At 37.1% G+C, this 72,089-nt stretch overlaps 3 protein-coding genes and 1 non-coding gene across 6 annotated transcripts; 3 read left to right on the forward strand and 1 right to left on the reverse strand.

Annotated features, from left to right (window-relative positions):
* Positions 1–13,073: 13,073 nt before the first annotated feature.
* On the forward strand, positions 13,074–16,378 carry LOC107819852 (iron-sulfur cluster assembly protein 1-like). The gene is made up of 3 exons (XM_016646004.2): positions 13,074–13,494; positions 13,660–13,714; positions 15,887–16,378. Exons 1-3 carry the CDS (start codon positions 13,203–13,205, stop codon positions 16,020–16,022), a joined length of 483 nt encoding a protein of 160 aa, XP_016501490.1. The 5' UTR covers positions 13,074–13,202; the 3' UTR covers positions 16,023–16,378.
* Positions 16,379–19,545: 3,167 nt separating this feature from the next.
* LOC107819853 (pantothenate kinase 2) lies at positions 19,546–33,458 on the forward strand. 2 transcript variants are annotated; one of them, XM_016646006.2, is made up of 23 exons: positions 19,546–19,697; positions 20,085–20,528; positions 20,747–20,959; positions 21,114–21,172; positions 22,790–22,906; positions 24,481–24,600; positions 24,688–24,782; positions 25,160–25,253; positions 25,464–25,595; positions 26,104–26,216; positions 27,450–27,642; positions 28,699–28,904; positions 29,375–29,419; positions 29,540–29,588; positions 30,080–30,162; positions 30,843–30,959; positions 31,047–31,110; positions 31,248–31,394; positions 31,475–31,633; positions 31,954–32,037; positions 32,419–32,613; positions 32,726–32,797; positions 33,069–33,458. In XM_016646006.2, exons 2-23 carry the CDS (start codon positions 20,249–20,251, stop codon positions 33,156–33,158), a joined length of 2,727 nt encoding a protein of 908 aa, XP_016501492.1. In that variant the 5' UTR covers positions 19,546–19,697; positions 20,085–20,248; the 3' UTR covers positions 33,159–33,458. The 2 variants fall into 2 exon arrangements, with proteins under 2 accessions (XP_016501492.1, XP_016501491.1); XM_016646005.2 differs by having other exon boundaries at positions 19,554–19,697; positions 20,204–20,528.
* Positions 33,459–35,871: 2,413 nt separating this feature from the next.
* On the forward strand, positions 35,872–35,943 carry TRNAP-UGG (transfer RNA proline (anticodon UGG)). Its single transcript has one exon. It is a non-coding gene; the product is annotated as a tRNA-Pro (tRNA).
* A 7,960-nt stretch (positions 35,944–43,903) lies between these two features.
* On the reverse strand, positions 43,904–48,332 carry LOC107826351 (uncharacterized). Of its 2 annotated transcripts, none has more exons than XM_075255948.1 (2): positions 48,260–48,332; positions 43,904–44,681 (listed from the first exon to the last, which is right to left on the reverse strand). In XM_075255948.1, exon 2 carries the CDS (start codon positions 44,637–44,639, stop codon positions 44,118–44,120), a length of 522 nt encoding a protein of 173 aa, XP_075112049.1. In that variant the 5' UTR covers positions 44,640–44,681; positions 48,260–48,332; the 3' UTR covers positions 43,904–44,117. The 2 variants fall into 2 exon arrangements, with proteins under 2 accessions (XP_075112049.1, XP_016508799.1); XM_016653313.2 differs by lacking the exon at positions 48,260–48,332 and adding an exon at positions 47,856–48,130.
* Between the last annotated feature and the right edge of the window lie 23,757 nt (positions 48,333–72,089).

Raw genomic sequence — 72,089 nt, forward strand, 5'->3', positions numbered from 1 at the left:
TGTATCCATGGTCTCCCGAACAAGGCGTTGTACCTCATGTCTCCTTCGATGATATAGAATTTGACGTTTTTCGTCGTGCCGGCCATGTTGATTGGGAGGGTGATTTTTCCTTTCATTGTTTCACTTTCCATGTTGAATCCGTTGAGGACTCAAGTGGCGGGCACGATTTGGTCAAGCAGTCTGAGTTGTTCTATTACCCTTGACCTGAAAAATGTTGGCCGAGCTACCTGGATCCACGCGCACATGTTTTATTTGAAAAATATTTATAAGGAAAGAGATTACCAGTGCGCCATTGTAGGGTTGAGACAAGGTCTCGGTGTCCTCTTCACTGAATGTGAGGGCATCCTCGGGCATATACCCTCGGGTTCGCTTCTCTTTGTTGATGGATATTTTTGTCCTTCTCATCACGGGTTCCTATGGGGCATCGACGCCTACCAAGATCATGTGGATGACATGTTGTGGCTCTTTTGTTTCATTCTTCTTGGTTGTCTCTCTTTCTCGGAACTGATTTCTGGCTCGGTCGCTGAGGAATTCTCGGAGGTGACCTTTGTTAAGTAGTCGGGCTACCACTTCTCGGAGTTGGTGGCAATCCTCGGTCATGCGGCCGTGTGTGATGTGAAATTCACACACTAAGTTATGATTTCTTTGCGAGGGATCTGATTGCTAGGCTTGGGCCACCTAACATCTCTGATTTTGCTGATGGCGAACATGATGTCTGATACATCTACATTGAAGTTGTACTCTGATAAGCGAGGTGCCTCCATTGGCCCCACGTTCCTATCGAATCCAGCTCTGTTGATGAGTCCACGAGGATTCTGTCCTCGGTCTATCCTTCGATTATTGCGAGGTGGGTTTCGCCTCAGGCCGTTCCTTCTATCTTCGGTGTACGACTGATATATTTCTTTGTTTGGCTTTGGCTCCTTCGCTAGAAGCCTGTTGGGTATACTGAGCCTGAGGGGGCTCCTAGATAGTCATCTTCGACCCTGATCTTTGACTGGTATCGGTTGTGGACGTCTGACCAGGTCACAGCAGGATACTCGACCAAATTCTATTTCAACTGCTTTGAAGCCATCGAGCTTCATTCATTCAGACCTTGAGTGAAGTCCTGCACCGCCCAATCATCGGAAACCAGTGGTAGTTCCATTTATTTCGTTTGTAAGCGAGATACGAACTCTCGCAGTATTTCGTTCTCCCTCTATTTGATCTTGAATACATCAGATTTCCTTATTGCTACTTTGATGGCACCGACATGTGCCCTTATGAAGGAGTCTGCCAACATGGCAAATGAGTCTATGGAGTTAGGAGCTAGGTTGTGATACCACATAATGGCCCCCTTCGAGAGCGTTTCCCCGAACCTTTTTAACAAGACGGACTCGATCTCGTCGTCCTTTATGTCGTTGCCTTTTACTTCACAGGTGTAAGTGATAACGCGCTCGTTTGGATCTGAGGTCCCATTGTATTTTGGGAGGTCTGGCATTCTGAACTTCTTTGGAATGGGTTTCAGATCCGCTTCCTCTGGGAACGGCCTTTGTACGAACTTCTTCAAATCCATACCTTTCAGGACCAGGGGTGCGCCCGGAATTTGGTTGACCCTGGAATTGTAGGTCTCGACCTTCTTTTCGTTGGCTTCTATCATTTTCTCGCCTGATTTGATACTTCTGGTGAGTTCCTCGAGCATTTTTAGGATGACGGGATCGGTTATCAACCCGTTATTGCTCGATCTCTTGGGTACCTATTCAGCAAGGGGAGTTATCCTCGGTACCACCGTGCTATGAGTTTTCTGGTGACTTTGCAGCCGAGCAATAGCCAACTGTTGTGCCTACAACATTTCAAAAATAACATGAAGGCTAACCTCACGTTCTTCCCTGGTCGGGGTTTTCTGAGCTTCTTGTGGGTCCCCTTGGTGCACGCTCCTGTCGGTGTGGGAGCTTACGTCAATGCGTTGGGCATCGCATGAGACCGAGTCCATGGGGATTGGTTCTGGCGCATTCCCATGGTTTTGTGGTGGCACATCAACACCTGGAACACCCACATTGTTTTCTCTGTGGTCCTTAAGATTGTTGTTTTCACCTCCATTCACTGAGTTAGACATTTCGACCTGAAATCGAAGATCTTGGACAAGAGAAAGTGTGAAAGATAACTTGTGTTATGTAGTAAAACCAGCAAGAAAATAATCACTATTATTTTTAGCCCCATGGTGGGCGCCAAACTGTTTACCGTGAAAATGGTAATAACAATTAGATTTGATTATGGAATTCTAAAAATATGTGATCTATTTTTATGCTAGTTTGTTAAGCAGTTGATGCTATGTATGTGAGACTTAGAAACGAAATGAGAGTTAAGGATAGGATGATAATCAAACTGGTAGGCTAAGTATCGGGGCCTCGAGCTTGTCGATTTGGGGGCCTCGAGGTCGATTTCGGAGCTCGGTGGGGAGCTATCGAGGGGGGTCGAAGTATGGCTAACAGTTATAGTGAAATTAATGAAAGCTCTTTATGGCCAATGACAAGCAATAAATGATGAACAACAATGAAGATAATAAATGAAAGCAATAATATCAAAGGAATATGTTAGAGAGCAAAGAGAATATTTCTTGTATATTTCGTGTGGAGCAGCTGAAGCAACAAGGGTTTACAAAATGACAAGGATCCCCTTTATATAGGAAGGGAATCCTAACATAGTAAAAAATACATTAATGAAAAAGAAGCGGAGATAGGACACCTTAGATGACACCCTGATTCGGGTTTAGAGTAGCTCACTAAGCTTTGTCAGTCTTAGCCATGTGCCTTGGGAACTCCCCATTTCTACCGTGGCCGCGGTCAACGTTATCCTAAGATCGAGCATCGACGAACCTCGAGGGAGGAGACTCGACCATAACCTTGTAGCCTTGAGACTTTGAGATGGTCTTCTGAGGTGCCTGGATGATGAGAAATTGGACCCTCCGATTTCACCGTATACAAATACCTTGTCATATGTATCTTGGAGTGCTGCAGTCGCTTTTTTTTAATTTGGTATACTTCGGTGTAATGTGTCATAGTATCATTAGCATTTGTACTGATATTTCATAATTAATCCATATAAATTAGTTGATTTGTAAATATGAACTAGATGGCGAGTTAAGTTGTCACGACCCAAACTGAAGGGCCATGACTAGCACTCGACCACACTTGCCGAGCACCAACGTACATTTCATCTAACCTTCATTATTATCTTTTAGGGCTGACGAGATCAATATAAATGGTAGACCTAGATCATGGACAACCAGCAATAAAATATGACGGCATGAACATACATAGCAGGGGATGACCAGACAATTAAGAAACTACATATAAGGTATGAGCTACCACGCTACTATGAAAGACTATACAACAAAAACTAGCCGACAAGGCATACCAAACTATACATGAGCCGACACCTGTCTATGAGCCTCTAAAAGAACATAAGTGTTGCAACATAGCCGGAACAGGGCCCCGACATACCCATAATGTCTATAACAAAAATTGCATACCAAGACCAAGGCAAGTCCGGAGAAGGGATCTCGCCAATCACCGCTGAACTGGACAATCTACTGTGGTGGGGGAGCTGCACCTGCCTGTCTATCAGGACCTGCAGCACGACATGCAACATCCATAAATAAAAGGACGTCAGTATGAATAAAGTACTGAGTATGTAAGGCAAGGAACCATAAATACGATCAGTAATGTAAGCAAGGATAGATAATATACAACCTGTAACATCTTAGTACCTCTGAGGGCTACTTACATGAAATGCATGATACATATGTATAAATACATAAACCTTTAAAGCATTCGGCTCTGTGGGCATCATCATCATCATATCATACCCGGCCATAATAGGCTCGGTAAAAAAAACGTACCCGGCCATCATAAGGCTCGGTAGAATCGTACTCGGCCACGTGGAGCTCGATAAAACCCAACTGATCAGTGGTTGCACAATAGGTGCCGTACCCGGCCAACTATAGCGTGGTTCGGTAGAGTAAAATAGATACATATATATAATGCATGCTTGACTCATGGAATCACATTCTAAACCTTTCGGAGTGACGTAAGGTCGGTATCCTCTGTACACGTTATTAGGACTAACTCTTCACTATGAACCTTATAAGAATCAGGAAGTACCAACAACATTGATAACATAAGAATAAGAGAAGCAACATTAACATCAATCGTTCCATAAGAGGGTAAACAATGTAAGTACTGCTAGCTTCTAAGAGTAGAGTATCTTGGAAGCTCATTCATTACATTATGTACAATCAGAGTCGTGCAAAAGAAGGAAAGGGATAGCCTTACATACCTTGTATATACGGCCCCAATCTCAAGCTATGCAATTGTCAAAACTCCTTAGTCTACAATAAGAGAAACGATACTATCGTTATCACTTAAGCGTCATAACTATTATGTATCGACCACAACCTATTTTACGATGAAACGGACAGCACCTCCCCTATATATATCACCTCACACCATTCAAAACAGTCACCAAACAGCCCAAACAACATCAATAATAAACATATTGAGCCTCCCAAAATAGTCCACACACAACCTAATTACTCCATACATACGACGACCACCGTAATCGTGTCAAACAACCTGTAAATGTTACGAACAACTATCAGCCCATAACCCTACATATATATGGTGTTTATCCACACCCTTCCTCCTCCAAAACTCCACAAGATAGTAGTAAAATACGCAGCCCAACAACAACGCAAAACAATCCACAAAACAATAACATTACTACCAAGCCTTTCGATATATATCTCACAAGTTCTAGCTTCAATGGCTTAGCCGCAACTTGGATAATCTTAAATACATATAGAGTAAGAGGTTACTTACCTTTATACAGAAAGAACAACTCCAATTTGACCTTAAATTTCCATGAAATATCCCTCCAATGCTGCCACAACAACAAAAAAGCGAAACTAGCGATCAATTAGTGTTTTTCGGCACTAGAATCACTTTAGAAGGCTTGAAATCACCTAGGATTGATATTAAGAACATGAGGGAGTGTTTACAGAACATAAACCCTTTAAAAAAACCTCCCACACGAGCTGGAACGACACAAAAATGAGCAACAACAAGATGAACAAGAGACTTACTAGCGCCACGGAATTCCCGACACTTGATTTGTGTTGTTTGCCCTTTTTTGGGTCTTGAATCTTGAGAGAACCTTGAGAGGATGTTCCTAGGGTTCTAAGGTCTGAAAATAGTGAGAAGAAATGACTTAAAACGGGTTGTAGGCATCCTATATAGGTCCAAATATCTTAAACCGCCTTAGTGGGCCCCATAGAGAGGTGTTTGGCGCAGTCTCGCGAAAACGTGAATATCTCTTTACTCCGAGATCGTATCGATGAACGGTTTAATGCGTTGGAAACTAGACTCATAGATATTTAATTTTGTTGGTATATCACCAAGTAATTCCTTGTAAATTATGAGAAAAGATTAGAAACATTTGACCTAATGTTTAAATAAAATTATGAACCTAAGTTGCGACAACTTTTGTCGACTTTTGTTTCATAACTCGTTTGACTTCAAGACTTATGATACGGATATTATATGATTAAAATACCTTAATAAATGATCTCTTGAGTGTATTAAGCACCGCTAGATTACCTGAAAATACGAGTTACAACATCCTTGATTCGTTTAACTTCTAATACTGGTTAATCACCCTTATACACTCTTGTATCACTTAAGACCAATAGGATTGACTTCTTATAATCTCAAAGATAATTCCTTCTTGGATTTATGTTAACTAATATATGGCATGAACTAATACATGTGGATATGGGTTGTAACATAAGTGATATGTAAACATCTCCACAACTAAAAAGAAAAAAAATAAGAAGTCCTTTCTAGTACCACTATTTTTGCAGTCAGAGCAGGTTCACCACTCACCAGATTGACTTCACTACTTTGATACATGTAATGAAACGACCGGTCGTTTTGAGCTCTAGCGCATCGTTCAGCAATTTGAGGCCATGAGCAGCTTCACTTCAGGTATTATGACTTGTACGCATGATCAGAATTGAATTCCGGAAAGTTCGAAGTTGATTTGGAAAGAGAATTCTTATTTCGGAAGCTTTAAGTTGAAAGAATTGACTAAGGTTGGATTTTTGAGTAAACAACCTCGGAATGAGGATTTGAAGGTTCTAGTAGGTTCGCATGATGATTTCGAACTTGGGCGTATGTTCGGACTGGGTTTTGGAAGACCGGGGAATATTTCGGCGCCTAATGTGGAAGTTAGCATTTTGGAAGAAATTTCATAAGTTTGAGTTGAAGTGCATTACAGTGTTATCGATGTCCGTTTGAGATTCAGAGTTGGGAGTAGCTCTGTATGGTGATTCTAGAGTTCGGAGCGTGATCAGAAGTGAATTCGGAGGTCTGTGGGTCGTTTTGGAGTCATTTGGCTAAAGATAGAAATTTGAAGGTTTTTGGGAAGTTTGACCGGAAGTGAACTTTTTGATATCGGGGTCAGAATTTGATTCCGAAAGTTGGAGTAGGTCTTTGATATCGAATATGACTTGTGTGCAAACTTTGAGGTCAATCGGACGTGATTTGCTAGGTTTAAATATCGAAAGCAGAAGTTTGAAGTTCTAAAGTTCATAAAGCTTGGATTTGAGGTTGATTCGTGATTTTAGCATTGTTTGATATGATTTGAGGCCTCGAGCAAGTCCGTAATGTGTTTTGGGACTGGTTGGTATGATTGGTAGGGGTCCTGGGGGCCTCGGGTGGATTCCGGGTGGTTAACGGATCAAAAATAGAATTTTGGAGAAGACTGAAGCTGTTGGTTGTTGGTGCAACCGCACCTGCGAGGCTAGGGCCGAAGGTGCGGAGCCATAGGAGCGGTCGTCGTGCCGCAGAAGCGGTTAGAAGTGAAGGGCTCAGAGGCCGCATGTGCGAAAGAAATCCCGCACCTACAAGATCGCAGATGCGGCCAGTGCGGCGCAGAAGCGGGCTGGGCAGCAGGAGGAGGACCACATAAGCGGTATTATAACCGCACCTGCGGAACCGCAGAAGCGACCAAGTGACCGCAGGTGCGGAAAGGGCTGAAGGCAGTGAGTGTTTTAAAAATCGGGATTTGGCCATTTTTTCTCATATTTTCTTGGCTTGGGCGATTCTTGGAGGGTTTCAAGAGGGGATTTTCATCATCAACGATAAGGTAAGTTATCCCCACCTATCTTGAGTTAAATACATTGATTATGTACGGATTTGAGCATGAAATTGGTAGAAACTTGGGGTTTGAGGGAAAACCTAGAAAATTGATATTCTTGGAATTTGACCACGATTTTGGGTATGAAATTTAGAGTAATTTATATATTTGAGTTCGTGAGGTTATGGGTAAACTTATCCTTCGAAAAATTTTTAGAATCCGGGCACGTGGGCCCGAGTGCGTTTTTTGTCAAATTTTTGATCGGGGTTAGGAACTATTATAAATTAGACTGTAATGAGTAATTGAGCATATATTAATGGATTTGCATAATTATTGGCTAGCTTTGGAGCATTTAGCATCGATTCAGGTCTCAGAAGGGCGTGAAAATGCCGGTTATGGATCTTCCGAACGAGGTGAGTCTCTTTTCTAACCTTGTAAGAGGGAATTGTCCTCATAGGTGAGTTAATTGGTTATGTGCTCCTATTTGTGGGGGCTACGTACGCACGAGGTGACGAGAGTCCGTGCGTAGCTACTATTATGCTATTGTCCGAGTAGTCTAGGACCCAAAAGCATGATATACTTGGAATATCTGTAATCTTGTTGGCAGTTGAATTGCTTAAATCTTATCGAATTGGTAAATGAATTTCTAAAAGGATTAAACTTCTCTTCTTAAATCACTAAAAGAGAATTGGCTTTTATTTGGATAAGCGTTCCCCGATAAATTCTTAATTTGCTGTTTGAGCATGTATCTTTATGTGTACCTGCGTTGCATGTATAGTTCGCGAGCATGGTGTTTGTTTATTTTGTGTTGACCGCATCGCATGGATGATTCGCGAGCGGGGTAATAGATGCATCTATGGTTCGCGTCGTTCGACCCTCGGCAATGTACATTTTACATTTATGTTGGATCGGGTCGTACGACCTCGACATGATATGCGCATGTTTGTATTGTTGCTTGAGATTTATAAATGTTGACATTTGCCTTTCCTGGCCAGAGATAAATTGATAAAGATAATGAAAAGTAAATCTTTGGAAATCCATTAGTATTTGGGAAGTTATTTACCTGCTATCTGGATTTATGAATTATAATTGTTGTTTTAATAAAATTCCCTGATCTCCTCATATTTTTACTATATTATCATTGGGCCACTAGTAAGTGTCGAAGTCGACCTCTCGTCTCTACTTCTTTGAGATTAGACGGGATACTCATTGGGTACACGTTGTTTTCGTACTCATATTACACTTGATGTGCATTTTTGTTGCACAAGTTTATATGTGGCTAGTAGCTTAGTGGCATGCGGCATGGTTGATACGAAGACTTAGGTGAGCTGCAATTATCGAGACGATGCAATTATCGAGACGATCCGCAGCCAGCAAAGTCTCCTTCAGAGTATTGTATTGTATTGTATTTTCATTTCTGTCCACTTGTATTCCGGACAATTACTGTATTTTATTTCATTCCCTAGTAAATGCTCATGCACTTGTGACGACGGGTTCTGAGGGGATCACGGAATTTTTCAGTAGTTAAACTTTGTAAAAATATCCTCATTTATTCAGTGGAGTTTATTATTTATTATTCATTTGTTTAAAGAAAATGATTTCAAAACAAATACAATGATAAAATGCTAGTAAATTATTGTTGGCTTGCCTGACAGTGGTGTCCGGCGCCATCACGACCCTTAGTGAATTTTGGATCGTGACAATACAGGTTAAAGAAAATGCTTAGATTTACAAACTACAGCTAAAGAAACTACGTGAAAACCAAGAACTTTGGCTCCAAATTAGAGGGGTTGAAAATGGGTTAGAAAGAGTGCACCATATTATGACACATGTCTTGATCTGGTACTAATTTGCAAATCTATATCTATCTATCTATATTATATTAAAAGTATGAAAGCCTTTAGCGAAATGTCGTTTGCCTTTTTTACTCTTTTATAGTAGAGTTTATATTAGACAAAATAGTCATTTTATTATTTTCCTAATATTTAGCACTTTGAAATCAATTAAAATTTTGCTTATTAAAATTTTCTTTATTTAAATTACTACATAGAAAATTCTAATATTTAGGATATCAAAATCAATTAAAATTTACTTTGCGCAATCAAACAATTTATTAACTAGACTATTTGACTAGCACACGGTACCATCCTCTAAAAGTTACCTAGCTTTTTTCTTGTTTTTTCTGCGATTGGAAGTCAGATGTTCAATTAATTCCATCAATCCAATGTAATGAAGTTACATTCTAGCCTTCTGATTTTTGCTGTCTACTTTAAAGGTTAATAAGTGTTTTGAGTAGTAAATATTTCTTCTATTTCAATTTTTGTGCCTTATCATAGTTTTTTTTTAGTTTGTTTAGAAAACGTCTCTTTTTATATTTTATAACTCTTTAACTCTATCGTTTTACATGACATATTTTAGACTACTAGATCCAAAAATATTTTTATCAGCGGATACAAGATTGAATTTATTGTTAGAACGATAAAATAAAGATTGACTATATCTATCCATATATATATTATAAAAGCACGAATAATTTAGTCAAAATGTTGAACGACTAAAATATTTCCGAAATATTGATCGACTTTTATGACCTTAAATATTTGTATAAGTTAATGATATAAATGTAAATCATTTAAGTGTGGATTACACCATTTATTCAAACTCTATTTTTGGTTTGAAAAGTATTATATTACAAAAAGGAAAAGGAAAAAAGCTAAACTTTAAGAATTATTACACATCCAAAGTGCTATATACTAGAGTTCTACATATTATATTTTTTTTCTCTTCTGTCATACAGAATTTTTTCTTGAAGTCTAATATAGAATCATTCACGGCAATAGATATAAACATAGAATATTTTTATAAAAAAACATGTACCTTAAATTTTATTTTATACAAAACATCAAATCCTACTGATAGTGTTAGATTTTAATAACTTATCCTTATTCTAAATCTAACCTAAATATTTATGAACAAATCACAAATAAACTTTACACGGACTAAACGAACAAATCTAAGATAGTCCAAGGTAATAAATATAATAGATATAGATCAATATATGTTCTTTAAGAAAAAAATTATACCCTATGACATCTTTTTATTTTTAAAAAAAATTCCTAAACCAATGGTGTCTTTAAGTTTTGCGATAGATTTAATTTGGACTCCAACGAGTCTTTTAGGTTACGAGAAATTATTGAGAACATTAGGAACTTAGCAATAATAAGGCAAAGAGTAAGATGTAAGGAGATGCTCTGGGGAAACAATCGAGCTACTGCAATTTCAGGGTAATGAAAAATAATTACTGTAATAGTTTTTGCACAAATAAATCTCAGTACGCTTGTGTTTAAACAATAAATATTAAAGCACATGGGCTAACAAACCCAAATATTAGATTGTATGTGTCATTATATGTTTTCTCACATGAATAACTATATATTTAATTTTCAGAAGAGATATTAATGTCGTAAATAGAACAAGATGGAGTAACCAAAGAATCAAAAGGAAAAATACACCCAAAATATTATCTTTAAAGAAAGTATTAAATAAGATACGATCTCACTACATATTTCTATGATATAAATAGATATACTATCTAATTAACTTAACTAAATTACTTATATTTGCATTTTGACTTCAAGTATTATAACTATTTTTGCTTCTTCGTTTTTTCACTTCAATTGCTATATTAAAGATTCATATAAAAAAATGATTAAATATTTACGTGCAAAGCACGTAGATAGAGATTAGTACTATATTAAAAGCACGAAAACCCTTAGCGAAATGTTGTTTGCCTTTTTTACCCTTTAAAAATAGACTCCATACTAGATAAAACATTTATTTAATTATTTTTTTAATATTTAGGAATTCAAAATCAAATAAATTTTATTTCTTTTTAAAAAAAATCTTATTTAAACTATATAAAAGGTCTTAATATTTAGGACTTCAAATTCAATTAAAATTTACTTTACTTCAATTCTTTCCTTAAACCAACATTATATCCTTGTGGACTTTAAACATGCTTTTGGAGTTTAATGCGTATTCTTAGCCTCTGATGTATATAGTTGTTAGTATCTTTTTCTTTTACAAATACTTTCAATAATTGATTACCTAAAAGACATCACCAATGCATGTTCATATTTACTCATTTTTACTTTTAAAGAGTTTTGATTTAACTTTAAGTATAAATTTCTAGAAGTCAAAATTATTAGTTGTAATGTTAGTTTTAAAATAAATTAGTCTACATCCACACTATGTAAAATTGTAACTATAACTGATATTTAAACTTTAAATAAACTAATATACTCGGAACTTTGAAATAACTATAAATTTGAAAATTTGTCCTCAGTGAACTTGATTTTGAAATTTCAAAATTGTCAATGACAGAGTTTAATATCTTTTGCTATAAAGCAGTTTAACCTCACTTTTCAGACATAAAAATATTTATTTTAGAATCTTGATAAATTAAAGTTAGATTAAATTTTTGTATTGTCCAAAAAAAATAGCATAAAGTTTTTATAATTTATTTATACCAATTGAAAGACTGTGCGCTTAGTTGCTATAAAAAATCTGTTTGTCCAAAATTAACAATTAATTAAGTAATAACTAATTTAATATTTTCTTGTATTATCATATTATGAATATAACATTAATTAAAAAAAAGAGATGTTGCGTGAGATATAACAACATAACATATTTTATATTTTATATAATACTGATAATAAAATCTCTAAACTCCAAATACTATAAAACTAATTCAATAAATTCATCATCTTTATATAGTTTGAATATATTGACTTCAACTATTGTATTAATGTAATAACATTCATTTGATCATTTGAACAAATATGTCACGATCTGGATTTTTCACCATCGGAAGTCGTGATGGCGCCTACTAGTGAAAGCTAGGCAAGCTAACTATTCCGATTACACTAAAATTAGTTATCTTATAAATGTTAATTGGCTGATTTAGTGTTTAACGACGAGCAAATTCACTCAATTTCACATAGTTTAGGGCATATTTGGCCCTTTCCATTAAAATTTTAAAATGAATAATTCAATTGTCTTTTTTGGCTGTCTTTGCCAAATATAATTTAAAGCCAAAAACCCAATTCATATTACATGTTGTCACCTGATGTCAATTTCTCTAAAAAAAAAATCTTCTTAATCCGTTCGCGTGGACCTGAAAATTGTAGAAATGACACCAGGTAGCCATTCTAAAGGCCGCTATTCAAGAATTAGTCTGTGAATTCTGAATTTCAGTTTTTCAGTTTAATTTTTTTGGATAAAAGTATCTTGAATTGTCCAAAAGTTAAGATTTTTACTTTAAAATTTAAGAACAAAATAAGTATTGGATAAATCTCTAAATAGTATCCTTGAGGATGATTATCTGTGCACTTGTCCCCGCCGAATTATATGGTGGACTTTGTACAACCTAGGCCAAGTACAAAGGGCTTCGGTACAAGTGTAAGCTGGGAGAAATTTAAAAATAGCCAGATTTACATGCGGTCATTCAAAAATAGCCACAGTTTCAAAGGTAATCGAAATTTAGCCACTTTTCATGTAAAGATAAATTTGAACGAAAATACTATTCAAATCCGAAAAAATACTCCAGCATAATATATTGGAGTTTGGAGCACCGGTGCTCCAATCTCCAGAATATTATACTGGAGCCGACAAAGTATATCGGTCCAGCATAATATGCTGGAAGTTCCTACACAGGTGCACCGAACTTCAGTGTATTATGCTGGATCGGTTTCTGCTACAGCATAATAGTGACTATTTTTTAATGACTTGGCAAACGCTGGCTATTTTTGAATGACCAGTCCGAAAACTGGCTAGACCGTGTTATTTTAACGTGTAAGCTGTATAGGCCCAATATCTCATTCCACATATTGAGCCCAAGCACTTGTCTGCTTCGACCCTCCAAACCGCCTCTCTTAACCTTCCACACAAACGGGAACCTCAGCTATATTGCACACGCATCCATCCATTTTATTCCCAAATTCAATCAATTAGGGCAAATAAACAAGATGTTAAGGCAAGTCGGAAACAGAGTTCTGGGGTTGGGGCAGCGATCATCGGTGGCGCGAGGGGTGTTGCCGCGGCTATATCATGAAAGAGTGGTGGACCATTACAATAATCCCCGAAATGTTGGGTCCTTTGACAAGAACGATCCCACAGTCGGTACGGGTCTTGTCGGAGCTCCGGCTTGTGGCGATGTGATGAAGCTACAAATCAAGGTCGATGATAAGACCGGGAAAATTACGGATGCTTGTTTCAAGACCTTTGGTTGTGGCTCTGCTATTGCTTCCTCCTCCGTAGGTTCGTTTCTTCAATTTGTTTACGCTTTTCACATACTTTAATTTGTTTCCCATCTGCGTTACTGAATTAATTGTATCATATTTCAGCTTTTCATAAACTGATATTATTGCGCATCTTATGCTATTTAGATGTAGTGATGATTCTTAATTAATTTCTAATTTTCAGCAACTGAGTGGGTGAAAGGGAAACAGATGGAGGAAGTACTGTCCATAAAGAATACGTAAGTCCTTTTAACCTTTTTTGGTTTTTTTAGGTACATAGCTAGGTTTCTGATTGTCCAGTTATAAGTAATTGAACAGTCGTTTCTCTTAGTTATACGTCTTGAACTTTGAGTTCCATTTCGAGATATTTTTAGTTAGTTCCTGCTTCGTCAAATTTATGTGAAACACTTTTTAATAGTCCTGCTATGTTGTTCTTACCTTGGTCAATACCAAATATTGATTTTGAAGCGGCAAAGATTACATTGGGGGGCTCCCAAGTTGAGTCAGATTTCAGATTTCAAAATAACTGTTTTTTTAATTAGCATTTTGACCAGAGTAGCCACTAGCCAGACAGCATAATTCCCCCCCCTTCTTTTTTTTTTTTGGGGGGGGGGGGGGGTTGGTGGGTGTTGCTTGCATGCACGTTGGCTGATCCACCGAGTATATGTTACCTCTCAGTAGTAAGTTACCTGAGTAATTCTGGTCCCGGGGATGTAAACAAATGATTAATTTACTTTGTGTTATCAGCTGGTTTGCTGCAGTGTTTCTGTTATCCTTCCCACACCCTAAAAAATGTTAGCTGAATAAGGTATAACTACTTGGAGGTTAATGGTTTTCTTAATCTTGTATATGTCAGTTCAGCAAATGTGGGGAGGTGGGAATCGGGGTTAATAAAATTTAGAATGAGATTACTACAGCTGGCATATCATCCCACCTATAAGAGGGGCCAGGGCTATTAGAAAGTAGGCCCTTAAAATAAGAATGAGTGAATTGAGCTTGAGAATTTTTTCTATTTGAAATTATTGGAATTTCGGGAAAAAAAGCTCTGAGAGAGGTATACCCAAGTTATTTTGCTCGATCTTTTTTTCTGGACTAAATTACCCCCTAAATTAGCACTGACCACTTTTGGACTTTGTTAGCTCCCTATTTAGGGGTCGTTTGGTTGGAATACGATTTATATCGGTATAAGTTATGCCGGTATAAATTATATCGGAATAAGTTATGCTGAGATTGTTGTTTATTCATTGTTTGGTATGTTGTATTAAGAATGACAATTGCATAATTTCTAAGAAGAAGGTATAAGTTATACCGGTGCTAATTACCCCACCTTCTATAAGGTATAAGTTATCCCTGTGTTAAAATTAACACCGGGATAACTTATACCTGGTTTGCTAACCAAACAGAGTATTAATGTGGTATTAAATTTTTATACCACTCTTATACCTTCTTATACCTCATACCAAACGACCCCTTATAGATTGACACAGTGTAAAGGGGTAACAAAACTTTTTTTTCCTTTTGGATAAGTCTAACACACTCTTTTTTCATGTATTCTGAATTCTGTATTTCTGCTTTTGTAACTATCGATCCCCTTGGTGCCTTTCCAATGAAATACCTTACTTCATAAAAAAACTTTGGAAAATAAGCTTATTGAAACTTACCTGAAAAATTAAAATTGAACGCGCCCAAGGCTTTTGGTTTGAAGGCAGAGGTATTACGAGTGGCATATGGTTGGCAAAGTTATTCCATTTTCATTTTCTTTGAAGTTTTTGCTTGAATCTAATGAAGAGCATGCATGCTAAATCATTTGGCTATTCTTGTGTCTATCATTGCCATTTATTGAGAGTATATATATATATATATTCTTAGGAGACTGAAGTTCGCATACCATGACCATCTTCAACTATACTTGGAAGAAAACTTGTACCATCTTGAAATTAAAAGAATTGCTTTTCTGGGATCCCCTGCAAGCTTGTGCTTCCATTGCTCCTGTTGCTAATATGTTATATTAATGGTGGATGGCGTAGTTCAACTTCATCTTTTGCAACATTATTATCTCCCAAGCAGTGCGATATATCAGTAGTCCTAGATATAATAACTTGTCTTCTTATCGGTCCCTTACCATTATCTTGGATCCACCTTTGTTTTTGTTTTTGTTTGTATGTCTATGGGGTGACATGATTAGATAGGTTATTGGAACAAATCTATTCTTTATGTGGAAACAGATGTAAAGTATTTTGGCCTTTTCTGTTGATGTCTGTGCAACGTGCTAGAAGATTAAATTGGTAGTCTCTGCATTTTTCGTTCTCTTCTGCTGTTGATGTCTGTACAACCTGCTTGAAGATTATTTGGTAGTCTGCATTTTTCTAGGCTGTGAGATGTATTCTGAAACATATTCGACTTTATTACAGGGAAATAGCGAAACATCTTTCCCTTCCACCTGTTAAACTGCACTGCAGCATGCTTGCTGAGGATGCAATTAAGGCTGCTGTGAAGGATTATGTGTCGAAGAACGCAAAGTCAAGTGACAAGGCAGAGAATGCGTGAATGGAAAAAGCAGCCTGTGCTTGGTATAGTAGTAGAAGAAATAAAAGGTTTCCGGCGACGAAGTTGAGCATAAGAACGAAGATCAGTGATGTATGTGTATTTAGTGTGTCTTGGAATTTCATAGATGTAAATTGGATCTATGACTGTTTGGTTTGTAATAGTGATATTTATAGCGGGGTTTGTCCGTCGGTTTTGAAATACTTGGGTTCAGTATTTTCTGCATTTTTAAAAAAAAAGTGTTATTCCATACCGAAATAGACTAGGTATGGTTCGGTTTTCACTTTCGTGCGACTCTGGCATTACACTTCAAAGTTGATATTCTGTCAACCAAACTTATTATTATGATTCATGAAGTTGATTTTTCAGATTCAAGCTTTTAGAATATTGACCAAACTTATTATTATGACCAGTGAACTTATCGCGCGAAAAAAACCCTCGTTATATTGATTTTTTTTTATTAGTTAATAGTTGTAAAATCATAAAATAAATTGTGAAGATTTAATTTTTAACGTTCAGCTTTTTATATCTTGTCTGGTTTTACAAAAGGAAGGAGACATTTTTTCTTTATTTCTTTTGCATGAAGTACGCGCAAATTACTTTATTAGATGTTTGGTACAGTGCAAAGGCAATAAAAAAGACATATTTTCTCGTCTTTGTCTAATTTAGAAGTAATTTAAAAAATTAAAGTCAATATATCGAGTTTTCTCTTTTGTTTCTCTCCTGTCTAGCTTCCCAAAGGAAAAATGACCCTTTTTCGTTAGTTTCATCCTTCCTTTTTCCCTAAAAAAGGGGCTCTCAATTCATTTATCTATATGATATTGACAAAAAGTTAATTTAACGCATGTCTTGATCACAATTACATCTTTTAAAATCTTAAGGTCTTAGCTTTTGGGATTAGATTAATGACTTATTAGTAATTAGCAAATCAATTAATAGCAATCAAGGATTTGTTCGCAAAAGAATAACTTCTAAGTAAATTTTTGTTAAGTTTCTTGTCCACTCAAAACAAATTATTTAATAAGTTATACAGATATGTTAACAACATTTTCGGCTTTGCCAAGTTATATGCCTGCTTAGTTTCTCAGAAATGACAGAAGTAACAATTCACAAAATTATTAATCTTATTCCATATGTTACATTAACATTTGATTTATATCAATGATTCTTTCCCACTACAGGCACGAAATATGACAATTCTCACACACGCAAAGGCTGAAATGCTATTCGGCATTATGTGAAATATAGTCAATCCTATACTTAATCAACTCTCTAGCGAGACACCTTAACCATCTAAACTCTCAAGACGATAATAGAACAACATAAGGGAGGCTCTCCCACTATCTTCCGTTCTTCCTCTTTCTTTCTTTTGCTTATTTTCTTTCCACTTCTTTCTTCTTCTTCCGTCCCTTTTTACTTTATTCTTTATTTTTTATTTCCATTCTTAAGTGTCAATTTTCTAATAAAATCCATAATCACCTCGTAAATCTGCAGAATCCCTTTTCGTCCAAAAATCATGCTAAACATCTTAAATTTGTGCATTATCGCAGAAATTTATCCTTGCAAAATACAATCTGTTTAAATTTTCATATAAAATCCCCACTGCAGAATTGAAGAAAATGAAACCAAATACTTAAACAGATTCAAACAAAAACATTATCAGCATTTTAACTCAAATGCCAAAACCCTACAACGTAAATCGACCACATACCATTCCGAAGTTGGAGGCGTTCCATATTCCAAAGCTATGCGGAACTCTTGTTAAAAGTTAATTCATTTGAATCATCAATATCTTTGTTCCCTTGTTTCTCTGCAATCTACATAAGCTTTTTTCAAATCTGATGTTGCTTTCCGATGGATCGGTATCTCTAAAGATGTGAATAAACAAATAATATGAATTGCAAACAAACAAATAATATGAAATAAACTCGAACCGACTAAATTCCTATATTATATAAGAAAGAATCAATACCCTGCATGTGATAAATTTCAATGAGTGAATAAGTCGCTGTAGTACCATCCATGCTATAAAGAATGAGAAGTTTTACTAACGAAGAGCCAACTATTGTTCCTATAGACCTTGTGTTCATGATTGATGAGAAATCACATAGTTTCAAATGCTCTCCAATTAGAGACATCAAACCTGGCTGGAAAAGGGAACGAAGATTACATTCCCAAGAAAAGGAAACAAAGAGCCAAATGTTGTTCCTACGGATATTGTGGTCAGTCAGAAAATCTCGCTTGTTGAAGCTTTAATAGGCTACAATGTCCATCTAACGACGCTTGATGGAAGAAAACTGACTACTCCTATATATTAACACTTAATAATTAATAATAGGTCCAAACATGAATATCTGTCCGTTAGAAGATGGTTTTAATGTGTATGTACGTTTCCGAACTGATGTGTCTCTATACGTTAGAAAATGTTTGGGTTCCATAAATTTTAAATTAAACAGTTGGTTTCATAGATAAAGTCTTTTAACAATAGAAGGAAATCCAAAAAATGGAGAAGAAAGATAAAATAAGATTCCAAGTCAAAGAAGCATGCCACATCACCTTGCCAAGTCCCAATTTTATATAGATATATAGATACAAATATAGATTTATAAAGTTGATTTTTCAGATTCAAGCTTTTAGAATATTGGAACTAAAAGTGTCTTTTTTAGATCTTTATCTCTAACAGATATTTTATAGATATCTTATGTGTAAAAATAAATCTTTCATGTGTAAAAGAAAAGAGATGAGATCAATTTTGATGGCAAAATATATGTGTCTCATTTTATACCATAAAATTTAAAAGTTTTTTTTCTTCTTAAAATTCCATGCACAATCAAATAAGTTTATGTAAATTAAAACGGGGAGAGTATTAAATTTAATATTATTAGAAGTGAAATGTCATGAACTGTCAAATTTAAAACGAATGTATATATGGCACAACAATAATTGAACGATTAAAAATATTCTTTGATCAAAACTAAAGATATTCACGAATAGAAAAGCCTTGTTTTAAGCTTATTAGTCAATGAGAGATTGCGTGTGTATTTACTTGTAATCTTTTTATGTGATATAATTACATAGAACTACTACTATCTTTTATACTGTTAGTACAAAAAGAAATTTCTCGTTGAAATTTCAAACATTTTCCAAAAGATCTTTTCCCAAAACCTAATCCAATATTCCAATCACACAAGGACAGGAGCAAAAATTAGTGGGCGTTTGGACATAAGAATTGTGAAATTCTAAAAAAAGTGTTTTTTAAGTGAAAAATGTATTTGGAAATTAGAATTGTGTTTGGACATGAATATAATTTTAAATATTTTTAAAGTTTTGTGAGTGATCTGAGTAAAATTTTTAAAAAATAGCTTTTTGAAGTTCTACAATTTTTTAGAAAACTTTAAAATTTATGTTCAATTAAAAATTAAAATTTTTATGACTAAACATTAATTTAGAAAAAAATGATTATTTTTTCTTTATGTCCAAACATGCTCTAAGTTTCCTATAAAAGAAAAGAAATACCCATCCCCCTAAGGAAATAAAATAAAAAAGCAGTAGCTGCGCACGCACAAGTATAGCGCGAATCACTCTTTCCACATTCCCCAAGATTCAACCGATCCCTCTGTACTAAAATCCTCCACAACTGGGTCTGACTGTATGAGTCGGGTTCCATATCACTTAATTGTATGATCATTTTGCTCTCTCTCTTTCTTCTCTTTCTCAATTTGTGTCACATATTCCCTTTTGATTCACCTTTTACTTTTTCTTTTTCTTTCATGACTACACTAGCTAACATTTACGGCCATGATTTTATTGTTAAAGTGCTGAAATAATTCTAATTACGGCCATGATTTTAGTGCTGAAATAATTCTAACTTTAATCTTCGCCTACTTTATTAACTGCGACTTGTAGGGGAAAAAAATACAGCCTGTCATATACTTTTAATCCCCAGTTCTTGAAAGTCAGTTATTATTATTTTTGCAAATGGGTTCTGGGTAGACTAGAACCAATTTTGAACAGTTGATATTGACTTTCACTTCCAACAATACTCCATTTGTTTATTTGATACAGTTGTTGGTGCCAATCCTCACACAACAGTTTTGGTGGGTGAACTTGAATTTGTTGGAGTAAAAACAAGTGAGCTCACCAAATTGGACCCATTTGACTAAAGAAGTATTCATTGGATTTAGGAAGCAGGTAGGAAGGGAATTCAAAGAGAGAGAGAGAGAGAGATAATGGCTAGTCCAACAACAGAGGACCACTCTCCTCACATTGGAATTGACTGTATAAATGAGGAAACTCAACAGATTTCTGAAAAGGATATTGTTTTAGAGAAAGGAGGAGAGAAAGACATGGCGCCTTTGCCTGGTAGCTCATCAATTCATCGGTCATCTTCTCGCCCACAGCTAGATGTTAGTGGTGCTGCAATTCAGGGCAATTTTGAGGAGAAGGATCCCACTATTCTGTTGCCTAATCAGTCTGATGATATTTCCCATTTGGCTCTGGATATTGGTGGTAAAATTCCCCTCTCTTTTTATTCTTTAATAACCTATGATAACATGAAACTTGGATAAAACAATTGGTTTTACCACTGATAGTATTGTGGTTAACTCTTGAGGTGTCGTCAAATTTGACTTGCACTGGTGCTGAGTTTAATGTGCGAAAAGCTAATTATGATTAACTAAATCATTTTGTTTCTGGCTTGATCTTTTCTGTGGATTTTGTTAATCCAGGCTCTCTTATCAAGCTGGTTTACTTTTCAAGACATGCGGACCGGCAGGTGGATGACAGGAGAAAAAGAAAAGTTAAGGAGAGATTGGGTGTTTCTAATGGCAGCAGGAGAAGCTATCCTATCCTTGGAGGGAGGCTTCATTTTGTTAAGTTTGAGACATCAAAACTTAATGAGTGCTTAGATTTTATATATTCCAAGCAACTTCACTGCGGTGGTATAGTTCTTTCAATTGTCCATAATTTCAAATCGCTAATTTTGTAAATGCACTATATTTCCCTGTGATCTTCAATTGTTCTTGATCAGAAGCACTTGCATTAGCAAGAGTACGGATTACTGTCTTTACATTTGTTGATAATCTTGTTGGCTAGGGATGGATTCACGATGTTGGCCTTCTGATGCCCCACAAAGTGAAAATGCAGTAATTAAGGTAAACATCATACTTGTCAAATTGTGCGACAACCTCATCTAAAAGTTTAAGTTGCGAGACAGAAGTACCTTTTATTGGTTTAGTTATGTAATAGCCCGCTCTGTTTCACAGTGAGATTTAAACTTGGGACATTTGTTTTCTCTGATACCATGATGAGTTTTGCTACCACCTCATTTAAAAACTTAACCTGTTAGAGGGTCACTTTTATTTATTTATTTACTGTGTATCAATGTTGTTGAGCCAAGATGACTACTTCCCATTTTAATTTGATCAAAATTGAATTGTATGGAGGAAGAGGCAAATAGGGTTGAAGAATGTTCTCAAACTAAATGCCAAAGATAAGAGAGATAACGAAAAACTAAAGAATTAGGTAACTGAGAATCTAATTAATTCAGTTGGTTTTGTTAGAGCATACTACGCCCTGAGATCTTTATGTAATGAGACATTGATTCTATATACCCACGTACAAGCATATTTAGATCAGTTTTATTGAACAAACTAGCTTTCGTAACTGTACCCTTTTTTTTGCCGAACAGTATCTCTTGTCTTATTCTGATAGTAACTTCTTCTTTTTCTTGTTTGTGGGGGTGGGGGTGGGGGTGGGGTGGGAGGGGGTTAGGGTGCATTCATGTGTCACAAAATCTCAATCACAATTTCTTTGCCTGTTGAACTGTGACTCTTAGACAAAGAGCAGAAGACGTAAATTAATTAGATAACTTTGAGCTACTTAACCTACGGGATCATCTTGGCATATATTTCCTTTATAATTGCGTGACTTAGGAAAGGCACATAATTCTTGTCTGGAAAAGGCCCCTTGACCTTTGCAAGGAACTTCTAATAGGAAACTTACCAATGGCCTAATGCGATTTTGATTGCATTCTTCTCTGATGATTATGATAATAATAGAATCCACCATACTTTGGTTACCACTTCAGTGCAGTTGTACGGCTAGTACTTCTACTCATATAATAACTTGTGAGATCTTTATGTAATGAGACATTGATTCTATATACCCCCATACAAGCATATTTAGATCAGTTTTGTTGAACAATCTAGCTTTTGTAATTGTACCCTTTTTTTTCGCCGAACAGTATCTCTTGTCTTATTTTGGTAGTAGCTTCTTCTTTTTCTTGTTTGTGGGTGGGTGGGTGGGGGGGGGTTAGGGTGCATGGATGTGTCACAAAATCTCAATCTCAATTTCTTTGCCTGTTAAACTGTAGACTCTTAGACAAAGAGCAGAAGACGTAAATTAATTAGATAACTTTGAGCTACTTAACCTACAGGATTATCTTGGCATATATTTCACTTATAATTGCGTGACTTAGGAATGACACATAATTCTTGTCTGGAAAAGGCCCCTTGACCTTTGCAAGAAACTCCTAATAGGAATCTTACCAATGGCCTAGTGCGATTTTGATTGCATTCTTCTCTGATGATTATGATAATAATAGAATCCACCATACTTTGGTTACCACTTCAGTGCCGTTGTCCGGCTAGTACCTCTACTCGTATAATAACTGATAATTGATTTTTACTTCAGTTTGCTGCTACTTATTACTTTTTATAATTTACACATACATTCACATGCCTGTTTAACTGATTTGGTTTTGTGAAAAGGCTACAGGTGGTGGGGCATATAAGTTCGCTGATCTTTTCAAGGAAAGGCTGGGAGTCAGTATAGAGAAAGAAGATGAAATGAATTGTCTTGTTGCTGGTGCAAACTTTTTACTCAAGGTAAGAAATAATTTCCTGTCTGTTTGGTTATTGCTATATGTCCAAATGGAACTTCAATAGACCAAAAATGAAACTTTTCTTGCTTAACTGTCTTACTCTGCAATTTCTCCTATCTTGGCAGCATTAGATCCAATACATTTGTGTGACTGAGTACAGTGCTTCAAATGTTGCTTTCTTGATTGCATTTCTCTTGGGAGAAGTACAAAGACGTAATTGTTGTTTGTATTTTACTAAAGAAAAATGCAGATAGTCCAGTGTTTTCTTTATTGTGGACCCTGCCTTCACCTCAAAGCTCTTATTAATAATAAAATATTTTAGGCTTAATTGATTTCTGATGTAGTTGCAGGCCTACATCTGCATGTGTGATGCTATTAATGAATGAAATAATTTCTTCATAGGTCTTTGCATCTGCATGTTTGTACTTTTCTTTTACTTGTAGGCTTCTGCATTTCCTAGCTACTATTGAAGGAAACTGACTTTGGAATATATCAGAATGTGAAGCTGGAAAACTAGTCGTCGTAATAAAAAAATTCAATAATATTCTGCTACTGTCTTTGTTATCAATTGCTGATGGAATGTAATGAATTTTGCATTTCTGGATATAGCTGTACATGACACATAATCTTACAGGCTCTCTCAGTCATTTGTTTGACAGATAGTTTTATTTTTACGAACATATAATTGCATGGCTCTTTCATTTCCTTTGTTTGCACAGGTAGTTTCTTTCTTATAAATATATAATTGCATAGTGGGTATGTACTTAAAGAGGACTCTCTTGGTTGTTCTCATACTTTCATCTCCTTGACGTTATACAATTATACTTCCTTTGTCTTGTTTCAAGTGTCTACTACTCCATCTGTTTCAAAAAGATTGTCACTATTTCCTTATTAGTCTGTTCCAAAAAGATTGACACATTTCAATATTTCCTTAATAGGAAACATTTATAGCCACACAAATGCTATGGCAGGTTTCAGATCACAAGTTTCAAAAGTTTTACAGCCACACAAATGTTATGGCTTATTTAAGACCACATGTCTCAAAAGTCTTCCTTTTTTTATTATAGTTTGTGCCAAGTCAAACTAAAACAATCTTTTTGAAACGGAGGGAGTATAATGTTTTTCCCATCTTTTGCTTGATTTAAGTTCTGATTTCACATGGGAAGCTCTAATATAATTGTGCTCCAGTGTCTGATCAGTAAGTTGTCCAAGAAGATTTCCTTTATGGGGGTTACTTTTTTATGCGTATGTTATACTATATCAGGGAACTGTGGAAGCTGCACTGCTTCCCTATACATCACGGAAATCACACCATTTTCATATATATCGCTGAAATCAAAACATATAGTATTTCTTCCTTGGCCACAGTTTATTTTTTATTTCAGGATTTGTTTTCTACTTTATTTTCCATGTGAAAAAATATACTGTGTCTGTTGCATCTTCATATTCAGGCAGTTTTGGCTGCAGCTTTTCGTAGTTTAACATAGTTTAGCTTGGGGTTTGTTAGACAGTGATCTCTGACTTTTGCTTACATTATTGCATTTGTTTATTATATTGCTGAAGACTGCTTTTTAATAGGCAATCCGTCATGAAGCTTTTACGCATATGGAGGGTCACAAGGAGTTTGTGCAGATAGACCATAATGATTTATTTCCATATCTGCTTGTGAACATCGGTTCTGGTGTTAGCATGATCAAGGTACTCTGTTTCATTTCTTGTTTGGTATTATTGAGCTCATAAAAGACTGGAGTAACTGCTAAATGTCTTCTTTTTGCATTATTATAGGTTGATGGGGATGGGGAATTTCAGCGGGTCAGTGGCACGAATGTTGGAGGTGGTACATATTGGGGATTGGGAAAGTTGTTAACTAAGTGCAAGAGGTACTATTGATTACGCAGCATATGGACTGTGTTCTGCCTTTGCCTCTTGCATTTCATGTTTGAATAGAATAAATAGAGAGAGAAGTAGAAAGTTTGAGAATCCATGAGAGCTCAATCTCTCCCAGCGCTCATTTTCTTTTTCTGATAAGGTGAAGTAAATTTGATCATAAATAGTACCAAGAAGGTAGTGAGAAGTACAAAGGGTAGCAAAAGATAACAGCATCACAATTTCGCATAATGGGACTGTATTCCATTTTTTGATGAGTGCCAATGGGATACTTTTCCAGATCCGACTAGTTTTGGAATATTCCTAAACACTCTAATTATGGGCTAAAAGTTACATAATTATAATCGATTCTGTCAATTCTCTGTCACAGTTTTGATGAACTGCTAGAGCTCAGTCAGCGTGGAGACAATAGTACCATAGACATGCTTGTTGGTGACATCTATGGTGGTATGGATTACTCAAAGGTACATTCTCATGGAGTAGGATCCATTATCTAGGATTTGTTTTATTGATTATAGTTGAACCTTAGAGGGTTTAATCAGGTCGGCATATCAAGATCATGATTTTCTCCTGAGTGCATGTAGTTATTTTTTCTTTTTTGGTTTACTTGGTTCATATTTGCTATGTATTGTATCCTAATGATTATCTACTCAAGATCTATAATATCTGTATAGATTGGACTTTCAGCTTCAACAATCGCTTCGAGTTTTGGGAAGGCCATTTCAGAAAACAAGGAGCTTGAAGATTATAATCCTGAAGATATCTCTCTATCCCTTCTGCGAATGATTTCATACAATATTGGTCAGGTATCCCATGGTTAAGATCCCTACAATTCTATAAAGCATTTACTTCAAGTTTGATATATAGGGTTAAGTACATTTTAGTCTATCCTGTTTTTTCCATAAGTGACAGTTTGTGACAAATTTTGTAAATAATAGATCTCATAGAATGGAACTGGAAGAAGAAACCGTTGGTTTGCATGCTTCTGTAGTTCACATTCTAGAACATCAACATTTTACTATTACATATGACCGACATCTTGTTAAAAGTTAACCTACAATAAATAAACAAGATGAGTGCCTGAATAATTGAGAATCAGGCAGATTTCTTCCCTTGATTTATCCTTTCAAGTTCTCCATAGCAAGATACGTGTATTGTCAGTTGTTCAATATTAGCTATATTTACTTTATCCTCAAAAGGAAAAAAAGTGGTTAGCTATATTTCTGATTCCTTCCTTTTAATGAGGAAATGAGTCATTGCTTGATGTACTATTATATGTTGCCTAACCTTGAAATTTATCTGTACATTTTCTAGATAGCTTATCTTAATGCACTGCGTTTTGGACTCAAAAGGATATTCTTTGGAGGATTTTTCATACGAGGTCACGCTTACACTATGGACACGATCTCTTTTGCTGTTCAGTTCTGGTGAGAAACTGATATTTTATACTAGGTAGAGCTGTCAATATGGGTCAAGCCCAGCCCAGCCCACGTGGGCTTTAGCAATTGACGGGCTGGGCTAGCCCACCATTTTGATGGGCCTTATAATGGTCAGCCCACCCCATCCCTATGTGGGCCACGGGCCCCCACGGGCCGGCCCATCATTTTTAAAAATATAATTTTATATTTTTTCTTTAAGTTCTGACCTAAAAAAGATAATTATTTAAAAGTTAAAAAATATCTTATTGGAAAAAATTCCCAAAACTTAATAACTTTTTATATTGTTCCAATATATCACAATAAATACTAAAAAAGTAAAAGACATGACTATATTTCATTCACTAAAAGTCAAAACTTAAAACAAACTATTCAAGAGAACGTTCATGATGCTTATGAGATATCTAACACATCATCTTCATCAAACACATTTGAATCCGCTTGTGACAAGGTTGTCTTAACATCTTCACTTTCATCTACAATTCATATGCAATATTAATTAGTTAAATATTAAAAATAATTAAATTTTAAAAATTAATAATATTTAAATTCACATAAAAAAATATTACCAGTTTGAGTTCGGGAAAACCTGTGCAGCCAATTTCGAGTAGTAACAAGTGTTTGGACATTTTTAAAATAAATGCAACTTCTGTACTTTGTAAGAACACGCCACCGATGCTAAATGTTGATTACGATGGCACAATGGTAATAAGAATGCTAAGTACATCACGCACCATCATTGAAAGATCGGGATATTTTCTAGAATGGTCCTTCCAATACATGACAACATATCTCTTGAAACTTCTCAAGATCAAGTTTTCCTCTTAGTAAAGATCCAATTCTGACTTTCTATCTCTAAAGGCAGCATACTTTTTATTTTTTATATATTTTAAATAAATATTTTATTAGCCCCACGGGCCGGCCTGACCCAGCCTCAGTCAAGCCTCACGGGCCACAGGCTTACTCGGGCCGGGCTTAAAAGCCTCGTTTTTAAACGGGCTCCAAAAATCTAGCCCAGACCTACTAAATCACGGGCTGGGCTAGGCTAGGCTGGCCCAACGGGCCAAGCCCATATTGACGGCTCTAATACTAGGCATCATTATTTAAACACTATCACTAGGTCTTTTATAAGTTCTTTCTTTTCTCCTCCAAAGCGTGTGCTTATTCCTTTCATTCATTATTATCTCTTCATTAATATCACCCTTGCACCAAATCTTTCAATAGGTCCAAGGGAGACGCACAAGCTATGTTTTTGCGACATGAAGGTTTCTTGGGAGCTCTGGGTGCATTTATGAGCTACGAAAAGCATGGTTTAGATGACCTGATGGTCCATCAGTTAGTGGAAAGATTCCCGATGGGTGCACCATACATTGGAGGGAATGTTCATGGCCCACCGCTGGGAGATTTGAATGAGAAGGCAAGTATTACTTTGAAGTTTTAAACTCTCGTGCACTAAGTAATGGGTTTGAATGTGATAAGTTTTCTGTATGACTTAAGACTGTTATCAGTAGTGTCCTTCAACAATTTGAAATGCCCTGAAAATGTTCTGTAAAGTGACTGATTTGACAATATAGTTCTTACTCTCGAATGGAGTTTCTAAGCTGCTTCTTATGCCATAGATTTTTTCAAGTAGCTCTGAATGCAAGACATGAAAACTTTTGTTTCCTGAGGAGTATAATTTCTTTTTGTGCTAATAAAGGAATAAATGCCTAAAGCTACAAAAGAATATATTCTGTGGGGTATACACTTCGTGATAATGATAACAATGGTGGGAATATGGTACCCATTTATGACTAAAAATACATACAAGTAGAATAATGGGAAGTGGCATGGGAAAAGGCACATGAAGTTGGCTATATAAGTTGAAGCTTCATATGTTGAGTAAAGGTTTCCAGTCACCTTACTAAACTGACTCAGTCCAATATACCCCGCAATTAATATGAATAATCTTGTTGTTAATGCTGTTTTGAGGATAGGTAAAGAGTTTCTTGTAGAGATGGTTGGAGAAACATTCCTTCTGTAATTAATTGCTTTTTCTCCTCCTCCTCCATAGTTGCTTGACGAGCTGTATTTAATTTTGAACTTATAGAAGGTAAAGTTAGCAGGTAAGAGGTTTAATATTTGAGGATATTGATCTTTTCCTTCTTCTTCTCCATAGTTTCTTGACAAGCTGCATTGAATTTATAGAAGTTGAAATCAGCAGATAAACTGGTTTAATTTTTCTGGGAATTGATTTATTTTTGGAGACTTCTTCTTTTACCATTCTGATAGGGGAGTTGATAAATCAGATTAGTGAACTATAAGGTGTACAGTCCCGCTTTTCTAGTTTACTCCACAGTTGCTTGACAAGCTGTATTGAAATCTGAGTTTAAAAGAAGCTAAAGTTAGCAGGTAACCTGGTTCAATTTTCGGGGGTTATGATCATATAGCTTGAAATTTGTTCTCTCATTAACACTGTTTTTTTTCATTTCAGATATCGTGGATGGAGAAATTTGTACGAAAGGGAACTGAAATTACTGCTCCTGTTCCAATGGCTCCACCAGCTACTACCGGCCTTGGAGGCTTTGAAGTTCCATCATCTAAAGGAGTTCTTCGACCTGATGCGAGCAAATTAAATGTTGGGGTACTGCATCTGGTCCCATCTTTGGAGGTTTTCCCACTTTTAGCAGATCCAAGAACGTACGTGATTACTGAAAGATGATCTTTTTGGCAGATCTTTTGCATATTTTGTGTGGTTCAACAAAAGGTGCAGCTCTTTAGTTGAGCTGGTCTTTCATAATTCCTGGTTGCAGTCGTTGTCTTTCCGTACATTCTGGTTATTTTTCGTTACGTTTCTTACTTCTAGTTAGCTTCTTTTTAATTTTGTTCCATTTCTTTGTTTCCTTCGAAGGGGCTGTCACTGTTTATTTATCTTGGTTTCCTGACTTGGTTAGCTCGCAGAGTACTCTCATATTAAAAGTTTTAGAAATGCCCCATTCTTTTCCAAATCTTTCATCGTTTGTGTAGATGTAGAGGGTACTTGACAGGGCAAAGATTGTATTACTATTTCTGGGCACTACTGGTTTGTAGAATATTGTGTTTTTAAGTATTTCTGGAACAATGGTTTGAACAATATTGTGTTAACCGAGTTTTAAATTGGTCTTTTGCAGATACGAGCCAAATACCATAGACCTCTCAGATCACGGTGAGCTAGAGTAAGTTAAATTACACACTAAGAACTTGCTTTATTTTTTCTATAGTAGCCAAACAAGCCTGCTTTCTATTATTTGGTCCATTATTTCTGTTTCTTAGACTAAAATTCGGCTGTTCTGTAGGTACTGGTTCACTGTATTATCTGAGCATTTGTCGGACCTTGTTGACAAGGTAAAACATTAACCATTTAATCATGTCAAAATCCTTGTTTCAGCCCAAGAGAGGAGGACTGCAGTATTTTTTAAATGCCTCCACGAAAGCTCCTTTGGTCAAACACAGTGGCAGCTCAAGGGGGAGGCTTGATTTATATTATCTTGTTAGAAAAAGAAGATGTAAAGGTTGACTTGAAAGTTCTGATAGGGTTAAAGCCTTACCTGAAATCTTTCTTGTTCAGGCAAAAACTAGGTTTGAGAGGTTCAAAATGAAGATTTCCATTCTCTTCTTGTCCCTGCCCCTAGGTCGAGGAACTAATTTGTGCTTCAACTGTTCATTTAATTTCATAAATGTCATACCCAATCTTTTGATTGTTTAGAACAATAAAGGGAAATCATTGTCATTTGTTTTGAATTGTATGATGTGCATCACTATTTATAATTGTTCTATACTAACTTGCAAAGTCTCCCATATTTTCATGGTTTGAGAAGCTAATACTTGAATTTCAGGCAGTGGCCAGTGAGGGTGGAACTGACGATGCAAAAAGAAGGGGTGATGCATTTGCTCGGGCATTTTCAGCACACTTGGCTAGGTATTATTTGTATTCCCTGTTCCATATCCATCTCTAGATGTTTTTCCCCCTATTGTTATGTAGGCCTTTGAGTTTATTAATCCTGTAATAACTATGTTAATTAATCTTGTAATAATTTTTTGTTCTTCTGTAGGACATTTGTGAGTTTATTGATCTTATATAATACAGTTACGACTATCACCGCGACCGCCATCCACTGCCAACCGTCTCTGCTAGCTTTTTGAGTGTGTTTCATCAAAGAAAACAATTTATATAACATCACGTTAATTAATATATTTTATACTATTTTGTGGATATAATATTTATTTGTAATTTCTGTGAATTCTATAGTAGTTTTTAAACAAAGAGAAACTACCCACATTCTGATACTGAAAACACAGTCTTATTTATTCAGTGTTTAGTTCTAAATGCTATAATATTCAAATGTCTATTCAGATTAAGATATCTTAATCTTAGTGAAAATAAATGGGGCCTAAGGCTATATCTCTAAGATAAAGAGCGGAACTACCTTAACTCATAAGATAATTACCTTAACTCTAGATCTTGAAAAGAGAAATTCAAAAATGGAAGAACTAACTTTGTTAGTGAAAAATCAGGAGGGTATAGAGCTAATAGGAGTGTTACCACTTCCCAATAGTATTTGTAAAGTTGCTTTAAAAGACTATCTATTTTGTTAACAGATTGATGGAGGAACCTGCAGCTTATGGAAAGCTAGGACTCGCCAACCTTTTGGAGCTAAGAGAAGAATGCTTGAGAGAGTTTCACTTTTTTGATGCATACCGAACCATTAAACAAAGGTATCTTCATATGGAAGGACATATTCTTTTTCTATTATCTTGGAAGCAAATATGCTTATCGTACCAGCTCCATTGAATATTTTACAGGGAGAATGAAGCTTCACTTGCAGTTTTACCTGATCTTCTGCTGGAGCTTGACAGCATGACTGAGGTATGTATTTTCACATATATTTCCTTTGTTACTCTTTTTTCCCCTTTCTCCTCCGTTGAAGTAGGTTAGGTAGATCAATAAATATATGCTTTGTATTTTTATTTTATTTGCTAATACATCTAGTTTCTATCTTGTAGGATATGAGACTACTTGCACTAATCGAAGGTGTTCTTGCTGCGAATATCTTTGATTGGGGATCACGTGCCTGTGTTGATCTCTATCACAAAGGAACAATTATTGAGATCTACAGAATGAGTCGCAAGAAGATGCAAAGACCATGGCGGGCAAGTGAAAGGAAAAAATATATTAATGTTTTTTCATTACTGCTAGAAAACGTGCATTTGAATGCCATTCTTGTGTTCAGGTGGATGATTTTGATGCTTTTAAAGAGAGAATGTTAGGGTCTGGAGAGAGAAAGCCTCAGCCACATAAAAGAGCACTGCTTTTTGTTGACAACTCGGGTGCGGATATTGTTTTAGGGATGCTTCCCCTTGCAAGGGAACTTCTCCGGCGTGGGACTGAAGTATGGTTTGCCTTTTAGTGAATATAAATTTAGAATGTTTTGCCTTTAAATGAATCTAATTTATTCAATGTTCTTAACAAAAAAAAATGTTTTGCTTCAGTTGCTTCATGGTAAATTACCTTACATTTCCATTATCTAAGCTTTATTAAATTAGAGATACTATTCCACATCTGATAATGTACAAGATAAATGTTTATTTAACACGTAATAACCACTTTCAATTGCTACCTTGTTTGCTCTGTATGATCCTGTCCTATCTCCTATCGTATAAGCTGAACTTTTTAGGTTCCAAAAATCATATATTCAGAAATTTTATGCAGGTTGTGCTGGTAGCGAACTCACTTCCTGCACTAAATGATGTTACTGCAATGGAGTTGCCCGATATTGTTGCTGAGGCTGCTAAGGTATGTTGATTTTCAAGAAATTGCTTCACAACGTACAGGAAAAAAATAGAGCTATAACCATAGTTTTTTTCTCCTCACTTTTTCTCTGTATGGAATTTTATTTTTAATAAAGTTCTCTGTCTTGGTTATCAAAATGTTTTCCAAGAAATTGCTATTACTTATAATGGGACATATAGCTCCTCTTGCCGAACTCCTTCCCCTTTTTGGAGAAAGAATGCTTTTTTACCTTGTTCTCTAAAAGAAAATGAATCTATGTACTATTAAGGCATATTTGGCATGGGAATATTTGTAGTATAATATTTTAAAGCTTTTTCTCTCCCTTCCCCTCTTTTCTTTGTACATAATACCTCATTAGCTCAGTAATATTGCTTTGGCCTATAGCACTGTGATATTCTTCGAGGGGCAGCTGAAGCAGGAGGCTTACTTGTGGATGCTATGAGTAACATCCAAGATGGCTATAAGGAAGATACACCCTCTGTTCCTCTGATGGTTGTGGAGAATGGATGTGGCAGTCCATGCATAGACTTGAGGCAAGTGAGCTCAGAGTTAGCAGCTGCAGCCAAAGATGCGGATCTGGTACAGTGCTCCGCTCCTTTCTTTTATACCCTAAACGTACAAACTGTATCATTCAGCACATAAACGCAACTCATTGAGGATGTATTTTTTTTTTCTTTTCCTGGCGGTGCAGGTAATTTTGGAAGGGATGGGCCGATCTTTGCATACCAACTATAATGCAAAGTTCAAATGTGATGCTCTAAAGGTAATGATTCTACCTGTCTCTGAAAACATTTTAAAGGTGGTTTCTGCATATCTTCGTAGAGCTAGATCTCGTGGATAACTAATGGAGATTCGATAAGTACCTTCCATTAATGAATAAGTTAAACTGAGCTTTGTTTCATACAGTATTTTATTTACGCATGATAAAGTTCTCCTAAATTTGGTACTTGCATGTGGAACGTGGAATACTGTTAAAAGTATAAACGCTCTCTTTGTTGCTCGTTTTCGTTGACATGCTGTATGTGATTTTGCAGCTTGCTATGGTGAAGAATCAGCGGTTGGCACAAAAGTTGGTTAAAGGGAATATTTATGATTGTGTATGTAGATATGAACCAGCTAGCTAAATCCTTCCCTTTACATGTAGTTCTATTAATTTCTGCGCACAGAACAGTCACCCCATACTAACGGTTTGAGGTTGATCATAAGCGGGTGCCTCGCATCGATGATCAGTGGTCCCATTTTCTGAGATGTTAAAGAACATCGTTATAGATGTAAACTCTCGATTGCATTCTTGCTTTTCTCATGTTTAGCCAACTGTTTAAGAATTCGTTTTCTTGATAGGTTTTGTTAAGCTTAATGCATTAATTGTTTTTATTGTAGCTTGTGTTACTAAATCCAATGGAAGTCATAAGATATTCTTTTTATGTCGCCTTTTGTTTTCTCTTTCTCTATTTTTTCTTTAATAAGGATGAACATTGAATTTGTGGAGTTAACAAAATTCCGACTGGTTAAGTTCGATCGCTTGGAGACACTTAAACTAAGGATTGTACCTATTAAACACTTGAACTCGGGCCAAATTGTAAGTGCAGTAAGCAAGTTTAAGGGGCCGCATATGGTTACAACAACAACGACGACCCAGTATAATCCCACAAGTGGGGTCTGGGGAGGGTAATATGTACGCAGATCTTACCCCTTCCCCGAAGGGTAGAGAGACTGTTTTCAGGAGACCCTCGGCTCAAAAAAAGCAACAGGAGCCGATATATTAGTACCATAAAAAATGCATAATACAATAACAACAATATAAGAGATATGAAATACAGAATACTTAATACGAAATAAATGGCTGGTATAGTAAAAACTAGCAGGTAAAGCCCTGCATCAATAGACGACCAATGACATTCTTAGTCTAACTCCTAACTAGCTAGTCTCACTCTATTGTGCTGTAGAAATATTCACAACTTTCCCCTAACCTACAACCTTAATGCTCGACCTCCATAATTCTCTGTCAAGGGCCATGTCCTCAGTAATCTTAAGTCGCGCCATGTCCTGTCTGATCACCTCTCCCCAATACTTCTTAAGTCGTCCTCTACCTCTCCGCGTGCCCACTACAGCCAGTCGCTCACACCTCTTCACCGGTGCATCAGTGCTCCTTCTCTGAATGTGCCCGAACCATCTGAGTCTTACTTCCCGCATCTTGTCCTCCATGGGGGCCACGCCCACCTTCTCTCGAATATCTTCATCCTAATCTTATCCATCCTTGTATGCCCGCACATCCACCTCAACATCCTCATCTCTACTACTTTCATCTTCTGGATGTGTGAGTTCTTTACCGGCCAACATTCAGTTCCATATAACATGGCAGGCCTAACCACTACTCTATAAAACTTACCTTTTAGTAACGGTGGCACTTTCTTGTCACACAAGACTCCCGACGCTAACCTCCACTTCATCCACCCCACCCCTATACGGTGTGTGACATCCTCGTCAATCTCCCCGATCCCCTGAATAATCGATCCAAGGTACTTGAAACTACCCCTCTTGGGAATGACTTGAGAGTCAAGCCTCACTTCAACTCCCGCTTCCGTCGGCTCAACTCCAAATTTGCACTCGAGGTATTCCGTCTTCGTCCTGCTCAACTTGAAACCTTTAGACTCAAGAGCATGTCTCCAAATCTCTAGCCTCTCGTTGACGCCGCCTCGTGTCTCGTCAATTAGAATAATGTCATCAGCAAATAACATGCACCATGGCACCTCCCCTTGAATATGATGAGTCAGTGCATCCATCACCAGGGCAAATAAGAATGGGCTAAGCGCAGACCCTTGGTGCAACCCCGTAATAACTGGAAAGTGTTCAGAGTCGCCTCATACTGTCCTAACCCGAGTCTTAGCTCCAGCATACATGTCTTTAATCACCCTAATATAGTCAACTGGGACCCCTTTATCCTCTAAGCAGCTCCATAAGACCTTCCTAGGAACCCGATCATACGCTTTCTCCAGATCAATAAACACCATGTGGAGATCCTTCTTCCTATCTTTGTACTGTTCCACCATCCTCCTAATAAGGTGGATAGCTTCTGTGGTAGATCGCCCCGGCATGAACCCGAACTGGTTGTCTGAAATAGACACCGTCCTTCGCACTCTCATTTCTACCACTCTCTCCCAAACTTTCGTGGTATGACTTAGTAATTTGATGCCCCTATAGTTGTTACAGCTCTGGACATCACCTTTGTTCTTATACAACGGGACCATTGTACTCCACCTTCACTCTTCAGGCATCCTATTAGTCTTGAATATAACACTAAACAATGCAGTAAGCCATTCCAAGCTTGCTCTACCCACACACCTCCACAGTTCAACCGAAATTTCGTCTGGCCCGGTAGCTCTGCCCCTTCTCATCTTACGCATTGCTTCCATGACTTCATCGATCTCAATGTCCCTACAATTACTTAATTCATGGTGACTGTCGGCATTCCTCGATTCCCCAAGTATAATATCCTGATCCCCTTCTTCACTTAAAAGTTTATGAAAGTAGGTCTTCCACCTCCTCTTAATCTGGTCATCTCCCATCAAAACTTTGTCGTCATCATCTTTTATGCACCTCATATGGCCGCATATGGTTGTTTTTAAAAAATAATTCTATATTAGATACCTTTAACTTAAACTACGATTAGTTGACATTCCTTCAAAATCATAAAACCATGAAAACAAAGATACTCACTTTTGTCCAATTTTTCAATGCGAGCTTGGTGAGTTTATATGGAGTTCTACTGAATTTTGTGCGTAATTGGAATGGGGAAAATAGTTTATAAAAGTAAGTAGTGTTTTAATTAATATCAAAGGGCATTTGGTCTAGTGGTATGATTCTCGCTTTGGGTGCGAGAGGTCCCGAGTTCGATTCTCGGAATGCCCCTCAAAACGCAGTTTTTCTTTTTAAGAAAAAAATTTCACATCTTGCTAGGTGGAAAAAGAGGAACAACATCATTTTTTTTTTTTGAGTCTATGCGATATTTATTTCTCCTGTAGGCGTTGGCAGAATGCAAAAGCTGTTTGCAAGTTTTCATCTTATATTTGTCTGGAGTTATTTTGACCGGTCAAGAAATAAATCACAATAGCAGCAGTCAATGTCAGAAATCATATTCCAATATAACAGCAGGAGTCGAAAGGAAAAAGACAAAACACAAGTTTGAATGAAGCGCAAAGACAAAGCACAATCGAGGGAAGAAGCAAAGAGCAGAATCGCCTAGAAATCTTGGCTTATCCAGAAAGCATCATTTGTTAAAGTAGAATCTCTCAAGGAAAGCATGAAAAAGCTGAAGGTTTAATTCTTACTCCTAACAGGTTTGGAAGTGAAGTACTCCCTTTGTATATTTCTGCATTAAAGAGAGCCTCTTTCTTTCTGCATTATGACAGTTAGATTTTCATATCATTAACCTTTAGAACAAGAGAAATATATATATTTTTAGTCCTGTTAAAACAATGGGGGGAAATGTACTCAAAGGAAATTGTAACATGCTTAAGTCCTATTAAAAAAAAAATATTTTTAATATCTCAAAAAGAATATTTAAATTGATGTCTAGGTTCACTCTTTTAATGGGTCTTTATATGACCAATCAATTTGAATATATTTTAATGTGTGTAAAAGTAAATTAGAATAACTTTGAATATAATATTTATTATCGTTAAATGGCTATCAAAATAAGTTATTTTTCTACATCTTTGAATCTGATCAAATATAATCTTAGTTGACTGTTTCTTAACATGATTTAGGAATCATTTCTTAGACGTTTCTTTACCTTACATCAGTTGGAATTTGACTCCTTCATGGAGTTAAATGTTTTTAATGATTGTTTTTATGTTGTTTAACAGAAAAGCAACGTTAAAAATTTGGATGAGCCTTTATGGTTTAGATTCATTATAAGATGGGTACTTTCTATTTTTGGACTATATAAGTCCTTTGTGTGGTCACTTTAAAAAGGAGTGAAATTAGTAAAACTTTTCTTTTTCTTTCTTTTGTGCGGAGTTTTCTTCTTATAAATCTTTGTTGTTTCTACTCCTAGTTATACTAGAAGAGTTTGTTGAATCCTGGGGGAGATGCCTAATATTATTCATCTCGGTGTGGGCGAAATATCCTTAATGACAGTGTTCTTGACACGCCTCAAGCTAAACCTTTTATTCTCCATAATCATCCAATTTTTCCAACAATCTTAAGGATATTTACACGCTATTATTATGAAGAATAACGCTGCTAATGTTGTTGTTGTTGCTACTACACCCGTTGCGCCTACTGTTTCTGTTCCATCGCTAATTACATGTGCCAAATCTTTTTCCGATGTTTTGAAAATTGCGGTTTTTGGTGGAGGTAATTTTAACCGCAAGCACGCTGTTGTTGACAAAGGAAAAGAAATTGCAACTAGAAGCAGCCTTGTGGATGACAACAACCGTCAGAGAAAATCAAGTAACATGTATGATAAAAGAAATGGTTATAAGCCCAAAACCAACAATCAAACCTTCAAGGAAAAAAACAACTACTTTGTGTGGCAAATCTGGCCACTATGTTGCTTAATGTCAAAAAAGGGTTGGGAATGACAATCCTACTAAGGCTAAAGTAAATTTGACTGAAGCCAAAGTGGATGATATAATTGTTGCGGTTGTTTCCCAAGTGAACCTTGTGACCAATGTGAAAGATTGAGTGTTAGATTCTGGTGCCACTAGGCACATATGTGCTAACAAAAAAGACTTTGTGTCTTACACCCAACTTGATGAGGGAGAAGAAGTTGTCTATCTTGGTGACTCAAGAACTACTCAAGTTCTTGGAAAAGACAAAGTTCTTCTCAAACTCACATATGGCAAAACTTTGGCATTAAATGACGCATTGCATGTTCCTAGTATCCGAGCCAATTTGGTCTCTATGGGATTATTAGGAAAAGTGGAGGTGAAGGTTTCTTTTGAATCTGATAAGGTCGTGTTGATCAAGAATAATAATTTTGTTGGCAAGGGTTACTATAACCATGGCTTGTTTGTACTCAATGTTATCAATGAAAATGCTAGTACTTCTGCTTACTTGATTGATTCTTTTAATTTATGGCATGATAGATTAGGACATGTTAGTTTATCTTATATTAAGAAAATGCATTCTGAAGGTCATGTGCTTTAGTTAGAGAATCTGAATTATTAAGTTTAATTCATACTGATTTAGGAAACTTGAAACAAACTATGACTAGAGGAGGAAAAAAATATTATGCGACTTTTATAGACGTTTTTTCTAGATATACAAAAGTTTATTTGTTGAGAAATAAAGATGAAGCTTTTGATAAGTTTTTAATTTATAAATCTGAAGTAGAAAATCAATTAGATAAGAAAATCAAAAGAGTTAGATCCGACAGAGGTGGTGAATTTATTTTGTTGGATGGTAATTGTGAGAAAGAATGTATAATTCACGAGATAACTCCGCCATATTCTCCACAATCAAATGGTGTAGCATAAAGGAAAAATAGGACCTTAAAAGAAATGATGAATAACATGATTGTTAGTTCTGGTGCTTCGGATAATCTTTGGGGTGAAGCCATTTTATCTGCTTGTCATTTACAAAATAGAATTCTTTATAAGAAAATGGGTAAAACTCCTTATGAGCTATGGAAAGGGTATCCACCTAATTTGAAGTATTTGAAAGTGTGAAAGTGCCTTGCTAAAGTTATGTTGCCTGATCCTAAGAAAAGGAAAATAGGATCTAAAACATCTGATTGTATGTTTATTGGGTATGCTGAAAGCAGTGCAACATACAGATTTTTAGTAGTCAAAAGTGATGTACTTGAAAATAATACTATTGTTGTAACAAAAAATGCTGAATTTTTTGAAAATATTTTTCCTTTAAAATTTGAAAAAGTTTCTGATGCTCCTATTATTCCAAGTGATAATATTTCACATGTTCCAATTATTAAAAATGATTTTGAAAGTGAGGATTTAAGAAGAAGCAAAAGACCAAGGAAAGAAAAATCTTTTGGTAATAATTTTTATACTTATCTTGTGGATAATGATCCTTTAACATATTCTGAAGCTATTTCTTCGTATGCTGCCTCATTTTGGAAAGAAGCTATTGATGTAGAATTAAATTTAATTTTACAAAATAAAACTTGAATTTTAGTTCATTTACCTCCGGGAGCTAAACCTACTGGTTGTAAATGAATTTTTAAGATGAAACTCAATACGGATGGTTCCATTGATAAATACAAAGCTAGACTTGTTGCAAAAAGTTTTACCCAAAAGCAAAATATTGATTATTTTGACACTTATGCTCCTGTAACTAGATTTTCTTCGATTCGTGTTTTACTTGTCATGACTTCTATTTATAAACTTTTTATTCACCAAATGGATGTTAAAACTGTATTTTTAAATGGTGATTTGGAAGAGGAAATTTACATGGAGCAACCTGAGGGTTGTATAGTGTCTGACCAAGAAAATAAAGTATGTAAATTGCTAAAATCTTTATATGGTCTAAAGCAAGCGCCTAAACAGTGACATGAAAAATTTGATCAAGTATTGATTAATGATGATTTTTCATCAATTGAAGTAGATAAATGTGTTTATACAAAATGTATAGATGGTACATGTGTTATTATTTGCCTTTATGTGGATGATATGCTTATTTTTAGTTCTAGCCTTGATTTGGTACGTAAAACCAAAATTTTCTTGTCTTCTAATTTTGAGATGAAAGACATGGGAGAAGCTAGTGTTATTTTAGGCATGAAAATTATAAGAGATGACAATAGTTTGATGTTGACTCAACAACATTATGTTGAAAGAATTCTTAAAAAATTTGATAATTTTGATGTGGTACCCGTAAGCACTCCTTATGATGCTAGTGGTCAATTAAAAAAGAATAAGGGAGATGTTGTAGATCAAAATAATTATGCTCAAGTTATTGGCATTCTAATGCATTTGATAAATTTTACTAGACCTGATATTGCATATGTTGTGTGTAGATTGGGTAGATATACTCAAAACGGAAGTCATGATCATTGGAATGCATTAGTAAGAGTAATGAAATATTTGAGAGGTACCATGAACTATGGTATTAAATATAGTGGATTTCCCACTGTACTAGAAGGATACAGTGATGCTAACTGGATCTCTGATTCAAATGAGACAAAATTCACTAGTGGTTATGTGTTCACCCTCGGTGGGGGTGTTATGGCATGAAAACAGCTAAACAAACAATAATAGCTAGATCTACCATGGAATCTGAGTTTGTGGCATTGGAATTAGCTGGCAATGAGGCCGAGTGGTTAAAGAACCTTTTGGCGAGTATTTCACTAGGAATTAAACCGACACCTTCTGTGTCGATGCATTGTGATTGCCAAGATGCAATAGCCATTGCCAAAAATAAATCCTTTAATGGGAAGAGTAGACATATCTGATTGAGGCATAATGTGATAAAGCAGCTGCTGAAAGATGAAATTATTTCCATAGATTATGTGAAGTCAGAAGTGAATTTGGCTGATCCTCTGACTAAACCTTTGGGAAGAAAATTAATATCTAAAATATCGAGGGGAATGAGACTTTCGCCAATTTGAGTTATATCAACTATGATGGTAACCCAACCTATGTGATTGGAGATCCCATGAAGTAGGTTCATATAGGTAATAACAAGTCATTAGTTGATCAAATGTGCACTATTAAATTATATCCCTTCCTATGGTGTATGTGTGTATATAGTGCAAGTTTGCAAGGAATGAGAGGCTGAGTTATTAAACTCTTAATCTATTAATTCATAGCCTTTTATAGGTGGTGTATTATGCTGCAAAATACACTTGATGGATGGACCTATATGAGTGTGGAGTGGGGCCGCTCCTATGAAATTTATGGCAAAAAATTTCTAGAGCACTCATGAAAACCAGGCGCACGCATGACCTATTAGCGCAAAACCGCGACAAACAACAAAGTGTGTGCGGGTATAATGTGATAGGTAAGACACTAAACTTACAAAAGAATTCTTGGTTCATAGAAGTTCTAAATTTCACCAATTGTTCTGTAAGTTTAATCTTATTTTATCTTGGTTTGGTTCATAGTCCAAGAGACAGCAGATTCGATGCATTATGCTCATTTGTGAAAACCCAGCGAAATTTTTTATTTTTCATTATAATATTCTTTTTGAGCTATGTGGGGGATTGTTAAAAAAATAATATTTTTAATATCACAACAAGAATATTTAAATTGATGTCTAGGTTCACTCTTTTAATGAGTTTTTATATGATCAATCAATTTGAATATATTTTAATGTGTGTAAAAGTAAATTAGAATAACTTTGAATATAATATTTATTATCATTAAATGGCTATTAAAATAAGTTATTTTTCTACATCTTTGAATCTGATCAAATATGATCTTAGTTGACTGTTTCTTAACATTGATTTAGGAATTATTTCTTAGACGTTTCTTTACGTTACATCAGTTGGAATTTGGCTCCTTAATGGAGTTAAATATTTTTAATGATTGTCTTTATGTTGTTTAACAGAAAAGCAATAAAAATTTGGATGAGCTTTTATGGTTTAGATTCATTATTAGATGGGTACTTTCTGTTTTTGGACTATATAAGTCCTTTGTGTGGTCACTTTGAAAAGGAGTGAAATTAGTAAAACTTTCCTTTTTTTTTTTTTGTGCTAGGTTTTCTTCTTATAAATCTTTGTTGTTTTTGCTCCTAGTTATAGTAGAAGAGCTTGTTGAATCCTGGGGGAGATGCCTAATATTATTCATCTCGGTGTGGGCGAAATATCCTTAAGGACAGTGTCCTTGACACGCCTCAAACTAAACTTTTTATTCTCCATAATCATCCAATTTTTCCAACAAGTCCTAGTTATCAAGATGTATATCTAAACCAAGTTATCTCTATGAGATATAATTTTTTTTTTTAATAAAACAACCTCAAGGTGATACCAAAATAGATGCAACGTAACTGTCATAAGGAGACTAACGCTCCATTTTTTTTTATGTTCTTGAACCGAGGGTCTTTCGAAAACAACTTCTCTATTTTCATAGGTAGAGGTAGGGGTAAGGTCTGCGTACACACTACCCTCTCCAAACTCCACTTATGAAATTCCACTGGATTGTTATTGTTGTTGTTGTCATCGTAAGGAAACTAGCCCGGCACTTACAAACATTGATTAACAAGAACTCCTACAAATATTTAAAAAGTTTGAGAAAATTGTAATGAAGAAAGAAAAAAAAACTCTTTGCTCCTCGAATAATAAGACCTTCACTTAAATTAATTTTGGTATAGGTGGACTAATTTTTTGTTGTGAAACTTAACTAATTGAAACAATATTAATTAAATGACTTTTGGTCAATCTTTTCTTTATGGATGTATTGATTGATTCTGATTTTTCAGTTCTTCAAGTAAGGGATGTTTTCCAGCTTCAAAATCAGAAGTAATTAACTAGCCGTAGTAAAAGTCTTATTAGTACAATTATTATCTGATTATTTTTAGTTCTTCATTTTGTAACATTATTAGGAATATATTTAGATGACTTTCTTTTAATTCGAAACTGTAATATAAGAACTTCACTTGAGCAGCTTTCAATTATTATCTGTAGTTCTTTCTTTAAAGTTTTTTATTGATTTATTTTAAGTAGATTACTATTGAACGTCATTTTTATCTTTTTTGGTTTTCAAATTATTTTGTAGTTTAAGTGATCGATCAGTTACTCAGTGTAATCATGACATTCGCTATCTTAATTAAATAACTAAAAATTGATTGTTAAAAAGTAAAATAGGTCCTTTAAATTGATTGTGTGTATCAACAGAGATTCCAAGGAGGGATTGCATCACTACCTATTATAATAACTAGATCTACGAGATGAAAAAAAGTATGTATTGCTGTGAACTCCAAAGTCAAATTATATCACGCAATCATTCTTTTGTCAAATGTGCTAATATATACTAGAATGTAGAACAAAGCGTTTCTTGCCTTAAGTGCATAACTTACATTAACTGATTAAAATATTGCTACTTGTGACAACTGATTACATTAACTCACCATAACGCAATGACATTGTTGGATGACTCATCAGTCAAAATTAAATATTTCCTCCGTTTCACTTTATGTGACAACATTATGATCAAATTAACTAATTTCAATGTGAATTTGGATTTAGATATATTTAAAAACTAGATATAAAGTATTCTCTCAATTTTAGTTTATGTGAACATATTTCCTTTTTAGTCGCCAAAAAGAATAATTATAATTCATATTTGGAAACAATTTACCTTTATGCAATGATTTATACCATAGTTCATGCCTAGTCAAATATATGTGCCTCATTTTATACCATAGTTCAAAAGTTTTTTTTTTTTTTTTTTTAAAACTTCATGCCTAGTCAAATATGTTCACATAAATTGAAACGGAAGAAGTAATATAAATTACAATAATTAACAATTAAAAATATTTAAAGGCAAAAATTATGGTCAAAGAAAAACTCTTTTAACTCTCCAACTAATAACTATGTCATATAAAGTGGGATAGGTGCTATAAAACTATGTACAACCAGTGGCGTAGCCACATGCACCTAAGGGGTGTCGGTTGACACCCCTTCGTCGGAAAATCATACTGTGTAGCTGGGTAATTTTTTTATAAAAAAATGTATATATACTATATATTGACACCCCTTAACTTTTTGGTGAGTTTATTTCTTATATTAATAATCGACTTCGCCACGGTGTACAACACAAATAACCCATCCAATATTCTCGTATGTTTCCAATATTATGACGACTACATTTCTCCAAAAAAAGGAAGAATCATACATACATAGTTAAATTCTGCCAGGGCCAAGGATACTACATAACTCAAAAATCAATTGGTAATGGAGAAGAGCAGAAAACAAAAAAATCATACAATTATTCCACTTAAGTTTTGCAGTTCCAATCACAGGAAAAGAATGCATTCTACACATCATTTACCATCAGCTCTTTTATCTTTCCTCAGCCAAAACCCTTAAAACACAAATTATATTAATTACTCTTAATTATTAGAAAGCACGTTCATTAATTAACATCTTATCCTACTATTTATTTGTTCCTCATAAATATAGATTAATGAGGTCGGAATTTTTGACTGCAAGATTGGCAAGTAACTTCCATGCAATTAGTAGGATCAATCCTACGAGTTGCTCTCTCTTTCAACTTTTCTGCCCTTTCAACTTCCTCTTTAGCTCTCTCCCACATACTCCTGGCACGTGCGAATTCTGACTGAGCCATTTCTATCTCTCGCCTAGTTAGCTCTCTCACACGTTCAGCATAAGCTTTCTCTATTGCAGCCAACCGGATTTGCTCGGCAGCTTGCCATTTCAGTGCCTCAACGTAGCCGGAGTCGAACCGGACGTCGCTGTAGTGATCCTGATGATGATTTACTGGTCTTATTAGGACACCTTGATCTGATGTTGGTGGTTTTATAGGTCTTACGCTAATTGAAAGTTGAAGGTCCAAAGATGGAGCTTCTGTTGATTCTGATGATCGGATATTATAGTTTGCCGAGGAATCTAATGGCCAAGAAGAGGAAGCTGCGGCATTTGGATGATTAGGTAGAAAGTGCAGCTCCTTCTGTTGCTCCTCCATTGATCTTGTGGAAATGGAATAATATATATGTTGATCAAGGTGCTGTCAAGAATTATTGTAAGAATTAGGATACATATACAAATAATTACATACTATATACCAACTGTAAACATAAGCTATTTTTTGAATTTAAGTGAGTAATTTTTTATGCACTAACCGTCTAAAAATACTTGGACAACTTACAAGTTCGGGTAAATCTCTATCATAAGTATTACTCGTACCGGTGATATGATAAAAATGTTATTACTAATATGTCATAATAGGTTAAACGATAGTTATAATGCAAATTATGTTTACACTACCAGAGTATATAACTTAAATAATCTCCTAGTAAACTTGAGTTGGGCGGACCATTCTGTAAATTAAGATAATCGATGAAATTAAGTACTCCTTCTATCTCGTTTTCTGCTTATGGAGTTTAAAAAGAAAGAAAGATTTATGAAACTAGTGTGGTCTGAGATATGCTATGAGACAGAGGCGGATCCAGAAATTTAAGTTTATGGATTCCTACAGAAATCTTAAGTTAATAGTATACAATAATGACTGGATTAGCTGACTGGGTTCCAAGCTAAATATTCTTAAACATTAAATAAATTTTTCAATACAAATACCGGATCTAGACAAAAGTTACCGAGTTCACGGGAACCAGCAACTAATGCACTGAATCCGCCCCTGCTATGAGATATGCTATGAACATTTCTCGACTATAAAATCATGTCATTAAATAAGGATAAAGTGAAAAGTTTAAAGTAAAATTATTTTTAATTTTATAAAAAGTTGTCATTCTTTTCAGGATAGAGCAAAACTAGGAAAATGTGTCACATAAAATAAGTGACAAATATGACTCTACTTTACAAAAAATATATAGGTGTCATTAAGCTTAATTAGAAACATGCATGCGGCCAGATGGTCATGCAAAATTCAACTGATACCAAAAGTTTTGGCTTTCAGAAAAGACATACTACTATGAATTGGTAAGAATCCTGCTAAAAGGCTTGCAAAAAGAAGCAAGAAAATGCCCTAAAATTCCGACTTTTTTTTCTTCTCTTTTTGTAGCTTACCCAGAAAGAAAGGTGAAGAATATCTATCATCTTCTAAATATACTCTGGCTGGAGTGCCAACTATATGGATGTAGATTTTGCTAGGTCAAATGAAATGCAAATTGTATTCTTTATTTTTTCTTTTCCTTATCTGTGAAAATGAACTTGGTAATACTCCATCCTTAGTCCTTACCCATTTATACAACAATCTTTTCGTTTTGACATCCGAAGAAGTTTGACACAATCCTACTAATAATATTATTTTATACAACTTCCGAATGTTTCTGGAATTCAAATCTAGCCAACTAATTAATCAAATTTGAGTCCATATGATGTTTTATGTTGAAGCCCAACTTTTCTATTACTTCACCATTTTCTTTCATTACTATTTATATTAATATATAAATACTGGTCAAAGTAGCACCTAAAATGCATTGCACCATTATAGTGTCACTAAAATGGGAATGAGTAAGAGTCATAAAACTGCAAATTATGATTGAACAAGCATTAAACTATATTATAAATGCAATAGGAAGTAGGGTTATAGCTGCAAAATGACCAAAATAAAAATGAATTATCTTATATCCATCTAGTAAAGAAATTTTTACTAAGTAGTGCAGTTTGACCTGTTGTAGAAGGATAATATCAAGAGCCAAATCCTTAAGATTAGGTTGGATTTCTATGGACTCCTTCAATATATATATATGGGGTTAGCATACACTTCAAAGAGATTATTGGAAATTCTGTTGACTAGAAGTGAAGTGCAATATTGTTAATGTAGAAGTACAAAAGGTACTGTGTGGTTAAGATAAGAATAAAAAAAAACTAAAAAAAGAAACAAGGAAGAGAAGAAAACTAGTACTACTACAAAACAAAGACAAATCAGGGAGAAGCTCCTCTTATTTCAGTTGCATCATTTCAAGAATTTTAAGTTGCGATAACATAGATTGACAATTAAGAACTTTACTGCATTAGATTATTCTCTATCTCTCCGAGATAAGGATAAGGTTTCCGTACACTCTATCCTTCCCAGACCTTGCTAGTGAAATTTTACTGCGTTGTTGTTGTTGTTGTTGTAGTACTGCATTAGATTATTGAATCAATTCAAAAATGAATAATCCAAAAATAAGTCTCATGCGCCTGGTCATTATTAGATAATACATTATTACATTAAGAATAACTAGTGATTGTATCATGTTCACTTTTGCAAGGATATAGTAGTTACATCATTCATGCAGCCTTTTGATTCTAATTCCACTGATATCATCAGAATCAGACGTATGAGATTCATAATTACTTCACCAAAAATATTCAAAGGAGAAAAAGGCAATCTAACGTTGGCTTTGTCACGTTACTAAACTACGGGTTAACAAAAAACAAAGATTTTCTGATTAAACTAGTCTTTATATGATCCTAAGCTATAAATCTTTCCTTTGACCTAGCTAGTTGAAGAAGACATGTTCAAACCAAAGAAAGTCAAAAGGATAGAGTAGCTAACTAACTAAACGCAATTCCCTGTATTCATCACTAAAAATTTCCTCTTTGCTCCATTTTATAATTTTTTCTGTGCTAAGTCCTTTTTGAAGAACTTCGTTATATATACGGCTAATAGGGCTCAGATATCATTAGCTTGCCCGTATTTGAAGGTATATAGTATCGTATGTATCAGTAGAAGGACCTGAAAATGTATGCATTTGGGTACTATTGGTCAAGATTTATACCAGTTGAGAGAGGAGATGAAAAGTTTTTGAACAAAAGGAAGCAGAAGAAATGGAAACTAATTAAAATAATTTGGAAGATCAGAACAGAAGAAATGGTAAATAATTAATATAACTTCATACATAGCCCCAGGAAAGTATTTTATGTAAAGCCCCAGGAAAGTATTTTATGTAAACTGTTTTAGTGATTTCGATTAGAAAAGAAAGACAGACACATACAGAGAGTGCAGAGAGGAAGAGAGAGAAACTTAGCTTATTGTTGGAATTGAGCTAGAGCGTACGTGAACGTGATGAGAATCAAAAAACTTTGACATAAAATTATAAAAAGATCAATGATCATAGCTAGGAATATAATGCAGAAGAATAAAATCCAAAAACTCAGAGAGATATCTTTTCAAACAATTATTTGATCTAAGCACGAAAAAGGCCAAGATGAAATAGAGGAAGGAGTAGTGTACCTTATGAGTTTCAGTATTCAAAGAATTGGAAAATAAAGAGAGAGAGAGAGGTACTTTTTGTTGTGCTTCAAAGCTCGAAATGATCAGTCTGTGGCTAGGAATTAGGTATATGAACAAATAAATGAAGTCAATAATTGGGGAAGCCCTAAAAAAAGGACTGGAACTTTTGAGAGGAGGACGTTATGGAGATAATGAATGAAGCAGAAGCAAGAAGCAACAAAGAGTAAACGACTTTTGAAACCGATAGATTTTGACAACAAGAGTACTGGGGTGGGGTGGGGTGGGGTGGGGTGTGCCATATATATATGATAGTAAGTATATGTGTGATATGTATATATACATACAGAAATTTAGAAAGCCAAATCACATGGATGGTTTGCTAGTGGGAGAGACAAAGCCATTACCTACTTGCATGGGTTAAAGTGGACGTACACAAACCACCAAAGATGTCATTACAAATTTCAGGAAAAAAAGAGAGGCGAATTTGTACAATTTCATCTCTGCGTCACTTCTTTCTCCTTACCCCCTCAATATATATGCATAGTTGTACGGAGTTAAGTTATATACATAAATAATAGGAGTAGTATAAAATAAAGTATATTATTATTAATGTAGGAGTATTTCATTTAGTGATAAATCAAATTTTAAGATTATTTTTATATAGCAATGCTTTTCATAGTATTTATAAGTGCCTAAAGTATAATTGTTATACGGCATAAAGCTCACGATATATATCCCTCACCCTCTCGACTTAAGTAAATAATACTATAATTGTTTGATTAATTAATCAAAATTGAAAGCAATTTTTCTGTCCCAAATTAAATGTCTTATTGTCTATTTACTTATGGGATAATACATAACATGCACTCTGAACTTGTCCCAATAAATGAGTTTTCTACTCAACCTTTACCGGTGTTCCAATATCACCCTATATTTGTTACGATTGATTTTTTGCGCACCCTTGTAAGTTATCTCCCAGTAATTCTATGTTGTGTAGCATACACACGCCATCTGGTGATGCCACTTATTTAAATGAAGACTTAGGAGAGTATTATTAGTTTGACTATAATTAATTATTTTAACCAATTTTTACGTTTAAAAACGACATCGTTTGTAGCCAAATATTTACCCCCAACCTATTTTCCTTATCAGTTCATTTTACCCACGCTGTAAAAAATACCCAAGTCGACGAAAAAGCCCTAATCTCAAATCCGTCTGAAATTCATTCTTTCCAAATAAAATTGAAAGGACAAGATGAATGTTTCTTTGATTAAACCTAGTTAGAATCTCAAATTTTCATTATATTTCACTGATATTTTGGTTTTTGACGAGTTGTTGGATTTGTTCGAGTTGCTGGATTTGTTCGAGTTGCAAGGAAAGTGGTTCAGTCACTACCACGCATTGATTCCACAATGTTTCTTCGATATAGATTTTGGAGAGAACATATGCTTTTTAAAGGTTAGCGTTGTTCGTCGTTTTTATGTTGTTTTGAGCTCTAGGGTTTTCTTTGTCACTGCTACAGTAATAGTACTGAATATGTTGTTGCATGTGGTTTAAATTGGTAGATAGTAGTCTGATATAGTTATATATCTACTTTGCGTTGGGTTTAAAATATCTTTTGAATTAGTCACAGTAAGATTCTTCCTTGGAGAAAAAATCTCCATGGATAAGCTAAACTCCTTGACAGAGGAGGATTATATAGGTGGAGTTTTTGCTTTTGCAGTTGATGTTGATGTAGATAGGTTCTCCTACTTTGAATTTCTAAGTTATGTTATAGACTTTGGCTATATTCCTTCTTCTACTCATATTTATGTAAAGCCACCTTATTGTCCTGGTTTGGTAGAAATTAAAGTGGATAGGGATATTATGTGTATTTGTCAAGTATTAAAAAAGGGGATATGTTGGATGTATTTGTGGAGCACATAGTTGATGAACCAGTAGTGGTCCCCTTATCTTAGAATTTGGTCAAGACCTGGGTACATATGAAGAGGCATCGACTAGTGGCCCTGCTGAACCAAGTGCTCCTTTTGATACTACTTGCCCCCTTGATACTACTGCCCCTCCTGAACTTGCTGGCCCATCTGAACCTGCTGAATCTGAAGATGGTTTTAGTACTAAGAATAGCTCAGATTCAGGTCATGTAGAGTTATTTGAAGAAGGAAATGAGGATTATGGTAGTGATATACATGACAAGTATAGGTCATTTAGGGATGAAAGAAGAATTGAGCAGAGAAAAAAGAGGAATGTTAGAGTTCCTGCAACTGAGGGTATTAAGTTGGGTAAAAAAATAGTAGATGTGAGTTATAATGAGTATGCAGCTAGGAAAGAGTTAGGACAAAGGAATCCTTTGGATGGTAAAATAGGAGGCGATGAGCCATATTATCCTTCTGATGAGGCTGCCAGTTTTGAAATAGATACAGATGATGATGATATAGGAGAGGGAGAGTTTAATCAAAGGAAACCCAAAACAAGAAGAAGAAAGGTTAAAAAAAAGAGTGATGTTTGGCCCAAACTATAAGCAAATTATGTGGGAGCTTGGTTTTGCATTTGAGAGTGTTGACAAGTTTAGAGAAGCTCTTACTAGGTTTGTTACTGAAGAAAAAGTTGTTGTGAAAAAATATATTAATCAACCAACAATGGTGAGGTGTAAGTGCAAGGATAGTTGTCCTTGGCATCTGTTTGCTAGCTATGACTCTAAGACTAAAGACTTTGTTGTGAAGAAGTGCATTCCAATACACACGTATAAACCTACTAACAAGAACAAACTGCGCAACAACAAATACTTATCTGAGAAATTCAAAGACAGAATAAGAGAGCAACCTAACATCAGGATATTTAAGTTTCAACAGCTTATATGAAAAGAATTAGGTTTGTATGTTGGGAGATCAATTTATAAGAAAGCAAGGAACAGGATTTTGAATAATATAGCAGGTGACCATGTGCTGGAGTATATTAGAATTTTGAACTATAAAGATGAAATGCTTAGGTCTAATCTTCGTAGTACATGTGTAGTTAAACTAAGTGAAGAGACTTTTGAATGTGGCAAAAAAAATATTTTTTTGCTTCTACATCTATTTTGATGCATTTAAAAAGGCCTTCAAGGGTGGTTGTAGGCCCTGTATTGGATTAAATGATTGTTTTTAAAGGGTATTTGCAAGGGGCAATTGCTTGTTGCTGTGTGTACAGATGGTAACAACCAAATGCTGCCTCTAGCTTGGATAGTGGTTGAGGTTGAGAATAAGTTTAATTGGACCTGATTTTTAAGACTGTTGAAGGATAACCTTGAACTTGGAGATGAGACAAATTTCATATTCATAACAGACATGCAGAAGGTTAGTATTCTGTTCTTTATTTTATTTTTATGCTTTCTTTGCGTTTATTTTCTTTTGTTGTTTCCATAAGTCTTATTGATATGTTATTGTATTTTTTTTCTATTCTTCTATGTAGGGATTGTATCAAGCAATGGATAAAGTACTTCCAAACTGTGAACATAGGATGTGTGCTAGACACATTCTAGCTAATTAGTCCAAGAAGTAGAGAGGCAATAAAAGAAGAAATTATTTCTTGAGGTGTGCTAGAAGTACTTATAAGGCAGAATTGAGAAAGAATATTGACTCCATGGAAAGATTAGGTGGTAAAGGAATCATTGATGAAGTTGTGATATGCCAAAGAAAGGTGTTCTAAAGTGTAGTTCAAGTTCTTCAGCAACTGTGATAGTGTGAACAACAAAATGGCTGGAAGCTTCAATTCCTGGATATTAGAGCCAAGACACAAGAAAATTATAACAATGCTTGATGAAATTAGAGTGATAATGATGAACAAGATTGGGCGATTGAGAGAATTTGCCAATTTTTGGATCTGTGATATCTCACCATTGACATTGAAGGTTTTACAAAACAACACAGCCAAGTCAATAAAGTGTGATATTATGTGGAATGGAGACACCTAATATGAAGTGAAAGAAGATGAATATCTGAAACATTTATTTTTTTACAAACCATGACATGCAGTTGCAGATCTTGGATGCTAATGTGCTCGTGCAGTAGCTTCCCTTCACTTCAAAAAGCTGGAGCCAATTAACTATGTTGCTCACTGGTATACAAAAGAGACTTACTTGAAAGTGTACAACCATTTCATTCAGCCTACCTTTAATATGTCAAAGTGGCCAGACCCCGAGAATGTATCTATTATTCCACCAATATTCAGAAAGATGCTAGGAGGTCAATGAAAATTAAAATAAAAGAGCAAACTGAAAACAAGACTGATAAACTGTCTAGGAGAGGACTGGATATGACATGTAGAGCATGTAATGAGAAAAGCCATAATAAGAGAGGGTGTCATAAGACCAAGGCAGCAGCTTTAACTGCAGCAACAAGTGGGGTAGAAGTGTAGCAGCAACTACAATAGAAAGTGCAGGAGCAAATGCAACAACTAGTGAAATTCCAAGGGGTAGTTTTAAGTCTACTACAACACCAAAAACTGGAAGAGGAAAGGATAGACCAAAAGGTTCTACCAATTAGACAAGTTCCTACAAACGACCAAGAGTGGTTGGAATGGGGGTGCTTCAAATAGAAAATAGCTACACCATCCTTAATGTAAGGCCTCTTATTACCTTTTGTATATCAAATAAGTGGTACTATATGTTTAGACTAACAAATAGTATCTTTCTTTAACAGCTTGGAATGCCTTCAAGTAGGCCAAAAATATTATATCTTCAGCAGATGTCACTGGAGATATTGGCCATACACCATTAACTAGAGTAAAGTGGAAAGGAAAAGCAGTGACACAAAGATAACTCCATCAGATAACAGGAAAAAAGGTTATCCGGACAAGGATAAGAGCTGCACAGTTAAGTCAAGGAAGCTCCAAATCACAGTCCTCACAACCTTGGAAACCTTAGAAACATCTTCTGTACTTTCGCATATTATTAGCAGTTGTGACTGCAATCTTTTGAGTTAGCAATTGTGACTGTGATCTTTTGACTTAGCAACTGTGATTGATGCAATTCGTGTTAGCAGCTGTGACTGGTGCAATTATGCAATCTTTAATGTTTGCAGTTGTGATTGCAATATTTAGTATTCTGTGATTAATGAATCGTGTTATTAAGGAGCAACAGTGGCTACATTTTAGTGGTGATTATTGACTGTTATTATGCTATCTTTCTATTAGGAGTTATTACTATATATTCAGTTTCTATCTTTATATTAGGAGTTATCACTATATATTCAGTTTCTTTCAATACATTTCAAGGATTCAATTGTTTGAACAAAATAATTTAGAATCAAAACAACCACTAACTTCATTCCAAAAAGAGATAATCCATAATACAAAAAGTCCAGTACCAGGTGATTAAATGGAGAACAAGTGAGTAAGCAATAAATATTAAGGTAGCCTCAGGCCAGTGAAAACGAGTGAGTTTAGAAAGAAGAGAGAGAGAGAGAAATATTATTGCACTTGTGGAGAGAGTGGAGCAATATCAGCCCCTTACAAGGTAGTGTGAATTCCCTTTATATAGGAGGGGAACTCGGCTACAAGTACATGGGCATTAATTACAAAGTATGGAGATGGGACGGCTTGACGCGACGCCTCGACATAAGCTCTGGATAGGCCGGCCCCGTCAAACTTAGCCGTGTGCCTTGGATATTCCCCCTTTGTCATGGCTTCGATCTCTGTCTTCTCTGAGTCGGGCCTCGAAGAGCCCCGAGGTCGGGAACTCGGTCGTGGCTTCCCATCCTCGGTGTCTCGAGGCATTCTTCTGAAATGACTTGATAGTGAAAAATCAAGTCCTCTGATTTCGCCGCTTACAGATAGTCTCTGCATTTCCCAGAACGAAGTGATGGGAAATGATTCTGACACTTGACTCCTCGAGCTTCTTACGGCGATGTCATACCGATGATGCGACTCCTGGCGTGAGCTTTGTAGCAACCGGGGCATCCACGACTTGTGTATTTTGACTTGTGCACTGCCGATTCCAGCTCTCAAAGGTGAAGATACCACCATCGATTCGGTTTTTTAAGGATGCATTAACTGCATCCGCCGGTCAATCTTCCAATTCCTCGATGACCGTGTCATAACCCCCTATAAATGGGGGTGTTTCGGCGTTGTTTTTCCTATCCCAGTGCCTTCGTTGGCTTATTTGCCCATTCCTTCTTATCATCTTGTTCTATCCTTGAGCATCATGGTTGGGGCTCATGGCCTCAAAGCCGTCTGGCGGAGCTCCTTAGATTGTTTTGTGGTCTTTTGCCGGGGCTTACCTTTGTCAAGCACAATCATGCTGTCCTGTTGCTGCTGTGGTCGTTGAAATGTTTGTTGTGGCTGTTGCTGTTGGCTCGAGATGATAACATACGAAGGCCAACTTTCCTTGTTCGCAGAAAGCTTTTCGGATTACATACCGCTGCTCAAAAGGGGACTCGGATTATACACCACTACTCACCTTTATACCCCGGCTCGACATGGTGCTCTGCCCCGAGTTGGGGGCTTGCACGGCTAGATGTTCTAAGAAGTGGATTCTAAGTAACCGTGCAAGCGGGACCGAGGCTTGTTCAGTCTGCTATCTCTCTGAGGTTCCCTTGGCCAGCGAGGGTCCTCGAGCTTCGGAGAGCTATGGCATTTTTTCATCCCTCCCCGCTACTCGCCTTATCCCTTGGCGATATCAGTATGGAAGGCTAGGATGAAACTTCTGAAGATGTGCATCCGGAGGCACCTATTGTAGGAGGTGGACATTCGAAGGTGGACTGGTCTTTGGGCTTTTACTTCGCGTGTGCCTCCCTTTGTTTCTTCCTTTATGCGTAAAGATCCTCTGTAGGGTTTTGTAATTGTATGTAATGACCCCTCGAGGGATGTTGTACATGGATCTTTATGAATATGAATATACCCCATTGACTTCTACTTTTGATTCTTGCCTTGTAATTGCATGCTCTCGTGCCCTTCGAGGCCCTTTGAATGTCTTCCTTTACTGTTGACTGCTGTTATCTAACTTGGGTACGAGCGTTCTTTATGATCCTTTACTGATCGACGTGGCTTTTTTCCAAGCCCCTCGTCATACCTCAGACCAAGCCTGAATAGATCTGATAGGTTCGGGTTGTCGGGCTCTCCGAGTTGTAAGGAGATAATATGCTGAGTTTCAGAGCTTTTCGAGAATGTTATCCTTAATGGAGGTCAGCTTTGGGTAACTGTGGTTCCCTTTTGAACTTGATGCAGATAGCTTTTTTAAAACGTATAGGATAGACTTCTGCTGAGGTATTGCCTGTACTCAGGCGCTGCCTCGGGCCTTCGTGGAGCCTTCGTGATCGGAGCTTCGCATGCTTATTTCTCTTTTTAGAAAAGGAAACCATGAGACTGAATACCGTCTTGAGTCGAGTGATGGCATTGAAAGCTTCCCGAAGTCCGACTTCTTTTTGCCGGGGATCCTCGAGGTAGAATGCTGCCTTGAAATTGGTGATAATACAGCCGACTTCTTGAGTACTGGCTTCACATCGAAGGATGTTTTCGGGATCGGGTATCACCCCATCGATTTCTATCAAGGCTATTGGCTTCCCAGGGCTCACTCCGGGTAGGCAAGTTGTCACTGCTTCTCGCATATATGTGGGGCGGCTTCGACTTCTTCGAAAGACTTCACTATTTTAGATAGCTGCCCTTCCGCTTTGGCATAAGGTTCTTCATTTCTTCAAGCGCAAAAAGCGTTGGCGCATGTCCTTGCTCTGATCTGTTAGTTTTACCATAGTCATGGAAACCACTTCGGGGCCGGCCCGGCAGGGAGTGGGGAGTGCTGCTCCCGGTGCTCAAGAACCACAGGAGTTCGCTCTGAAGACCGTGTCTTTGATAAGAGAGGAATATCTGGAGATGGTGAGGAGATACTGTGGATGGAGCGAGGGGACAATGCTGTAGGTGCTTTCCCCGGATGAGAGTATTATAGATTCCACTAATGGATTCTTGAGCGTATACCTATATCCTTACGTATTTTTCCCCCTTGATAGGGTTGTGCTTGATTTTTGCTTGAAGTATCAGGTTACTTCAAGTCGTTTTGGCGATAGCGCAAATACATCCGTCGTTTTGGCAAGTGGTGCTGATGATGAGGTTCTTTGCGGAGAAGGTTGGGCTTGAATTCATGCTTAACCACCTCGTCAGGCTATACCGACCCTTTCATCACCAAGGGCTGCTAACCCTGAGGTGTCGTTCGTCTACGCCCTTCGTTGTCGATAGCAAAAAAGACGGGGATCGAGAGTGGGCTAGTTGGTTAATCCGGGTCTGGACGGACGACATTATCCCCGTGGAGCTTTTGCTATTTCCCGAGGGATAGAATTACTCACGTGAGCGGAGCATCTGGTGCTTTCTCAGATTTTGCCTATAGCGAAAATCAGTTGACTAATCGTGTTTTTCCCTTTTTGCAGCAACTTCATGGACGCTGAACGAATTGACCTGCTCGGATGGGTCCGGAGGCAGGTGACCCATTCGACCTGCGATGAGCGTCGGTGGTGAGCTGTATTCTGCATCAGATGGGGAGCGAAATACCAAGGTATGTGCACACGCTGCCTTTGCCTTGGCCTTCGTAAATTTGAGGCAACATTTCCCTCCTTTTTTTTGTATTGGATTTGCCGTTTGCAGGTATCAGGCAGTTCTTTGGGATGAGGCAATGCTCTTCCGAAGGGGAGAAGGAGGCATCAGCCTCTGAGCCGAGGGACGACGGTGATAAACGGGATTAGCACCCGCAGTATAATGGAGCTTTTAGTGGCGCTGAACGGGCCCGTGTCTTCGAAAAGAGGGCATCGTCCGAGCATGCTGTTCCCGGAGTATCTAATTCCCGGGTGGCAGTTCCTCTGAGTGAATCTGCTTTACCCGAGGTTGGTTCTCCTTAGGCCGAAGAGGCAGGATCAACATGAGTGTGCTCTGACTTCGAGGAAGTCCGTCAACTTCACTTCGTGGTGAGCTTAGGCGTAGTTTTCCTGTATTCTGCGTCCTCCTCCCTTTATTGAGTTTTCCTTATGCAGGCCTGTGATAGGCTTATGTCTGAGCTACTCTGTTAAGGGGCCAGGCTTCGAAAAATTCAGGACAAGGGCTAGTCCCTTAGGCTCCTTAGCGAGGAGAAGGAGGTTGAGTTGCTGCATCGACGATATGAGGCGTATCGGAGCCCGAATTACGAGAGCTATTTGATGGAGCAAGTAACCTTTTATAGCACGCGCTTCACTCCTTTTGTACCTTAAGGTTAACCCCTTTTTGTTATATTAGCTGCAGGAAAAGACGGAGGCCTTGGAGTACCTCAAGGGCGACATCAACCGTGTCAGAACTACTTGTGGTGAGCTAAGGGCTCAAGTGCAAGCTCAAGCTTTCGAGGAGACAGGCGCCTTGGCCAAGGTCCCTGTCTTCGAAGCCCAACTCTGCTTGGCTCGTGACAATGCCAAAGTTCAAGCGGATATGATCAGGAAACTTGAATCTGATCTCTCAAAGATCAGGGCTGAGATAATCGATACCCGGGCTGAAGCGAGCCCTCGATCGGGAGAAGATGATCGAGGAATATGTTCGTTGTAGACCCCGAAGAGAGGTACTTGAGGATATCGGTGCTAGGGGCTTCGTTATCTCAAAGGAATTAGCTTGAGTAAGGGCGGACGAGCGTGATGCTCGGTCACTTCTTGCTGAAGTCGCGGAGAGAAAATCTGGCAAGCTGTAGCCCTTTAGAGCGGAGTGTAGATTTCACCATTTTGTGCCCGTGCAGGTAGATAGTGATTGTTCTTATTTCTTTCCCTTGGGCATTTTCCGTTTCAACTATTTTGGGTCCAGTCTCCGAGTCGTATTGTGATTCGAGCTTTAATTGACCCTTAAGTTCTTTCCTCCTACATAGGCGGATGACGATGGACTTTTGTGCTTCGGGTCGAAGTGACCCTACAGACGCATGGCCCGGAGGCTCACTCGGCTGGCGAAAATGGCATTTATGTCGTGCCCTTGGGCATATTGTAGTTTAACTAGTTTGGGTCCAGTCTCCGAGTTGCGTTGCGATTCGAGCTTTAATTGACCCTTAAGTTCTTTCCTGCCTGCATGGGCGAACGACGGTGGCTTTTATTTCTCGCCCTTGGGCGTTTGTCGTTTCAACTATTTCGGGTCCAGTCTCCGAGTCGCATTGCGATTCGAGCTTTAATTGACCCTTAAGTTCTTTCAATTTTCAGACCGGCGATAGTGCCTCTTACACTATTTTGGTCGTGGAGACCTTTTAATATATGGCCTGGAGGCTTGCATAGTTAACTATTTTGTATCCGTTCTCCGAATCGGGTTACGATTCGAGCTTATTTTAATCCTCAAGTTGTCAATTATCAAGCTGGCAACAATGGCTCTTACGATGTTTGGTCGTAGAGACCTTTTAGTGTGTGGTTCGGAGGCTCGTTTGGCTGGTGACAATGGCTCTTACGCTGTTTTGCCTGTGGGCTTTTTGTAGGCTTTGTTTTCCGCTCGTTAAGGTCTTTTGAAATAATTTTGCCTACCCGTCATCGGTTCTGGAAGAACATCAATTTCAAGTCGTTATCAGCGATGTTTGAGCACCTCGGAAGGTTCATAGCTTGTAGGCTAAGTAGGTCGAAGCCTTGTGATTTGGAGCTGACATAGTCGAAGCTCATTTTTGTCTGTTGAGCAAAGCCTATTTTAATCGGTTCTTTCCGAAGTATATTCGAAGTAGTGGCCTGCGATTTTTGTTTAACGACGGTCGGGCATCCCCGAGTCGCGTTAATTTGACTGTATTAGCCGTTTTGACCATAGTCATATGTGTTTGGCCGGAGATCCCGAGTAATAGTTTAGGCGTCTACACCGAGGATATGCCCTTTCGAGATTCTTACAAATGCGACGTATAGCCTAAACTTCGAGATTTTCATGCCTGTTAAGGTCTTATAGTTTGTCATGCCTGTTGAGGTCTTACAGTTTTTGTTGTAATATAGAATAGATCTGGTTACGCCGAGTCTGCCCGCTAGGGGTCTTATAGTTTCGGGTTTTCTAGTGCATGGCGATTAATGACAGTCTCCGAGTCATCGAGTTTGTTTGAGCTCGGAGGCCGCTTTTCGTGAGCTCGGAGTTGCCTTATAGGGGCTTTATGAGCCTGAAGTTCTGACCCTGGTGTCGTGCGGGTGCTGAATTGTTGACGCTAAGTCTCCGAGTATCTCAGGATGGGTTTGGTGGAGAGGCCTTCGCCGTGAACATGTTGAAATCCCCCTTTCTAGAGTACGAGATGCCGAAAGATATTCTTTATTGCTTGGTATAGATATATGTTGTAAATATATGCCGTTTTGTTGCTGCGAGCTCGGTCTGCACGGGCGCGACTTCTTGGACCATTCGATCCGGTACATAATTCACTATTGAAACTTAGTCTGATGTTTCCCGGTCCTTCTGAGGGGATGGTTCCCTTAAAAGAGGTTCATCGCTCGTCTTTTGACTAGATGAGAAAGCCTGTGATCTTGTCAGATCCTCCTCTTTGGGTTCGTTGCACCGCTAATAATCTTGTTGACGATACCCTCTTTGGGGTGGAAATCAGATCGATGGAAGAGAGCGCGGCGGGACCTGCTAAGGCCTTGGGATCTCCGGGCGAAGTTAGAACTTCCGAATGTCCCGGCCGGTTGTCTACATACAGGTTAGTGAAAAAATAATAAAGGAGTGAAACTGTTCTTCCTCACTGTGGGATGTGCAGGCGACGTTTCAAGATTTGGTATGTTCCTGCCCTTTCGAGGTGTGAGCCTTAATATAGCCCTCCGCTGTGTTTAATCAGGCTTGGCCGAAGATGCGGTTAGTTTACCCTTTGATCCTTCCGAGGGTGGAGGCATCGATGTCGGCGATACGCCATATGGTGGGGAATTTCCCCTCGTCACACATTGCTCCCTTGTTAACTTATTTTAATTCCGCCCTTTGCGTGGGATTTCATTCTTTGGGCGAAATGGGACCGACGCTATCTTCGGGTGGTGTGCCAGCGGCCATCTGAATAAGACGTCTGTACCTTGCACCTTCTTTGATGGTACAGAGCCCAGCGTCCCAGCTCGAGCTTAGACAGGCTGTATCGAGAGAATGGTCTTCCTTCTTGCTATGGTGATTGTCGTTTGGAATCCGTCAAAGATTGGGGGTGCGGGAGTGATTTGGTTATTTAGTTCGATCCGCCCCATCGACTTTGGTCCGACATCGTTGGTATGCTTGATCGAACCACCTGTATTCATGAACACATGTTTTATTTGGAATAGATCAAATGAGGGAGAGGGTTACCAATGCATCAGTGTGAGGCCGAGGCGAAGTTTCAGTGTCCTTTTCTTTGGATGTAAGGGTGTCTTCTGGAATATATCCCTGGACCCGTTCTTCCCTGGAGGCGAACATTTTTACTTTCCATTTTATGAGTCCTCGAAGGGTGTCGCCGCTCCTCCACTGTCGTGGTAATATGCCACGACTTGTTTGCTTCATTTTTTCTAGTTGCCTTCCTCCTTTGGGGCTGGATTCAAGCCTGACCGCTAGATAGTACTCGGTGGCGATTTTTATTAAGTAGTGCGGATGTTATCCTCCTGAGCTGGTAGCCTTTTTTGACCTCGCGGCCGCGCGCGCCCTGCGGTTCGTGTGCCGGGTTGTGGTTCCTTTTAAGGGGACTTGGTCGAATAGGTCTGAGTCATTTGGTGTCCCTAGTTTCGCTTACGGTGATCACGATGTTTGGTATAGCAATGCTGAAATCGTATTCTGCTGGGCAGGGTGCCCCTGCCAGCCATGCCTCGTCGAACCTGGCTCTACTGAAGGTTCCTCGAGGATGTTTCCCTCGAGCCATTACCCGATCGTTGCAAGGTAGGTTGCATCTTGTGGCATTCCTCCTATCTGTGGCGCATAGATGACACCTTTATCTATTTGGCATTAGCTTCTTTGCCGGGAGCCTGCTTGGGTATATCTAGCCCGAGGAGGTTCCCGTATGGTCGTCCACGGCCCTGATTCGTGGCTGGTGCCGAGTATAGGCATCCGACCAAATCTCGACTGGTTATCTGATCAAGCTTCATTTGAAATGTCATAGAGTCGTCGAGCATGGTTTGTTTAAGCTTTGGGCGAAGGCCTGTGTTGCCCGGTCATCCGAAACAGGGGCGATCTCGTTCATTCCATCAGGGAATGAGGCGCGACTTCTTCTGGCATTTCATTCTCTCTTTGTTCGGCCTCAGATGTGTCGGGCCATCCCGTTGCTGCTTCGATGGCATCGGCGTGTGCCTCTGCGGAGGAATCTGCTGGAATGGTAAGCGAGTTTGTGAGGTCAGGCGCTAGGTTGTGTCGCCACATTATGGTTCCTTTTGAGAGTGTTTCGCCAAACTTCTTCAACGAGACGGGCTCGAACTCATCATCTTGAAGGTCGCTGCCTTTTCCCGCGTAGGTGTAAGAGATGGTGCGTTCCTCGGGATCCGAGATCCTGTCGTACGTAGGGAGTTCCGGCGTTCCAAATTTCCGTGAAACGGGTTCCGGGACCGCTTCCTCGGGGGACAACTGTTGCATGAACCTCCACGAACTTGACTCGATCCTCTTGGAGAGATCCCCAAGCATCTTCGCTATAGTAGGGTCTGTTATCGATCCATTGTTGCTTGATCTTTCGGGTACTCGTTCTGTGCGGGGAGCTATTTCCGGCGCTACTATACTGGGAGTCTTCGGATGGCTCTGCAATTGAGCGATAGCCAACTACTGCGCCTGCAACATTTCAAAAATATCGTGAAGACTAACTTCCTGTGTTTCCCGAGCCGGGGTTTGTTGGGCTTCCTGTTGATTGATATGCTGAATGCTCTCATCGGTGTGCGAGACTTCATTGACCTGCTGCGTGCCTTGCGAACCCGTGTCCACTAGAATTGGCCCAGATGCGTTATCGGGGTTCTGTGGCATCGCGTCAACCACTAGAATAGCCACACCGTTTCCACCGTGATTTTCGAGGTTGTCGTTCTCGACTCTGTTTACTGAGCCAGACATTTTGACCTGAAATCAAAATATCTTGGACAAGAAAAAGTGTGAAAGATAATGTGCATTTGTGCAATGAAACCAGCAAGAAAATAATCACTATTATTTTTAGCCCCACGGTGGGCGCCAAACTGTTTACCGTAAAAATGGTAACAACAATTAAATTTGTAAATGAGATTCTAAAAATACGTGATCTATTCTCGAGCTAGTTGTTAGAGCAGATGATGCTAATAATGTAAAGTTTATTGATGAAATACAAGCTAAAACGAGACAGTAATCAAATAGAGGGGCCTGCTGCCCGGATATAGGATTGGTCGATGGGGGACCTCGGGGTCGACGTCAGGGTCGAACTCGGGCTATCGGGGGCAGTCGAGAATGGGATAATAGTTAAGATACGATTAAGTAAGGCTTTTTATATCCAATACCAGGCGATAAAATGGAGAACAAGTGAGAAAGCGATAAATATTAAGGTGGCCTCGGGCCAGTGAGAATAAGTGAGTTTAGAAAGAAGAGAGAGAGAGAGAGAGAGAGAGAGAAATATTATTGCACTTGTGGAGAAAGTGTAGAAACATCAACCCCTTACAAGGTAGTGTGAGTTCCCTTTATATAGGAGGGGAACTCGGCTATAAGTACATGGGCATTAATTACAAAGTATGGAGATGGGATAGCTTGACGTGATGCCTCAGCATAGGCTCTGGATAGGTTGGCCTGGTCAGACTTAGCCGTGTGCCTTGGGATCTTCCCCCTCTATCATAGCTTCGATCTCCGTCTTTCTGAGTCGGCCTCGACGAGCCTCGAGGTCGGGAACTCGGTCGTGGCTTCCCGTCCTTGGGGTCTCGAGGCATTCTTCTGAAATGACTTGATAGCGAGAAATCAACTCCTCTAATTTCACCGCGTACATATAGTCTCCGCGTTTCCCAAAGCGAAGTGATGGGAAATGATTCTGACACATGACTCCTCGAGCTTCTTACGGCGATGTCATACCGATGATGCGACTCCTGGCGTGAGCTTTGTGGCAACTGGGGCATCCACGGGCTTGTGTATTTCGACTTCATTCAATGCACTGCAGATTCCCGCTCTTCAAGGTGAAGGTTCCACCGTCGATTCGGTTTTTCAAGGATATATTAACTGTGTCCGCCGGTCAATCTTCCAAAGCCTCGACGACCGTGTCATAACCCCCTATAAATGGGGGTGTTTCGGCGTTGTTTTTCCTATCCCAGTGCCTTCGTTGGCTTATTTGCCCATTCCTTCTTATCATCTTCTTCTATCCTAGAGCATCATGCTTGGGGCTCATGTCCTCAAGGCCATTTGGCGGAGCTCCCTTAGATTGTGTTGTGGTCTTTTGCCGGGGCTTCCCTTTGTCGAGCACAACCATGCTGTCCTGTTGTTGCTGTGGTCATTGACATGTTTGCCATGGCTGTTGCTGTTGGCTCAAAATGATGACATACAAAGGCCAACTTTCCTTGTAAGCAGAAAGCTCTTCAGATTACATACCACTACTCAAAAGGGGACTCGGATTATACATTGATGCCACCTTCATACCCCGACTCGACATGGTGCTCTGCCCCGAGCTGGGGTCTTGCACGGCTAGACGTTCCACGAAGTGGATTCTAAGTAGCCGTGCAAGCGGGATCGAGGCTTGTTCAGTCCACTATCTCTCTGAGGTTCCCTTGGCCATCGAGGGTCCTCGAGCTTCGGAGAGCTATGGCATTTTTTCATCGCTCCCCGCTACTCGCCTTATCCCTTGGGGATATCAGTGTGGAAGGCTAGGATGAAACTTCCGAGGATGTGCGTCCGGAGGCAACTGTTGTAAGAGGCGGACCTTTGAAGGTAGATCGGTCTTCAGGCTTTTACTTCGCGTGTGCATCCCTTTGTTTCTTCCTTTATGCGTAGAGATCCTCTATAGGCTTTTGTAATTGTATGTAATGACCCCTCGAGGGTTGTTGTACATGGACCTTTATGAATATGAATATACCCCATTGACTTCTGCTTTCGATTCTTGCCTTGTAATTGCATGCTCTCGTGCCCTTTGAGGCCCTTTGAATGTCTTCCTTTACTGTTGACTGCTGATATCTAACTCAGGTGCGAGCGTTTTTTCCGATCCTCTACCGATCGATGTGGAATTTTTCCAAGCCCCTTGTCGTACTTCGGACCAAGCTTGAATAGTCTGATAGGTTCGGGCTGTCGCGCTCTTTGAGTTGTAAAGAGATAATATGCTGAGTTTCGGAGCTTTTCGAGAATGTTATCCTGAATGGAGGTCAGCTTTGGGTACCTGGGGGTCCCTTTTGATCTTGATGCAAATGAGTGTGAGAGAGAGGAGACGGATCATCGGGCTGTTTTGGAACAAATGTAATGTTTGGGCTTAAAGGGCATCATAAGAGGCGGGAACAAAATAATGACTTGGAACCCTAGCAGTTCAAAATGCGTTAAAGTGTAAACGAAACTACTAACTTGTGTCATAGGAACCAAGTTGCTTGACATTTTTGAAAATATGAGCAATAACTTCTAGATATTTGCAATGTCATTTGTCACTTATTAGTCCTTAATTTGCTATGCGTGTCTACCTGTAACAGTATCGAGTTGAGTTAGATGTCTCCAGAAAACACTTTTTAACATTAAACCGTTCTATCCTTTCATAGCCAATCATCGAGGGACCAGGTTCTCAGTTAAGCTTGATCAACCCTAGCTCCAAACGATTTCTTTCAAAATATTCTCTACTCAATGCTTTGGTGAAGATATCTACTACTCGGTCCTCTATTTCGCAGAACTTTATACAAATAAACCATTTTTCATTATTGTCGCTCAAGAAGTGATATCGCACATCAATGTGCTTTATCTTGTTCTGCTGCACTGGGTTCTTTACCATGTTGAGAGCGCTTATGTTATCACAAAAACATGGCACATAATCTGTAAACACATCAAAATCTTCTAGTTGTTACTTGATCCACAACAATTGAGCACAACAAGAGGCATCATCCACATACTCAGCTTCAGTAGTAGAGAGAGCCACATAGTTTTATTTCTTTGTAACCCATGAGATCCCAGAAAATGTGCCATTCCAAATGTTACTCTTCTATCCACCAGATATCCAGCATAGTTAGCATCTACATATTCAACTAGGTCAAAATTATCTCATGGGTTCCCTTGAGATACCTCAGGATTCTTTTGGCAGCCTTCAAATAAGATTCTATTGGGCTTGATTGAAATCTAGCACACAACCTAACATTAAAAATAATGTCAGGTCTCTAGCTGTTAGATACAAAAGAGAAACAATAATACCCCTATACATAGTTTTGTTGACAGAAGGACCATGTTCATCTATGTCCAGGCGAGCGACAGTAGTAATAGGAGTATCAATGGTCTTGGAACTTTCCATCTTAAATATTTTTAGCAGCTCCTTGATATACTTATGTTGACTTATCATGGTTCCTTTTGAGGTTTGCTTTACTTGCAACCCAAGGAAGAATTTTAGCTCCCCCATCATGCTCATCTCAAATTCATTTTCCATGAATTTTGCAAACTCCTCACAAAGGGAATCATTTGTGCCACCAAATATGATTTAATCAACATAGACATGCACAATCAACAAATTTCTTCCTCTTTTCTTCAAAAATAGAGTACTATCAATTTTTCCTCTAGTGAAGCTATTCTCGAGAAGGAACTTGGACAATCTCTCATATCATGCACGAGGGCGTAGTTCAAACCATATAAGTATTTGTCAAGCTTAAAAAATGTTCAGGGTGTTCATAACATTCAAATCCAGGTTGGTTCTTAATAAAAATTTCCTCCTTCAAATATCCATTCAAAAATGCACTTTAACATCCATCTGGAATAATTTGAATTCCATATGAGTTGCAAAAGCTATGAGAATTCTGATGGCTTCCATTTGAGCAACATGAGCAAATGTCTTATTATAGTCAATCCCTTTTTTCTTGATTGTAACCCTAGACCACCAATCTAGCTTTGTCTCTTATTGTGTTTCTAAACTCGTCAAGCTTTTTTCTAAACACTCACATGGTTCCATTCACTGTTCTATCTGAGGGTCGGGGAACCAGGTGTCATACTTTGTTTTGCTCGAACTGATGAAGCTCTTCTTGCATAGCAGCAATCCAGTCAGCATCTTTCAATTCTTTGTTGATGTTTTTAGGCTTAATCTGAGATAGTAAAGCTGAGAAGGCACACATATTTCTTGCCTTAGATCTAGTTTGAATATCAGAGTCTAAGGGTGTGATCACATTTTGAAGAGGATGTGACCACATTCCTCTATTTTTGACCCATCATAGGCATCAATAGAAGTATGAATTTCACTTATTTGTCCTACATCAGGTGTAACTAATATAGAATTAGCAACCTTATGTTCAACTTTAGTTGCGGGGATAGAGGGACCAGGTTCCTCTGTTTCAGCTGGAGATTATGCTGCATCTTTTTCATCATTCTCCTTGAATTGACTCATCAAATCAGCCTTCCCATTTGCCATATCTATGGCTTCTCCAAGAACATTTGAGAAATCTCTATCTTGATCATCTTTATCATGTGAATCCTTCCAACTTGAGTGATTAGATTAATCAAAGATCACATGCATACTTTCCTCTACACATTGAGTCCTTTTGTTATAGACTTTGTATGCCATGCTTTGAAAAACATAACAAAAAAAAACTCTCATCACTTTTTGCGTCGAACTTTCCCAATGCTTCTTTACCGTTGTTGAGAAAAAACATTTGCATCCAAAAGCTCTTAGATAAGTTAGTTTTGGTTTTCTCCCATTAAGCAATTCACAGGGAGTCTTGTCAAGCAAGGACCTGATCATGCACTTGTTAATCAAGAAACACGCCATGTTGAATGCTTCAGCCCAAAAACTCTTTGGCATACCATTATCGATCAACATTGTTCTAGCCATATCCTCAAGAGTCCTATTTTCCTCTCCACAATACCATTTTCAGCACACGATTCATCAAACTTAGCATTGTCAAACTCCGGGCCATGATCATATCTAATACTCACAACATTATAGTCCACCCGCACTTGAATTTACCTCACAAATATAACAAATACTATAAAAGTTTCATCCTTGGTCCTCAGAAATAAAGTCCATGTAAACATGGAATAGTCATCAACAATCACAAAGATGTACTTCTTTCCTCCTCTGCTATGATCCTTATAGATCCACAAAGATCCATATGAAGAAGATCTAGTGTCCTTGAGGTTCCTACTTCCCTCTTTGGTTTAAATAAGGACCTCACTTGCTTCCCTTTGACACACTTTGTGATCCTTGAACTTTGACTTGGGCAGCCAACGAACCAGGCCCTTCTCTTGATCAACTTGTTCCGCAAAGAAAAGCTTGCATGCCCTAGTCGTTTGTGCCATAGCTCAGTATCATCTTCAATAGCACTTAGGCATGTAAGATCACCATCATTCTAAGAGTTGAAATCTGCAACATAGATGTTCTTGAACCTTTTTTGCAAACAGAACCACTTCACCAGTTATGAGATTGATGATAATACAGGGTTTTGACAAGAACTCCACTTTGTTCCCTTTCTCATGGATAAGGGATATGCTCAATAAGTTGTACTTAAAGACATTCATATACTATACATTTTTAATTAAACGGGAGAGTGTTTTTCCAATCTTTCCAACGCTAAGAATATAGTCTTTCTTGTTGTTTCCAAAAGACACACTCCCACATTGTAAGGCTTTGAGTGAGAAGTAATCATCCATTCTTCCAGTTATGTGTTTAGAGCAGCCACTGTTTATGTACCTTTTTTACTACTTTCCCTCACTTCAACCTGCACATAAAACCACTAATTAGACTAAGGAACCCAAACCAGTTTGGGGGTCTTGTAGTGATAGAAATGGTGAATCAATTTTTTTTGTCCATGCAGGCATCATATATTTCCTATTCAGAGAACCAGGTTCCTTAGCAGTAGGTTTCTTTTCAACAAAACTGTATTTCTTTGCTGAGATTGAAATTTAGCTTTATAGGAGTCCTTGCAATGACCAGTTTGATCACAATTAGTGCAAAGTCAATTATCAGTCACAGTAATATACTTTCTATGGGGATTATAGGGAGCTTTAGCCTTATGAAACCCAATTAGCTACATGTTTCCACTATTACTTTTATAGATAGATATGATTATATCAGAGGACCAGGTCCATTTAAGAGACTTATCTAAATCATTTTAAACCATTTTAAAGTCCTCATAAAGTTGTCTATTCTTTTCAAGCTCAATAGTGAAGCTTATTTTGACCTTTTTAGTTCACTTTTAATCTTAAGTTGAGCCTCACTAACCACTTCTTTTTCCTTAGGGGTATTCATTCACTTTTCTATTTGATTTTTTATCAAGATATCTTTTCTTGTTATTTCTTCCACTTATTCCTTTAGATCTACAATTATAACTACCAAGCCATCTCTCTCTCGTTCTACCCCTCCAATTTCCTCAGTTAAAATATTTTTCTCATTAATAAGACTGTGATAAACATCAATCAAACTAAAGAACCTTCTCCCTTTTCCTTGATCGAGCAACTTTGCTCCTCCATTTCTTTCATCTTCTCCATTTTAGTTTCCAAGTAATCTAGTTGAATGCCTATCTTATCAATCTCATATTCATCCTTCTTTATTGCCGTCGGATTGTCCAATTTTTCAAAACTTCAACTTGGCTCTCAAGTTTTCTGATCTCTTCTTTCAATTTAGGAATAACAAACTTTGATTTAGGGTCAATTTCTCCATCCCTCCAACGCAAAAAATCACGTTTTCTAGCACTCTATCATGAATAACAATAAAATTGGTATTTCAAAGTTCTATTTCTTGATATCTTAATTTATTTAATCTTGAAAATTAAGTCAACTTACCCCATAGTATGGACAAGACCTTTTACCAGGATTCCTAGGGGTCCAAGAAGTTAACAATAGCAGCAAATATCCATGATTACATCGCGCTTCTTCAGTAAATGCATGATTTTCCTCTTCCGTACAAAGCCTACTCAATCTTTTCGAACCATTATATACACCAACTGCAGTTCAAAACACAAGAAAATAGAAAAAAAAATTAAGTAGAAACAAACGGAATTTAACTCAAATAACCATAAATTACATACCTTTGCCTTCAAAAATCGAATCTTGAACGTCAATTGTTGCTGATTTGATAGTAAAATTAAATTAGGGTTGGTGAAGTTGGTATGGTGGAAGAAGAAATAAGGTGGTTCGGGTATTAAATTAGAGAAAAGAGGAATATATTACCGTTGAGGGTTGTAATTAGTGCTGACAAATTTTTTAATTTTTTTTCCGTTTTCGCAATTATACAATAGCAATAAACGTGCCCCTTTGTAGTTAGACACAACACGCTCGGGAGATGGCTTACAAGGTGCAGAAAAAAGCAGTCCTAAGAAGTATAGGATGGTATTGGGACACCCGTAAAGATTGAGTATGAACTTATTTATCGGGACAAGTTCAGAATGCATTTTATGTGTTATCTCTTTACTTACAACTTGTTTGGATGGTTGTTACTCATCGTTTCATAATGTATCGTATCGTACTATATTGTATTGTATTGTATCGTTTGATAGATACAATGTTTGGATATATTGTGTCGTTTGTCATCGTTTTATGATATCACACACTAACAATATGAAGAATAAACTTGTAATATTATAAAGAAAAATTATGATACAAGGTTAAATTACTATATAAAAAGGTAAGGTAAATGATAAAAAATATTATTTAATAATAATAAAGGGTGAGACTGAAAGAAAAAGACAAGGTAACGATACGACCACACCAAATCGATCGTTACATAAAGTGACATATTTCGTCGTTATGTAACGACGGATTTAACGATACGATACAATAAAATTTAAGTAACAATCAAAACAAACATTGTATTTAAAGTAACAATACGATACAATACAATAGATAACAATCATCCAAACAAGCTGTTATAGGACTATGTATGTTAATAACTTAGGAAATGTCTTTCTTTACACTTTTCTGTATTTTTAAAATATACTATAACAAAAAGGTGCTTTGGACTTTCATTTAGTCTTCAATATGTGCAAGTTTTTCAAAAGGACTTAACTTTACGTCAGAGGCGAATCTAGGATTTCTATTTCATGGGTGCACTACTAAAAAAATAGAAAAAATATATTAAATGGGAATTGACCCTCTTTCTCTTCGTAAATAACTCGTTCTTCAACCAAGTGCACCATTTAATATTTTTGTGGCATGGGTGTCAACAGTTTATATTATACCTATTTTAGAAACTATGTACATAAAATATTTAATTTTGCAAAAAGACAATGGGTTCATGTGCTTCATATTTTCCCCTAGAAATCCGCCCTTGCTTTACATATACTACAATATAAAACAAAGCCTAAAATAAATTTTACTATTAGTGTAATTTAATATATTTTAATAGGTTAATGATTTATCATATTTTTCAAATAAACAATTTCACTTATTATATGGATAGTTATTGTTATTTTCGAATTAAGCTACATAAAATAACATTATAATTGTTTATACAATATCAGTGTAATTTTTATAGTAGGTTATAACTTTTGATTTGTTCTAAATTATCAATCAATATTATTAAATAAAATTACTTGCAATTATCTTTTAAGTAACTTGCTTGTGTAAATATTTTTTGACATTGTAGATATATAGAACTTAAATTCTTATTTTTAGGTAACCTGTAAAAGTTCATGTACATTATTAATGTAAACAAGCTAATTTCTTTTCATAAACTCTATATCCAATGTTTGAACGTTTTCTCATTCAAATATACCCTCTCCGTCTTATATTAAGTTTTCGCATCTATTTTTTAAAAACAAATTGAAAAAGAAGAGCCGTTTGTGTATTTTTTTTAAACAATTCTAAAAAGTAAAGGTAATCTATTCGTGTGTCGTAAATAAACTCGTAAAAGATAAGTTATATCCACACAAAAAAAAGACCCTTTTTAGGATCGTGGCAATTTTTTTCGGATATACATAAACGGAAAAGTGACAAATGATACGGAATAGAAGGAGTAACAAAACCAAAATTCTTACCGTAATAGTATTTGATACTTAAATTAAATCAGACATCTAAATTGGGATTGGTGGAGTACAATGATTATTATTGCATATATGAACAGAATTGTCACATTCTTGTACCCAAGAAAAAGTAGTCACATGGAGGGGAACAAAATGTTGATGAAAGAAAATGCTTTCAACTCCGCTTGGTGATCGCTCATGGCTAATATAGGTAGGTCCAGAGCTAGCTAGTGTTCAGAAGTCACTTAAGAGATTGAATATGGGTCCTATTAGAATAGGCTGTAGCAGAGAATGATATTTTAATCATTTTAGATTAGAGGTTAAAAGTATTAGTAAGTATCTTGCACATTATCCAAATACATTAAACGTTATGACAGGAAAATTTTCATAATTATACTCCACTAGTTCTGCTACTATTCTAATTTATCCGATTTAGTAATTATTTTGGATAGTGTTACTGTGTTATATACCTTTACTTTATAAGAGTATCCACTATATTACGAAAAACCACCGCCTTATGCTTTATTTGCTTTCAATAAAGACTGTTCAAACACTTGTCTAAGAAGAACAGTCCCCTTATGTACAAACTCTACTACCCATCTTTCTTAACTTTTAATTATTTCCGTTTTAGCAAACAAAAAAAATCAAGTTTCCCTTCATTTCTTCCTCTGGTCTTCTTCTTGGATTATCATGAACCTCTCTCTCTATTTCTCATTTGCTCCTATACGATTTCCGCAATTATTCGGTTTCTAGCCAACCCCAACTTGATATATATCGGAATTAATGTAAGAGAGAGACATATCATAGTGACACGTACATACTCCTAACTGAATTTAAGTTTGCTATTCCATTAATTTTAATTTATATGGCTTAGTTGACCGCTTATGCATTAATATTTAAGAAACAAATCAAGACTTTGAAATTTATAGAGTATTAATTACTAAATATGCCATTAAGGTTGCAACAAGAAATTAAAAATTATATTATTTTAAAACTGTTGAAAAGGTATATTATTTTGAGACAGACTAATAACCATATAATTACACATAAATTGAAACGAAAGAGTAGTTTATAATGGTTCACGTCAGCTGAGCAAACCAGGATGTCATCTATCACCTCGCTGATCTAAGGGCATTCATCGTATTAAGTTGACATAGGTCTTCTTTTTGGTCTCTCTGTCTCTGTCTCTTCTTTTATGTGGCCAGAAATCCTTAGCAATCAATCTGATACTTCAAATTACTAATCATTTATTTGCTTCTCAATTATTTTGTGGCAATGTATACGGATAGAT

The sequence above is a fragment of the Nicotiana tabacum genome, chromosome 6 (genome assembly GCF_000715075.1).
Source record: "Nicotiana tabacum cultivar K326 chromosome 6, ASM71507v2, whole genome shotgun sequence".
Lineage (NCBI taxonomy): Eukaryota > Viridiplantae > Streptophyta > Magnoliopsida > Solanales > Solanaceae > Nicotiana > Nicotiana tabacum.

Coding starts and splice junctions, on each gene's coding strand:
- LOC107819853 (XM_016646005.2), top strand. CDS start 19,671: ATGAGTCGGGTTCCATATCACTTAATT. Junction 28,905..29,374: donor CTTTTAGCAGATCCAAGAAC/GTACGTGATTAC, acceptor GGTCTTTTGCAG/ATACGAGCCAAATACCATAG. Junction 31,395..31,474: donor AGATGCAAAGACCATGGCGG/GCAAGTGAAAGG, acceptor TCTTGTGTTCAG/GTGGATGATTTTGATGCTTT.
- LOC107819852 (XM_016646004.2), top strand. CDS start 13,203: ATGTTAAGGCAAGTCGGAAACAGAGTTCTGGGGTTGGGGCAGCGATCA. Junction 13,495..13,659: donor TATTGCTTCCTCCTCCGTAG/GTTCGTTTCTTC, acceptor TCTAATTTTCAG/CAACTGAGTGGGTGAAAGGG. Junction 13,715..15,886: donor GTACTGTCCATAAAGAATAC/GTAAGTCCTTTT, acceptor ACTTTATTACAG/GGAAATAGCGAAACATCTTT.
- LOC107826351 (XM_075255948.1), bottom strand. CDS start 44,639: ATGGAGGAGCAACAGAAGGAGCTGCACTTTCTACCTAATCATCCAAAT.